This window comes from Hoplias malabaricus, chromosome 7, assembly GCF_029633855.1.
Source record: "Hoplias malabaricus isolate fHopMal1 chromosome 7, fHopMal1.hap1, whole genome shotgun sequence".
NCBI lineage: Eukaryota > Metazoa > Chordata > Actinopteri > Characiformes > Erythrinidae > Hoplias > Hoplias malabaricus.
The window spans coordinates 10,407,233-10,479,321 of NC_089806.1; the positions used below are offsets into that span (position 1 = coordinate 10,407,233).

At 41.8% G+C, this 72,089-nt stretch overlaps 3 protein-coding genes across 3 annotated transcripts; 1 reads left to right on the forward strand and 2 right to left on the reverse strand.

The window, feature by feature from the left end:
- Positions 1–20,012: 20,012 nt before the first annotated feature.
- rd3 (retinal degeneration 3, GUCY2D regulator) lies at positions 20,013–25,776 on the forward strand. Its single transcript, XM_066677614.1, has 3 exons — positions 20,013–20,164; positions 21,460–21,794; positions 24,259–25,776. The coding sequence occupies exons 2-3, from the start codon at positions 21,508–21,510 to the stop codon at positions 24,632–24,634; spliced, it is 663 nt and encodes a 220-aa protein (XP_066533711.1). The 5' UTR covers positions 20,013–20,164; positions 21,460–21,507; the 3' UTR covers positions 24,635–25,776.
- A 492-nt stretch (positions 25,777–26,268) lies between these two features.
- On the reverse strand, positions 26,269–31,836 carry si:ch211-22i13.2 (uncharacterized protein LOC553945 homolog). Its single transcript, XM_066677143.1, has 7 exons — positions 31,645–31,836; positions 31,012–31,084; positions 30,592–30,735; positions 29,920–29,981; positions 29,008–29,097; positions 28,741–28,833; positions 26,269–28,325 (listed from the first exon to the last, which is right to left on the reverse strand). Exons 1-7 carry the CDS (start codon positions 31,645–31,647, stop codon positions 28,275–28,277), a joined length of 516 nt encoding a protein of 171 aa, XP_066533240.1. The 5' UTR covers positions 31,648–31,836; the 3' UTR covers positions 26,269–28,274.
- Positions 31,837–32,686: 850 nt separating this feature from the next.
- rhag (Rh associated glycoprotein) lies at positions 32,687–48,996 on the reverse strand. The gene is made up of 10 exons (XM_066676404.1): positions 48,511–48,996; positions 39,886–40,069; positions 39,078–39,228; positions 38,668–38,815; positions 38,311–38,477; positions 37,768–37,905; positions 37,358–37,479; positions 36,731–36,804; positions 36,302–36,375; positions 32,687–35,876 (listed from the first exon to the last, which is right to left on the reverse strand). Exons 1-10 carry the CDS (start codon positions 48,689–48,691, stop codon positions 35,802–35,804), a joined length of 1,314 nt encoding a protein of 437 aa, XP_066532501.1. The 5' UTR covers positions 48,692–48,996; the 3' UTR covers positions 32,687–35,801.
- Positions 48,997–72,089: the final 23,093 nt, after the last annotated feature.

Consider the following 72,089-nt stretch of genomic DNA (forward strand, 5'->3'; position numbering starts at 1 on the left):
GGGCGCAAGGCGGGAACACACCCTGGAGGGGGCGCCAGTCCTTCACAGGGCAACACACACACATTCGCTCACACACTCACACCTACGGACACATTTAAGTCACCAATCAACCTACCAACGTGTGTTTTTGGACTGTGGAAGAAAACCCGGAGGAAACCCACGCAGACACAGGGAGAACACACCACACTCCTCACAGACAGTCACCCGGAGGAAACCCACACAGACACAGGGAGAACACACCACACTCCTCACAGACAGTCACCCGGAGGAAACCCACACAGACACAGGGAGAACACACCACACACCTCACAGACAGTCCCCCGGAGGAAACCCATGCAGACACAGGGAGAACCCACCACACTCCTCACAGACAGTCACCCGGAGGACACCCACACAGACACAGGGAGAACACACCACACTCCTCACAGACAGTCACCCGGAGGAAACCCATGCAGACACAGGGAGAACCCACCACACACCTCACAGACAGTCACCCGGAGGAAACCCATGCAGACACAGGGAGAACCCACCACAGTCCTCACAGACAGTCACCCGGAGGAAACCCATGCAGACACAGAGAGAACACACCACACTCCTCACAGACAGTCACCCAGAGGAAACCCATGCAGACACAGAGAGAACACACCACACTCCTCACAGACAGTCATCCGGAGGAAACCCATGCAGACACAGGGAGAACCCACCACAGTCCTCACAGACAGTCACCCGGAGGAAACCCATGCAGACACAGAGAGAACACACCACACTCCTCACAGACAGTCACCCAGAGGAAACCCATGCAGACACAGAGAGAACACACCACACTCCTCACAGACAGTCATCCGGAGGAAACCCATGCAGACACAGGGAGAACCCACCACAGTCCTCACAGACAGTCACCCGGAGGAAACCCATGCAGACACAGAGAGAACACACCACACTCCTCACAGACAGTCACCCAGAGGAAACCCATGCAGACACAGAGAGAACACACCACACTCCTCACAGACAGTCATCCGGAGGAAACCCAGGCAGACACCCGAAGATTAAAACAATGATTTTATTTAATATACTCATGTTAATTATTATTTATTTGCACTAATAAACAAATAAAAGCTTACACTCTTAACAATAAAGGTGCTTTTTTTAAGTTTCTTTAAGCGATGCCATAGAAGAACCACTTTTGTTTTTAGAGATGTGTGAGTGTGAAGAACCTTTTAAAGGTTTAAAAATCCGTCACTTGATCTTTATCTGCTGTAGCCATGTAAATATATTACAAAAATTATTATTTTTGGAACTAAATGTGGTTCTTCTATGGCATCGCTTCAATCAACCTTTTGTTGCACCCTTATTTTTAAGAGTGTACTGCAAGGTAATTGCATGGTGCTGTATAAAACCTTTTTAATTTTAGTTTGCCGTCATTGTCGTGGTTAATTCCATTCAGTGATATTTGGTAATAAATGTGTTTTTAAGGTGACAGTTCTCTGGAAGAATGAAAGAGGAAGTGATGACTGGCATTAGCGAGAAGTTGATGGGTCTCCTGCATGTGTTTAAACATGTCATGTGCCTTGGTGAATGATCCAGAAAACATATTTGGCAAAATCCTGATGCAGAAAGATCTTCACTTCTGTTTTCATTCTTGCTGGAGTCACCTGACCTCTGCTAAGTGCCTTTCTGGTAGGTTTTAAGTTCCAACCCAAAAAAGGTTTAAAATGGTTTTAAAACACAAATGTGGTAAATACCATTGCCCTGTATACGGCCAGTTAAAGGGCTTTTTTTCACATAAAATATATATGTAAATGACCTCACTTCTGACTGGTAGGCCTATTCAAAACATGGTGAAACTCCCTTTATAACTTCAACAAGAAGGGGTGGGGCTAAACTGCTGCAGGCCAAATAAACAAAGGTGAGGTTTGTGTCAGTTCCTGACTTCCAGTGAAATAGCTCACTTAGCTGTATCTATCTAGACACCACAAGGAACAAAATTTCATTTTCTGTTGGATATGTCAATATTTTAACACTTTTATCTTCAACCAAAAGTTATATGTGGTAATTGCTCTAATGCAGAACCACCTACAGTTTAGTCATCGTACAGATGTTTTAGGTGTCTTTCCCAAGGATCCTAACTGGTTTGGATTATACTGTTGGGAACATACAGGGGTTGGACAATGAAACTGAAACACCTGGTTTTAGACCACAATAATTTATTAGTATGGTGTAGAGCCCGCTTTTGCGGCCAATAGAGCGTCAATTCATCTTGGGAATGACATATACAAGTCCTGCACCGTGGTCAGAGGGATTCGAAGCCATTCTTCTTGCAGGATAGTGGCCAGGTCTCTACGTGATGCTGGTGGAGGAAAACGTTTCCTGACTCGCTCCTCCAAAACACCCCAAAGTGGCTCAATAATATTTAGATCTGGTGACTGTGCAGGCCATGGGAGATGTTCAACTTCACTTTCATGTTCATCAAACCACTCTTTCACCAGTCTTGCTGTGTGTATTGGTGCATTGTCGTCCTGATACATGGCACCGTCTTCAGGACACAATGTTTGAACCATTTTAGTTTATATACATTTCTTATTAACACAGAACATGTCTTGACCTTTGTGGCCCAGTACAGTGCACTGTTGGAGGTTAAAGGCTCAGTAAGGTTTAGCATTGCTCCGAGAGCTTTAAGAGCCATACAACCAAGTGTATGAGTCACTGATCCAGGAGACTTTGATCACTCACTGAGGTCACTGAGTCCTTGCGTCAATATCAGATCACGTTCTGATAAATCAACTGGTCTAAAGATCTCAGAGATAATTACAACCGCAGCTCAGAGCAGACTTACATAAGTGCTGCAAATAGACTAGAGGAGGTTTCAATAATTCTTCATTCTGAAAGACTCTCGCCGTGTCATTTTCCTCTCCTCCTTTGGATGAAGCTTCTGTCCAGTTCCTCTCCACTGAACTGTTTCACACACTGACCCTTTCACAGTGAATGATAATGAAGTGCAGAACGCTGAAGTGAAGCTCTTGACTGTAACTCATTCATCCCTTACACAACAGCTCTGTGTGCTCAGAGACAAGGAAAAAAGAAACAGGGAGAAAGAACATTCAGATAAACAACTCCACAAAATGACCAGATTCACATTAAAGGGGCAATCTGTCATTTTGTCCAATATGAGATTCTCCGTCTTGTTACAATACAGCTGTTATATTGACAACTAGTGACCTGGAAATATATGTGGCTCCTACTTAAAGCTATTTTAAGCATGGCTGTCCCCATATAAGGGACCCACTCTGTGGTCCATAAACTGTTTCATTCACAGACAACAAAGCATTTCTCATGTAAACTGAAGGTAATTAAAAAAATGTAAAATAATATGTATTATTAAATACTGTGTTATTTTTGATGGCAAAAGTGACTTGAAGCTCCTTTAAATAAATAAGTATGAACAAACTGCAGAGCAATAAAACAAACACTAATGTTTGTTAATAAAATTAATCAACAACATCATCATAAAAGATATGAAATCAGAAATATTTTACAGTGATTTTCCTCACACATCTGAGTCACTGAGAGATGAGCTGAGCCATGTATTCCGAGATGAGTGAGAGGAAAGTGTGAATATGTAGGAGCAGCAATAAATTTAATAAATGTCAATCAGCACAAAGAAGATGAACACTGCAACTAAAGGCATAGTCTGTGCAGTTTATTGAATTAATAAATTTTTTGAAATACGCAAGCTTAAGTAAAATAATAATGGATCACACTTTTTTGCAAAAGTTGTTTAGAGTTTTCAGATGGCAGTACTTTTAAATCTGCTGCAGCGAGGGCGTGGAATTAGCCTGGATGGAGGTGACGTGTCCCCACCAATATAATTAGCGATTATTGAATTGTCCCCACCAATAATTTGATTCTCTCCAAAAAAAAAAAACCCCTGAACAAACAAACAATAAAAAAAAAAACCCTGATCTGTAAACGTCCCATTAACCCAGAGGTGCAGAAACTCACGTTGTCTACTAGTCCTACCCCCCTGTAAGTGTATGGCCACTGTGATTGGCTGTGCCTTTCTCTACTGTCACTTGAGTCTCTGTAGTTTGGTTGCTAGCAGCGCCATTACTGCAAGACTCAGGTGCATTGTGGGTGATACATGGGTATCATAAGCGAGTGAGCTGGAGCGTTAGGGGACGTTATTAGAGTCGCCAGCCTTCCCCTATTTGGACACTTAAGGTCGTGTTTTGTTTTGGACACATACTGGGCGTGTTTCATCATTTATTTTGAACGCGAGACAATGATTAGTTTGAGACGCACTGCTCTCCTTTGGAGCGAGGGTTGGATACTCCCGGCTCATAAACAAATAATGCACTTCTCATTGGTTGTCACTTTTATTAAGCCAATCAGCAGCAACAGTTATCTGTCCATCATTTAGTGCTGCAGCCAATGGAGTCACACTCTCCCCTACAGGGGGTTTGCGGCTGCGTTGAGAAATAGGTCAGTGCTGAAAAGATATATAACTAATTTTATCACTGTGCTTTAAACACCATTTCATTTCTCCCTCGACACATCTGTGACTTTTAGGATCAAAGTAATTATTAAAAGACTCGGATCTGGATCAGGGCAAAAAAAAAAAAGCTTGATCGGGACATCCGAAAATTTTCAGTGTACTATTAAATGTGATATATCTGATATTCTGACACCAGATATTGCACTAGAGCACCAGCATCTCAGACCAAAACAAATGCTTCATATTCACCTTGCCTCACGTTCCCTTCACCCATGCTTCCTAACTCCAGTTCTTGTTTTTAGCACAGTGCTCAGAGAAAGCAGCTGAAACACAGTCAAGCTCAGCAGAACAGTTATAATCCTTTGCTGGAGACATTTTTAAATTAAGAACATATATGTTTTTTTTTCTGGGGAGGAATATTTGCATGGTCATATTCACCTGAACCTTTGGTACTGCTCTATGCAATCCTTACATCTGATCATGTTTTAGCACTGTGCCCAGAGAGAGCTGCTGCTAAATACAGATCAGCAAAATGGAGCTGATATAATTCTTTGTCAGAGGCCTTTCTTGGATTTCCATTATAAAAAACAAGAACAATTATAAATGATGGCGCAGAAATGACACCTACTTTACTGACTTTAATTTTGAGAATTGTTGGGTGACCTATGAAATCATTAATACCAGTAGCAGTCTATGACTCTCAGAGCTAGGCCTTCATCCCCACGGTAATGCTAATTTCAGTTAACACACCATAGGGGTTTCTAGATTAGCTTTAAGCTAAAACATTGAAATAGAATTTGAGATAATGTTAAAGACAAGAATAATGATTTTAAAATCCATCTGTGGCAGAGAAGTACATGCAGCCTGTGGTAACGCTAAACAGTGTTGTAGCGCACTGCTGATTGTGGAGAGGAAATATATTGTTGATTGTTGACATGGAGAGAACACTGTGAAGAAATTATATATAAAAATAATAATTCAGATTTACACATATATTCAGAGTTGAGTATATAGCTAAGATCAGTGAAATAAAAAAGCATTAATGCTAAAATATTTTCCAAAATCACAGAAAAATGAGATTCCATTAAGTTTAAAAATTCCATTCCAAATTTGTTTGTTTTTCTGAGTAAATTAACAGTTTATTTCACTGCAGGGAAAGAGAGATTAATGTTTATCTTCATGCAGAACCATGGTCATAGCTGTGTGTGTGTGTGTGCGTGCAGAAAGGAGGGAGGAATTTAATTCCTGGAATATTTCTGCTGGTGACTTTCCGAAGCTGCACATTTACAGATGAGAAGACAATCAAAGGTGGGTAGAAAACAAACTCTAACACAATTACTGTTACACGGGTAAAATAACGATGGCAATTAAAAAACGTCCCCAAAAACAATAAGAATAAACAACAGAACATATGCGCTCTTTAACTAAAGTCCTGGATAAGTGTGGTTTGGTCAGTGACATTAGAACATGCAGCATCTATCAGCGCAGGAGCTGAAGTGTGTAATTCTTTTATTTTTTTGGATCATTGTAGCCTCAAGTCAGTGATGTAATCCAATCAAAAACCATAGAGCACATTAAACACATTAAACAAAATAGGAATAGGAATTAATTTCAACCAGTGTTTGAATGTAATTTATAATAAAAGCTGCTTTAAATTAATTTCACTCATGAAACTGTTGTAATAATTGGTGCTTCTTGGAATAAGCCTTTATGGATGTTTGTGGATGGTTATTTAATTTATCATGTGTCAAATAGCCTTAAGAACAATGACATAAAGTGTAACATCTCCCGTTTTTTCCTCTCTGTTGTTCAGTTTTCATTATTCACTGATTTAGCTGTGACTGCTAATCATTATCTAATTTCCCTTTTTTTAAAAATGTGGTGTTCGTGAGGCAAACACAACAGACAGAACTTTGCCCAGAATGCCCTCTCTCTAAGAGTACTGTAGTCAAAATCTGATATTTTGTTTCCTGTCTCAGTGCCTATGGCTAAAATATATGTTGTAAGGTTATTGACTTTTTCTATTGATGCTCTGGAATTGTTCAGATGTCTCAGAAAAACAAAAAGAGTGTCTCCTATAAAGACTGGGACTTTCTTATGAAGGTATTTGCCACTACATAAAAACAGATGTGATTGTATGGCTACCCCAGCTAAAACTAAGCATAACCCAGTTCAGCCAGAGGCTAAAATGCTATTTGAGTCTTCCTCTGCACTTGATTGGATGATTAAAAAAACTAATATAATCACTTCTATAAATATTTTTAGCACCACATTTTGGTGTTAAAAATGGCCCATTAATTGGCTCCTGTAACAGCTGTTTTGATAGGGAATAACCATAATAACTGTAGATTTTTGAGGTTTAAACCCCTCCTCTCACTGACCCACGGCTTTATTCTGTAGCGTCCTCAGCAGGAGACGCCTCGTTATGAACTACATCAGTGCTCATTAAAGTCAAGGGACCAGATGGTCTTCAGCAGATCCAGAACATTCTGCCCTCAATACGAGAGAACTGTACAGCACATAAAACACACATCTTCAGCTTGACAAAGACAGATCACTTAACACACCTATTACTGAGCAGATCACGACAAAACCACATATCACCAAAAATAGTATCATTTTAATTGAACATTCCTTATTTTTAGTGTAATTTTATGTTGTTAAATATTTTGGATGATCTCTGTTGGTCAAATCTTCATGATGATGATTGACAAACTAAGAAACATTGATAATTGGTTTGTTCAGATTCTCTTCAGAAGAAAAAAAGCAGCATTATCTTGAGTAGAACATTTTTTTATAAACCAATACAATTTCAAATATCATAAGCTGGCTAAATTTAGGCTGAGAATAGAGAGAAGAGAATGCTAACTGTACAATTACAAACGTATTAAAACCAATTGAAGCATGGAAAAATGTTCTTTGGACTTGTCTGTATGTCTCATGTGGCTATTAACACTTGGATAATACTTTATATTGTCAGGCTCGCGGGGGACTGACGGAGGCGGACGCACTTGCTAAAACACAATACTTTTATTTAAACAAAAGACAACAAAACAAAGACAGACTTGAATCACACAACAGCATACTTAGACAAAGAACGACCTAGACAGGGAGACTTAGACAAAGAAAGACCTAACAGAGACCTAGACTAAAGAGACAGATACAGACTAAACCTAAGCAGAGGGAACTAGACAGACAGCGATAGCTAAAGAGACAAACCTTGACAAAGAGAGTTTATACAGAGACCTGAACAGAAAAACCACAAAAGTACACAAAGAACAGGAAAGGAAACACTAACAGACCAGAGAAACAAACTAGAGAGACACAAACCGACTTGATAGGGAGGAGGATGAGGAACAGACAGGACAAACAGACCAGAGACAGCCACGCAAATGTGGAATGTCCAACAACCACACACAGAGACAAGGGAACTTAAATGCACACCACAGACAAGGAACACCTGGGACAGCTAACAAGAGGGCAGGATTAGAAATGAGACACTGATGAGGAGGCGGAACAAAGGCGGGACTAGGGCGGAGACATGGACAATAACAAACAGAGCCATGTGCAAGAGCACATGGCGGGGAACAACAGACATGACAGGAAAAGGGAGTGACATATATGTAGTGGAAAGTGCTCTTTTAATTTATTTAACATCTAAATATGAAGTTATCAGGACTTACATACACGATTTGAGGAAAAAAAATGAATTCAAAACACACATGAACATTCAACAGGAGATAAAACTCACTCACTCACTCATAGTCTGTGAGCATGTATCCAATTCAGGGTTGTGGTGGGTCCAGAGCCTACACAGAATCACTGGGTGCAAGGCAGTAAAAACACCCTGGAGGGGGCGCCAGTCCTTCACAAGGCAACACACACACACACATTCACTCACACACTCACACCTACGAACACTTTTGAGTCGCCAGTCCACCTACCAATGTGTGTTTTTGGACTGTGGGAGGAAACCGGAGCACCCGGAGGAAACCCACGCAGACACAGAGAGAACACACTACACTCCTCACAGACAGTCACCCGGAGGAAACCCACGCAGACACAGGGAGAACACACCACACTCCTCACAGACAGTCACCCGGAGGAAACCTACGCAGACACAGGGAGAACACACCACACTCCTCACAGACAGTCACCCGGAGGAAACCCACGCAGACACAGGGAGAACACACCACACTCCTCGCAGACAGTCACCCGGAGGAAACCCACGCAGACACAGGGAGAACACACCACACTCCTAACAGACAGTCACCCGGAGGAAACCCACGCAGACACAGGGAGAACACACCACACTCCTCACAGACAGTCACCCGGAGGAAACCCACGCAGACACAGGGAGAACACACCACACTCCTCACAGACAGTCACCCGGAGGAAACCCACGCAGACACAGGGAGAACACACCACACTCCTCACAGACAGTCACCCGGAGGAAACCCACGCAGACACAGGGAGAGCACACCACACTCCTAACAGACAGATTGGACTGTGAATAGAAAAATGCTGTAATGTGGCATTTTGCTTAACACTCTGTTTGACGACCTGTGATCTGCTCAGAAAACACTGTGCAAAATGCCAATGGACCTTTTCCCTCAGTGGACCAACCATGGCCCGCTGTTTTCTTGCTATCAGTATTTCAGAATTATGACTTATTCATTCATTCATTCTTTATCTGTAACTGCTTATACAGTTGAGGGTTGTGGTGATAATTATGACTTACTTTCTCATTATTATGACATATTATCTCATAATTATCATGTAGTATCTTATAATTATGTCTATCTCATAATTATGACTTAGTATTCATTATTATGACTTACTTACTCATAATTATCACTTAGTATATAATTTGACCCATCGTATTGCTTTTTTTTCTTAGAGTGGCAGTAATGGGGTTCCAAAAACATCAGTTCATATTTAGAAATCTTTAAATAATACTCAGGTAGTGTCACAGTCACAGAGCTCCAGGGACCTGGAGGTTGTGGGTTTGATTCCCGCTCCGGGTGACTGTCTGTGAGGAGTTGGTGTGTTCTCCCTGCGTCTGCGTGGGTTTCCTCCGGGTGCTCCGGTTTCCTCCCACAGTCCAAAAACACACGTTGGTAAGTGGATTGGCGACTCAAAAGTGTCCATAAGTGTGAATGTGTGAGTGTGTGTGTTGCCTTGGGAAGGACTGGCGCCCCCTCTAGAGTGTATTCCCGCCTTGCGCCCAATGATTCCAGGTAGGCTCTGGTCCCACCGTGACCCTGAATTGGATAAGGGTTACAGATAATGAATGAATGAATGAATAAATAATACTCTCATTTTAAACATAGAACCTATTTGGAATAACTCAAGGTACCAACCTTGTGTACTAGAGAATCTTATAAATCAAAACATGAATTTGCAATACACCGAGCACGAGTGAAGGTGAACCCTGCTATAGCCTTCCTCCATTTTAAAGATCCTACGTGAGCTGTGTTCCCCTTGTGTTTCCTTTGTGTCCTACATGCCTTTGAACTGAACATGTACAGACTTCCTAAACAGAGCAATATAACAATATTTTACAGCATTTACATTGATTCGAGAACAAAGGTTATCTAGAGATTAGATGTGTACAGGAGGATTTGTGTAGGTCATATATTACTACACAATTTTATAAAAGAGACATAAGGGTATAAATGGATCCTGGACTATCACCTTGGTTCCTGATGGGTAAATATATACTGACCTTTCTGGTAAATGTTGCCAGAACATGGACAGCTTTATGTGTTTCCAAAAATATTCAATATTTGGTTAAAAAATGCATTTTTAAACATGATGCTTCACTGGTGCTTTTCAATATAATGGTTTTAGATTTGAACTACAAGTAAGGCCTGTGTTTCGTAAATAATATTGGTAAAGTAGGAAAAGATCTTCACCTAGTGGTCAAAAAGTGAACTGCTTACTTACATTCATTCATTTACTCATTGACCTTTCAGGGTCGCGGTGGGTCCGGAGCCTACCCGGAATCACTGGGCAAGGCAGGAACACACCCTGGAGGGGGCTTCTTACTTGAAACTAAAATTTTAAACATTTTCTTGATATTTGAAGTGAACCCATATTGTACAGGGACCAAAATGTATTAATATATCTCCATGGTTCAGTGCACAATTTCTATATTTAACACTTGGAAAAACATAAAACATATAAAAATGTGTCTTAACTTCTTCCCAGGACACATTTATTTGTTCAACACTTTAAATGAAGCGTATAAAGAATAAATGCATTAATGTGTTTCCTGGATGTGTTAAGATATTATCATTTTTTTGACAGAAAAAGAAAAAACAACAAAAACAAAACCCTGTCATTAGTCCAGGGTTCAGTGTAATAGTGAAAATTAATCAACACTAAGAACCTTTAGATTGTAGGTGCTGTAATTAACTATCATTAATATCTTGAAAGCCTTGCGCCCAGTGATTCCGGGGAGGCTCCAGACCCACCGTGACCCTGAACTGGATAAGCACTTACAGACAATGAATGAATGAATAATAATAATCTCATTTTGTCTGAGCCTGTTTCTCCTCCAGAATTGTATGAGATTATTAATAACACTCCTGTGCCATTAATGTAAAAACTTTTGGGCAATAAAAGCATTCCTTCATCAGCCAGTCATTAATGTGAAAACCTAATGAGGGCTTTTAGGTAATGAGCTGGGCATTATGTAAAAGTGTCAGTTCTTATCCACATTTGTACTCACACTGCTGTGGTTTTGCTGTGGAGCTGAATTCCGCCTCCACTTAATGCCCTGAGAGGAAACCAGCACATGGTTCAGGATCAAAATAAGAGTGTTTACAGCAGCACAGAGAAATATCAGAGAAGTCCTGGGAGCTCATCACTAAAAACAGAATGAAAAAACTCCCAAATGTACCTATTATGATACAGAATCCAAATGTATTTGAGGAGATTTTGTCCAAAATACTTTTTATCTGTTAAATATAGTCGTGGAATAACTGAAAGTATTTTTTATCGCTCTAATAATAGCAGTATCATATTATACTGAGGGTGGCATGGTGGTGCAGCAAGTTAGTGTCGCAGTCACACAGCCCCATGGACCTGGAGGTTGTGTGTTCGAATCCCGCTCCGGGTGACTGTCTGTGAGGAGTGTGGTGTGTTCTCCCTGTGTCTGCGTGGGTTTCCTCCGGGTGACTGTCTTTGAGGAGTGTGGTGTGTTCTCCCTGTGTCTACATGGGTTTCCTCCGGGTAACTGTCTTTGAAGAGTGTGGTGTGTTCTCCCTGTGTCCGCGTGGGTTTCCTCCGGGTGACTGTCTGTGAGGAGTGTGGTGTGTTCTCCCTGTGTCTGCGTGGGTTTCCTCCGGGTGACTGTCTTTGAAGAGTGTAGTGTGTTCTCCCTGTGTCCGCGTGGGTTTCCTCCAGGTGACTGTCTGTGAGGAGTGTGGTGTGTTCTCCCTGTGTCTGCGTGGGTTTCCTCCGGGTGACTGTTTTTGAGGAGTGTGGTGTGTTCTCCCTGTGTCTGCGTGGGTTTCCTCCAGGTGACTGTCTTTGAGGAGTGTGGTGTGTTCTCCCTGTGTCTGCGTGTGTTTCCTCCGGGTGACTGTCTGTGAGGAGTGTGGTGTGTTCTCCCTGTGTCTGTGTGGGTTTCCTCCGGGTGCTCCAGTTTCCTCCCACAGTCCAAACACACATGTTGGTAGGTTGATTGGTGACTCAAAAGTGTCCGTAGGTGTGAGTGTGTGAGTGAATGTGTGAGTGTGTGTGTTGCCCTGTGAAGGACTGGCGCCACCTCCAGGGTGTAGTCCCGCCTTGCGCCCAATAAACTGGATAAGCGCTTACAGATAATGCATGGATGGATGGATATTACACTGATATATCATAGACTATACACAAAAATATGTTAGACACATGCTCTAATGGGTGAATTTAGTTACTTAAATGTATTGGAGATACTTGGTTAATCTTCATGGAAAATTATTGACAAAAAAAGCGAGGCCCTGAAGCAGCTGCACATGAGTCAAAATCACCATACCCAGTGCCAAGCATGGGCTAGCAGGGTATAATGTCCTCAGCATTGAGCTGAGAAACTGTGTTCTGGTGGAGGGATGGAGCTACATCCTCTATCTTTCAGAAGAGTGAGGAGCTTTTAGACCAACAATGTTTTAAAAATTTAGTAAAAAGAAGTCCTGAGTGAGCAGCATTGTTGTAAGTGGACCTTCTCAAATCATCCAGCGTCTATCAGCACAAGAACTGTGTCTGAGTGTGCCACTCTATTCTCCACTTTTTGACCAGAAAATAAACAGACAAGGCTAACAGCAGTGTGCTGAACTAACACATGTTCTCCGTTTAATAACACGTTTTCTCTCAGATGTGTGAGCACTGAAAACAGAAAGTGGACTCCAGCACATTTCCCTGTGGCTCTGCAATGTTTATCCTGATAAACTGAACCTGATTCAGCTGCGTTAATGATCACACCCTTCAGACCGCTGCCATAGTCAACACAGCAGTGTGAAGAGAAGGATCCCTCAGGGAAACTGACAGGGCTGGAGGTGGTACACTGCAATAAATAATGGATTAGCTGCTTAAATCATCTGAAAATAGAGAATATATCTACAAAGCCCATTTCCAGAAGTGATGAGAGGGTGTGTAAAATATATATTAAAACAGAATTCAGTGATGAGCACATCATTTAAACCCTAGATTGCCAGCAACACATTTAAAAAAATTGGGACAGGGACAAAACTTTAAAGTTGTGTAATGCTACACAAACAAACAAAAACTATGTATTAGCTCACCTGGGTTTAAAAAGAGTGTCTCAGAGAGGTAGAGTCTTTCAGAAGTAAAGATGGGAAGTGGTTCACAACTCTGTGAAAAACTGGACCAGTAGTGAAATAATTCAAGGATAACTTTTATCAACATAATATAGTAAAGAACTTGGGGATTTCTTCATGTACGGCACATTTCATTAAACGTTTCATAGAATCTTGTCAGGGTGGTGTGAGGAGAAGATCACGGGAAGCGGACACACTCGCTACAACACAGATGATTTATTTAAGCGAAAACACGACAAACGAACTTAACGAGAAACACGAGATAACATTAACGAACAGGAAACAGGGCAAGCTAGATGATCAAACATTTCAAAACACAAACGAAGTAGGGGGTCACGAAAAGGTGTAAGAGAACGAACGGGGAACGAGGAATCAGAAACGAGAAACACTATACAATGAAACAAATGAACAAAATGACCGATACCAGGAAGTGAGGGAAGAGGGCTTAAATACATGAACTTAACAAGAGACACCTGACACAGATAACGAAGGACAATTACAGAGAGGCGGAACAAGAGGTGGAGCTAGAGTGAACATAAACAAAGCCATGTGCGGAGATAGAAAAACAACGAACAGAGCCACATAGAAAGGGGAAAACAAACCAGAAAGTGTCAAGGTGTGACAGACGCCCCCCCCAAGACGCGCAACTCCCGGAGCGCAAAAAGGAGACTCTCCAGGAGCTGGCGCAGGAGGGGGCCAGAAGAAACAAGACAAACTAGAAAAGACTCAGAATGGAAAAGGGAACAAGGAACTAGACTTTAAACGGACATCGGACAGGACTAGAGAGAAGAGACGGAGAATAGGCAGGAGAAAACACACGTGACTGGAACTTGGGCTGAACACTGAACGGGGACTGAGACAAAACAGGAGCAGATACACGTGACTGGACAGAGGACTGAAGAGGACTAACAGGGACTTTGACATGAGACTGGACAAAGGGTTTAACAGGGTACTGGACTGGACTAGGCAGGGGAACAGGAACCAAGACATTAACCGAGACTGACATGAATACAGTGACCGGGACTGGAACAGAGAGCAAGGCTGACACGGGCACAGGGACAAGGACAGAGACAGGAACCAGAACAGGGACAGATACAGGAACAAATACAACTGCAGGGTACCCAGGACTGGCAAAAGTCCGAGGGACTGTCCAAGGTGCCAGCCTGGGTACAGTTCTGGGGATTGGCCTCGAAGTCCTTGGGGCCGGAGCCACAGTCACAGGTTCAGAAGTGGCCGGAGCCACAGTCACTGGCTTCGAAACGGCCGGAGCCACAGTCACTGGCTTCGAAACGGCCGGAGCCACAGTCACAGGTTTCGAAACGGCCGGAGCCACAGTCTCATGGGCAAAAACGGCCTTAGCCAAAGTCACTGGAGTAGAAACGGCCGTGGCCACAGTCTCAGGGTCAGAAACGGTCGTAGCCACAGTCTCGGAGATAGGAGCAGCTGAGGGAGCCGTACTCACGGAGACTGGAGACCCTGCGACGACGTCCACGGAGACAGGGGAACCTGCAGTGACGTCCAAGGAGGCAGGCGGAACTGCGACGACGTCCAAGGAGGCAGGCGGAACTGCGGCGACGTCCAAGGAGGCCGGCGGAACTGCGACGACGTCCACGGAGGCCGACGGAACTGCGACGACGTCATCCACGGAGGCAGACGGAACTGCGACGACGTCATCCACAGAGTCAGGAGGATGTGCGACGACGTCCACGAAGGCAGAGAAATCTGCGACGTCGTCCACGGAGACAGGCGTGGCCGGAGGCGCCGCGCTGAGGAAGACAGGCGCGGCCGTAGGCACCGCGCTCAGGGAAATAGGCGCGGCCGGAGGCGCTGCGCTCAAGGAGACAGGCGCGGCCGGAGGCACCGCGCTCAGGGAGACAGGCGCGACCGTAGGCGTTGCGCTCAGGGAAACAGGCGCGGCCGGAGGCGCTGCTCTTATGAAGACTGGAGCAGCCGCTGGCGCCGTACTCTCGGAGACAGGAGCTGAGGCGTCCAACGAGGCAGGTGCTCGTGCTGCTCGCCGAGCACGAGTTGAGGATTTAGCGGGTTTGGGCGCACTCTCGAGGGACTTCTTTGACCGTAGTTCCCCCGGAGATGCGCCCCTGTTAGCCTCATCTGCCATGTCCTGTGATATGAGGCTAACAGCGCCTGTCCATAACGCCCCCCCAAAAAACTCCCCGGACCTGAGGGGTTTATCCTCGGAAGCAGGGGTACCGGTAGATCCGCGCTCCATAGCTGGGGTTTCTGTAGAGACGTCCTCGGGAGCAGGCTGTGAGTATCTTTCCTCGATCAGTTTTAAAAATGTCTCAACCGTGAGTTCAAGGGCCTTTACTTTTATTAGTTTTTCTGCCCACTGCAACGCCTCTCCTCTTAGTAGGGATTTTATAAAGATGACCTGAACAATTTCAGGTGGAGCAGGAGAGGTCAAGAATTTAAAGTACAGTCGGCACTGTAATAAAAATCCCTTGCAATTGAGTCCGTTCTCAAATTCGCTGGGTACTCCCATGACCGATTGTAAAACTGTTGGCTAATCATCAGTCCTTAAGTTTAGTAAATCCTCCGCGGTCTTTATGGTTTCACCCAGGGATAGAGCTGTGTTGGCTGCGTCCTTCTGTGGATCGGTCATTCTGTTAGGGTGGTGTGAGGAGAAGATCACGGGAAGCGGACACACTCGCTACAACACAGATGATTTATTTAAGCGAAAACACGACAAACGAACTTAACGAGAAACACGAGATAACATTAACGAACAGGAAACAGGGCAAGCTAGATGATCAAACATTTCAAAACACAAACGAAGTAGGGGGTCACGAAAAGGTGTAAGAGAACGAACGGGGAACGAGGAATCAGAAACGAGAAACACTATACAATGAAACAAATGAACAAAATGACCGATACCAGGAAGTGAGGGAAGAGGGCTTAAATACATGAACTTAACAAGAGACACCTGACACAGATAACGAAGGACAATTACAGAGAGGCGGAACAAGAGGTGGAGCTAGAGTGAACATAAACAAAGCCATGTGCGGAGATAGAAAAACAACGAACAGAGCCACATAGAAAGGGGAAAACAAACCAGAAAGTGTCAAGGTGTGACAAATCTGGAGAAATCTATACTGTATATGCAGGGGGGCGCTGAATTAACAACAGACACATTTCTGTAGTAGATATCACTGCATGGGCTCAGAAACACTTCCCATCATTCATCAGTTCTTCACTGAATTCACAAACGGTTTTCACAAAAAAAAGTTCAAACTCAAAAATGCAAAGAAGAAACTATATATAATAAGGTGAAAAAGTGTCTTGAGGTCTGACAAATTAAAATTTGAAGTTCATTTATTCATTATCTGTAACCCTTTTCCAGTTCACAGAGCCTACCTGGAATCATTGGGCACAAGGCAGGAATACACCCTGGAGGGGGCGCCAGTCCTTCACAGGGCAACACACACACACACACACTTTTGAGTCGCCAATCCACCTACCAATGTGTGTTTTTGGACTGTGGGAGGAAACTGGAGCACCCGGAGGAAACCCACACAGACACAGGGAGAACACACCACACTCCTCACAGACAGTCACCCAGAGCGGGAATCGAACCCTCCAGGTCCCTGAAGTTATGTAGTTTAATATTATATATATATATATATATATATATATATATATATTCATTCATTCATTATCTGTAACCGCTTATCCAATTCAGGGTCGCGGTGGGTCTAGAGCCTACCTGGAATCATTGGGCGCAAGGCGGGAATACACCCTGGAGGAGGCGCCAGTCCTTCACAGAGCGACACACACACACATTCACTCACACACTCACACCTATGGACAATTTTTTGAGTCGCCAATCCACCTGCAACGTGTGTTTTTGGACTGTGGAAGGAAACCGGAGCACCCAGAGGAAACCCAGGGAAACACAGGGAGAACACACCACACTCCTCACAGACAGTCACCCGGAGCGGGAATCGAACCCTCTAGGTCCCTGAAGTTATGTAGTTTAATATTATATATATATATTATATATATATATATATATTTTTTTTTTGCTAGAGGAGGATGAGTTCCCCCTATGAGTCTTGTTTCCTCCCAAGTTTTCTTCCTCCAGCTTTGAAGGAGTCCTTCCTGCTACTGTCACCTTTGGCTTATGCACATCACGCTGTTCATTTTGGATTTATTTTAATTTTGGATTTCTTGAAGCTGCCTTGTGACACAGTGGAATTGTAAAAAAAACTATGCAAATCAATTTGATTTGAATGCAATTGTTTGACAAATATGGATGACATCTAACATCTACAGGCTGTAACTGGGTAAGGTTCTGCCACGTTCCTTAAGAATAAAACATTGATACTGGCTTAATCCTGATTCCTGATGATTTCATATTAAATAAAACTGAATTGTGGTAGATTTATTTGTGTCCAGGCTGAGGAGGTAGCTGATGTGGCTTAGTGACCTCACCATGTTGTGGTATTAGTCAGAGCCAGATTAGCTGAGACATCTGCTGAGATTTGGATGGGGGTTTTCTTCTCCATCTGCCGGCCTCCAGGCTCCTGCAGATTCACACAGCTCTGGAATCCTGCTAAAGATATTGGTACCTTTCTATCAATAGATATGCCTCGTCGGGTTTTAATTACTGGGTTATATAGTGCTGTAAAAGGACACAGAATTTCCCATCAAACCTCCAGCCAGAGGTGGCTGCTCTGCTCCTCTGAGTCTTGTTGGAGATGATTAGAGGAGCCAGGGAGTTGGAATGAAATGAGAATTTGAACTTTTATGCTGTGCTTTTATCACCTCTGCCAGTGTCTTTGATTACTGGGGTCTCAAGGGTTTTTACTCATGCTTGGCTAAAGGCTTTCATATGAATAAAGACCTAGTTTAACTACAGCAGATTTCCAAGCTTTATTAAATAACTCTTTAATATTTAACTTATTGGAAAAAAATATTAAATATGGTTTGTACAAATTTTATTTATTAAATGCATTAAACAGTCACATCAACAAATGAAAAGATATATATAATTAAGTAAGGTGTGTGTGTGTGTGTGTGTGTGTGTGTGTGTGTGTGTGTGTCAGCGTGGTGGTGCAGCAGGTAGTGTCGCAGTCACACAGCTCCATGGACCTGGAGGTTGTGGGTTTGAGCCACGCTCCGGGTGACTGTCTGTGAGGAGTGTGGTGTGTTCTTTCTGTGTCTGCGTGGGTTTCCTCCAGGTGACTGTCTGTGAGGAGTGTGGTGTGTTCTTTCTGTGTCTGCGTGGGTTTCCTCCAGGTGACTGTCTGTGAGGAGGTTGATGTGTTCTCCCTCTGTCTGTGCGGGTTTCCTCCAATGGTCCAAAAAACACACAATGGAAGGTGGATTGGGGACTCAAAAGTGTCCTTAGGTGTGAGTGTGAGTGTGAATGTGTAAGTGTGTGTCGCCCTGTGAAGCAATGGCGCCCCCTCTAGGGTGTGTTTCCACCTTGTGATTCTGAGTTGGCTGCGGTCCCACTACGACCTTGAACTGGTTAAGTGCTTACAGACAATGGATATATATATATATATATATATATATATATATATATATATATATATATATATATATATATATCCATATATATATATATATATATAGGGTGGGCCATTTATATGGATACACCTTAATAAGCACACCATTGTTTTTCTTGTGAAATTCCATTTTGGATCCAACTTTTGTTTTTTTCAATGGGAAGAGTGTCATGTGACACATCAAACTTATTGGGCCAACTTCAAAATGGCCGCCATGTTGTAAGGTGTATCCATATAAATGGCCCACCCTGTAATGATCCTTTCAGGCTTACATAGTGGTGTCATAATAAATATTTCATAGTTACTATATAAAGGACATTTCTGGGACTTATGAAATATTTCTATATTTCAGTGCTTCAGAAGTAAGTCATAAAGAGTGAAAAACAGTATTTTATTTACTCTCCAAAATTTACTAAAGTGAATTTATCAGTTTATCTCAGATATTCCCCTCAGATGTAGTATTACACAAACAGGTTAGGAATAACCTATTACTCCATTTGATTGATATATTTCTGTGTGGAGCTCTTAGAGGTGGATGTCTGGTTCCCATCAGCACCGCTGTGAACTGTTGTAACTCAGTGAGTTTCTCAAGAACCAAGCATTTCACAACAGACCAAACCGCTCTCCATGACTTTGTTTATGTCCTCATGATGCAGACATGTAGAACCAGCTCAATTACATTATAAGATACCGATACCTTAATGAGGCTGTATTTGAACTGATTTAAAGAGTAATTGATAACTGTGGGTGCTGATAGTGAGGAGAAATAAACTGAGATGAGTTAACCTCTCAGCTGCTAATGTCCCTGTGCCCTATGACCCACAGGTCTACACATGTATATTAATCTTTCTCTCAGCGTATGTGACCTCCTCGCTTAGGCCTTCATGCGTCACAGCTTTTCTCTGAGGCGGCTGGCTCTGGACGAATAGGCTTAGTGAGCATCGCTATAGCAACCGTGGGCTGGCAGCCACTTCAACACAGAGAGGGAGGGTGGGAGGGAGAGAGAGGGAGTGAATGTGAATTAGCTGTTCTCCTTTAACAAACATACTACAGGCTCTAAAGCCGCTGGGCTGAGAGAGGGAGGGGGGGGGGGGGGGAGAGGGACGGAGCTAGAGGGAGCAAGGGGAAAGAACTGAAGGAAAGAAGAGGAGAGAAGAGTATGCAATGTAAACAAGAACCGAAGCTGAAAACAAGGGAGGAAGAAATAACAAAAACACCAGAGAGTTCTAATCTTGGGATTTGTTATTAATCCTTTTTCTTCTTCTTCTTCTTTTTTTTGTTAAAGAATATCCAGCCCACTCTGAAGAGTGCAGTTAAAGGTAGGTCTCGGGTTTATACTAAAGCTTCTACTTTACCAGAGCCTGCATTGTACTGATTTGTGTTAAGTAACAGTAATAATACACGTATGGAACAAATGCGATGAAGGTACTCATAATAACTGGATTTTAATGAGATAACTTATAACTGATGCTGACACATATTTACTGCCCACACTTACAACTCCCTAAATCTCCTAGCACCCTTTTTGCCACAATGTGAATGTTCCTGCGCGTGTAAAGGGAAGTTTCCTGGGATTCTCACCAGATATATGCACTGTTTTTCTATAGAAGTCTAGACTTATTTATATGAGATTAGTTTTAGCTTCAATGGCATGAAATTATGAATACAAACCATTCCATGTGTCTTCAGGAAGAGGGAGTGCTAGAATAAAGACGAGTGTATGGTGCAAATACGGGCAAAACTCTTTCTAAACGTCTTTCTAAAAACAATTTAATAACAAATGAATCAGACCGACATTCCCTGAACCATAATTCACTTATATGAGAACTGTCAGTAAATATTTAGCTGATTAAAGCTCACAGTCAAAAATGTGCTGGAACCCTGTGTGGATCAAAACCCCCAGACACTCAAACACTCAGAAATGTAGTATCCCAACATTTCATTATTTCTGATATTTGAATAAAGGATGTTTATTAGCAACATAAAGTATATATTTATTAATTCATTAATTGTCTGTAACCGCTCGTCCAGTTCAGGGTCGCGGTGGGTCCGGAGCCTGCCCGGAATCATTGGGTGCAATCCCAATCACAGGAGCACATATGTATACAACATATTGATTAGATTATAATTAAAAGTTAATAGATTGCACTTGCTCTTTGCCATTTCCAACAGCTTTTATAAATGAGTCAGCAGGATATCAGTCTGTATAATATTCCACTGACCAGTAGAACTGGACACTCTGGAGCATCTTCACATGCTTAAGGCCACAGCGTCCAATGCCATGCCTAATCTAGAAGATTTTAAAGCTCTGTTCTCGATAGTGATGGCGCTCCATCTGATGCCTCTGGGATGAGTTGGAGTGATGTTTGTGAACCAGAACTAATCATCCAACATCTGTAACTGACCTCAATAACGCTGTCGTGGCTAAATGCAATTAAATCCTTAGAGCTATTTTCCAACTATAGCATCAAGATAGCATGCTATAAAGACAACACAAGTAGCCCTAAAACAGACCCCTGAGGTACACCAAAGCTTGTCAGGAATCAAGACAGCTAGAAATCTGCAGTATTTCTTTAGATGCTTGACCCATTTTTGTTTTGTTTTTTTCCTCCAGGAGTGTGTGAAGTAGCCCTGCAGGATTGAGGTGCATTGACTCAGGGCCATGTCGTGGTTTATTTGGAGCGAGCCTCAGTACCGGAGGCCCCGGCGTGACCCCTGTGAGGTGGTAACAGAAACATTGATGCTGGAGCTTAGTTGGCAGCTGAAGGAGGCTCAGCGTTTGCAGAGAGAGCGGGATAATCAGTACAGAAGACTGCACACTGGTGTCGACTACAGCTGGCTCATGAGCACCCCCCGCAGCACCTTTGACATCAGCCAGGCAGAGAGACTCAGCCTGGAGGAGCTGTGCAGCAAAGTGCCACCTTCATATTGTGGTGCACTTATACTCAGGTAAGTGAAAATATATACATATATAATAATATGCCCAAGGCTGGTAGTGTCACTCTCAAACCCTGCATCAGGTCACTGAGAGTCAGTGAGGAGTTTGGTGTGTTCACCCTGTGTCTGTGTGGCTGTTCGAGTGTTCATAGTGAGTGTGAGTGTGGGAGGTACACGCTGATGGACTGGTGCCCCATCCATTGTATGTATGTATCTTTACACTTATATAGCGCCTTTCTAGACACCCAAGGACGCTTTACAATCCACACTGCTCACAATCCACACACACACTGGTGAGAAACGGCAGCCAAACGCGCACAGCGCTCTCTCGACCAGGAACGACCGTCCACCTGGAGGACTGCATCGGGCACTAGGATTTCACCCAGGATAGAGCGCCAGTCCACATCTGGGCTCACACAAATAGACATTCATTCACATACACACTCATTCACTCACACACACACCAGAGAAGCCAATTCACCTACCCTCCATGTTTTTGGACTGTGAGCCCCGGAGGAAACCCACGCAGACACAGGAAGAACATGGAAAGTCCACCCAGATGGGACTTGAACTCAAGATATCAGTGCTGGGAGGTGAACGTGCTCACCACTAAGCCACTGTGCCGCTCCATTGTTTGTTCCCCCTTGTGCCCAGTGATTCCAGATAGGCTCCAGACCCACCACCATTAAATTATACTGGGAAAAGCGCAGTCACAGACAGTGAATGAATGAAGCCAGCCACAATAATTCGCACACAACTTAAGTCCTGACTTCTTTCCCATGTCCACAATCTCTTCTGGGCCATGGAGCAGGACACTCTTCTCCTTCACTGATGCAAATGATTTGCTTGTTTTAGATGGTTTCTTTTGAGGTTTGACAGCGTAAACCACAGCGGCAGTGATGTCAACCATTGTTCACCGCGGGCAGCGAAATGGAAATCATGTATGTGTTGATGAACCTTTTTAAAGAGCAAAGTAAAATCATATACATCTGGTCAAATGGGAAAGCATTTTAGAGAAGTGTTAATGAAATTTGGCCAAAGTTGTAAGCAGATAAGATCCGGACATTAAACATATTCCCAAAAGATTTAAGGCGGCTTTTAAAGAGGAAACCGTCCCTAATTAATGACAAGGCACCTTTCAACCTGAGGGAACAGCAGCCAAACCTTTTTCACAGTCTGTTAATCACAGGTCTCACAGGGTCTTATGAAGGGGGTGCTCCTAATGGTTTATTATTTTAAAAGGACAGGCATCACGGCAGCTGGAGCTCAGTATATTATAGAGTGACCTTTCTTTCTAAAGAGATATGCTGGTAGTACAGGATACCGACGGAGGCTGTGCCTAAACAATAATACCATTCTAAATAACACCACACACACACTAATCAACTATAACATTATGACTACACTCACTGTCCATTATCTTAGCTCCACTGGCCACACAGGAGCACTCTGTAGTTCTACAATTACACACTGTAGTCCCTTCTTCAGCGGTCTGGACCCCCACAGGACCATCGCAGAGCAGGTGTGATTTGGGTGGTGGATCATTCTTGGTTCTGCAGTGATACTGACATGGTGGTGGCGTTTGTGTGTGTTGTTCTGGTTAATAACACGAAAATAACCTTAAGTCTAATACGCGACAGTGTCATGATTTCATTACTGGAGATATTTCTGGTGAGGATTTTATAGAATATTTAAAGAATGTTTAATATTAACCATAACCAACAAAGCTGACAGAGACAGGAAACATGGGGAAATGACAAACGAAAGACCCCAGACACCTTATAAACACATTTCTGTTATTCATAAAAGATTTTTCCATGACCACAGAGTAAATGTGCAGCATCTGGCTGTAATGGCAGATATAAACCCCAGCCTGCTGACCTATTTTAAGTCTCCTTAAGAGCTCCTTGGCCTGTGGAGGGTGAAATAAGTGGCTTTAGGAGGCTGGAGAACTGGAGCGTTTTCCTCTGTCCTTGATGTGCCGGCACACAAAGGACAGTTAGCATAAAAACAGCTAGCACACCTTGGACTGAACATTCAGACTCAACGTGTTGAATGAAACATGGGGGAAAAACAACACTAAATAACTGAGAGTATTAAAGATTATTAGCGCCCAATGATTCCAGGTAGGCTCTGGACCCACCGTGACCCTGAACTGAATAAGGGTTATAGATAATGAATGAATGAATGAATAATGGTCTGTTAGTGTGTCACAAAGGGATTAAAGTACTCAAGTGTTCCCCAGGGTTTACACTGGTTTATGGAACATTTCTGTGAGGATTTGATGGCTTGTTTGTGCAGAAAGTATAAGCTGTGTGTGTGTATATGCTAATCAGTGTCTGTGTCTACAGTGATACCACCTTAAAAGACTTCAGCTGACTAGATATGTCCTCTCCAGCCTCCATTTGACATTTGGCAGGTACCACTGAGAATCAGTGACAGTTGTCGCTGACACTTCCCTTTGTCTGCACTGCAGGTTTCGTCAAGTGCTGATGGAGAACGAGCCAGAGGTGCAGGAGGTGTCTGGACTCTTTCGCTCGGTGCTGTTGGAGGCCCTGGATCGGATGCAGGCGGAGCACGAGGCACAGCGTTTGTCGCGACAGTGGAACAACAAGCGCTCCATCAGTCTTTCGCTGCTCAACTTTAAGTCTCGAGTTCGCATCAACCCATTCAGCAGCTCCATGGGATTGAATTCCAGCAGCTACAGCTCAGAGGAGGGAGGAGAACTGCACACTGTGTCCCAGACTGTGTCTCAGGACGTGGAGAAGGGCCTCCAGCCCTCGGCTGATGGGCCCCAGCGTGTCTGGAGCATGCCCGACTTCAGACACAAAGGAATCAATGGAAATGTGTAGAACTACATACGGACTGGTGGATTCATTGGAAAATGTCACTACAACACATCTGAGTTTCAGAAGAATCAGTTCCATCCATTTCAGGTTCAAAGCCATAGTCGGACACAAACATCTAAATGACACAAGTTCTTACTATATCCCAATTATAGTCTATCAGTCAGTACATTTTGTCTTCACGTCTGCATCTGTAATTTACATTGGCTTTACAAAAAGCTACAAAGGTAAATAAGGGTAAATTGTTAACCTCTGCTCAGGCACACTATGGGGTGTAGGGAGCTGGAAGATTGGAAGATTCTAAACCTAAAAACCAGTGTTAGGGCCCAGAGAGGTGCTGAACCTGAGCCTATAGACGTGTGCCACAATCCCACCCACAGCTGTGCTGAAAGCAAGCCACTCACACACTGTTACTCCCAGCACACACACCCATGGGTCTGTCTTTAGCTCATCACAAACACGGGTCGGACGACAAAGGGCCATCTTGGTTAGGTACACACTAGTCAGCCAAAGTCAACCATTTTATCAGCTCCACTGACCACACAGGAGCACATTGTAGTTCTACAATTAGACTGTAGTCATTCTGTTTCTTTGCATTGTATTTTTTAGCCTTCAAAATGTCAAAACCAGAGCAGGTATGTTTTGAATTGTAGACCATTCTCTGCGCTACAGTGACACTGATGTGGCACGTTTGTGTCTTTAAACACCAAAAAGGTCTTGGATGATGTGTAGAAATGGGAGGAGTGTGTGTGAATATATATTTTGTCTGAAGGTGATTTAACTTCAGTTCTGTTTGATTACATTTACAACAGCAGCAAAATCTAACCTTGTCAAAGTCATTGTAGACTTATATCAGTTGTAAAACACCATTTCTACAGAAATGTTCTGCTGTTAAGAAAAGACCTACCAGCAGAAACCTTAGAGCCCTGTGCAATATATGAAACTTGAGTTGAAGCATTGTTTTTTTCTCTCTTTAAACTGTGTAAGTGTATACGGTGAAGTGTGTGTAATCCTTTCTAAGAGATTTTGCATATTGTGTGTGATATTTAAGTTCCCTGAATTTAAAAAGCTACTGAACTGCGTGAATTTATATTAAATGATATAATCAATTGTTGACGACCATTTACATTTATTACCTCTAACCTAAATCTAGTGCGGGAGAAAACCGGAGCACCTGGAGGAAACCCACGCAGACACAGGGAGAACACACCACACTCCTCACAGACAGTCACCCGGAGGAAACCCACGCAGACACACCACACTCCTCAGAGTCACCGGGAGAAAACCCACACATACACAGGGAGAACACACCACACTCCTCACAGACAGTCACCCGGAGGAAACCCACGCAGACACAGGGAGAACACACCACACTCCTCAGAGTCACCCGGAGAAAACCCACACATACACAGGGAGAACACACCACACTCCTCACAGACAGTCACCCGGAGGAAACCCACGCACACACAGGGAGAACACACCACACTCCTCACAGACAGTCACCCGGAGGAAACCCACGCACACACAGGGAGAACACACCACACTCCTCACAGACAGTCACCCGGAGGAAACCCACGCAGACACAGGGAGAACACACCACACTCCTCACAGACAGTCACCCGGAGGAAACCCACGCAGACCCTCCGTGCCGCCCTCCAGTACGGCTGTACAGTGTGTAGGTTTTACAGCCTATATCACCAGTAATAGAGCAATTTAAATTCACTCTCTTCATGTGGAAACCTCTCATGAAAGGTGATTGCCTAAAGCATTTTTTTTAGATTTACAGACCATTTTTTAAAAAAGACCATTAACAGTACAATATATTTTACAGTTTTATAGCTACACAGTCAGACATGCCTGCTACAGTCCAAGATTTTAACCACGGGAGAAATAATGAAAAGACAGGGTTTCATCAAGAGGAGTCACAGTTATATTTTCACTGGTATCACAACTTGAAAAGACAGCGATCAGAATAAAACTGATCTGATATCTACACTATATGGCCAAAAGTCTATGGACATAAAACATTTCTTTGGAAAGGGGTGTTAGTTAGGAGTCTGCTCCTTTGCGGTCACAATTTCTACTCTTCTTGAACGGGTGTAAGAAATTTTGCAACACTGCTGTGAACCAGGAAACCAATAATGAGGTCACATTGTGGGTAGTTTTGGGCTGTGACAGAAATTACTCACCAAATCCTACAGCAAATATTATTGTGCTATACAGTAAGGCATTAATTAGTTCTTTAAAGTAGCTCTTAAAAAAATTTGGTCCACACTCAGCTCGTGTTGCGAGCAACAATTTTTGCTTTTATTTAAAACTGCATTGTAGGAGATTGAGAAAATCATGCTCAAATTCGAGTTTATGATGTGTTTGTCTAAGACGTTTACAGGGAGCCATTCCTGTCACAGCCCTGAATTACAAACACCACTTCAAATCATCAGTAAATTACTGCACGGAGCTCCACTGCCGAAGCTGGGCACGGTAACCTTAGCCTCATGTACAGCTGCTCTAAAGCATCCCATTTCATGAATGTGTCCATGGTAGGTGGTCCTTAAATTAGCTGAATTCACTCATGATTAACGGTGTCTACAAACATTTGGACATACAGCGTAACTGCCCTTAGTTCTACTTTGCTTCGATAGATGACACTGACATGTTTTCCTTTAAAGACAAAATAGATTCTGTACTCCGCTCTAGTCTTTTAGGGTTATTTTAAACACCATGACACCGCACAATTCTAACAGAGACAGTTACATCTCTAAAGGGTTTTCTCAGGTTTTAAACCTTTAAAACACTGGATCTAATTGATCATGATGAAATTTCAGGAATTAAAAAGAAAGGAAAAGGTCTGTTCAAACAGTATTAAAAGCCTTAAAAATGGTCTATATACAGATCAGGTTTGAGGGAAGACTGTTAATTGGAAACTAGTCCATCCATCCATTATCTGTAACCGCTTATCCAATTTAGGGTCGCGGGGGGTCCAGAGCCTACCTGGAATCATCGGGCGCAAGGCGGCAATACACCCTGGAGGGGACGCCAGTCCTTCACAGGGCTTGGAAACTAGTGTGTCTGAATATTGAAAGCACAATTTGGACACACTTAAGGCCAGTTCACACCAACTATGATTTTCTTTATTTCAGTGGAAGCTTAACTACATGTAGTTTTCAACGATCTAAAATATAAACAGGAGAGGAGGAACAAACATTTCCCTACTAGTAGTGATGAGGCACCCGAATATTACTGGAGCACCGTTTAAGGTCAAATGGTGCAAGAAGGTAACTGTTGCATCATTTAAGACTTGGATGATTGATGCCTGTTGTTTCGTTTACTAGTTTTTAGGTTTTCAGATTTCAAACTGTGCTTTGAATTTCTGGTTACAGTTTCAGCCAAAAAATGTCCGCTTTGGTGTCTCACTTCTTGACGCCTATGTTTCATCTGTAAAAATCAGACCCAGTGTGAAAAAGGCCTTTAATGATGCAAGCTCAGAGATGAAGAACATCAGTATTACTTTGGACACCAGATATAAACAAAAACTGTTTCTGTTTGACAGCTGTGGGAACACAGTGCTGTCTGTTACAGATCTGGCCTTTCCCTGAGAGCAGTGCGGCCGGGGGAGGAACGAATAAAGAGGAAAACACCAACTGCATCAAAACGTCGAGTTCAGGAACTCCAACAGCTCGGCACGGTTTTTATCTCTCTGAAAGAGAGGCACAAAAAGAGCAGAAAGAAGTTATTATTATGCAGTACATCTCACTCACTTTGCTCCACAGAAAATCTGTGAATGCAGAACCAAGTTCAGCATGCACTTATAAGAAACACGTGACAACGTGCTTCATCGTCTTAAGGGTTGTGGTGGGTCAGGAGCCTACCCAAAATCACTGGGTGCAAGGTACAAACACAAATTTTTAACTCCAAAATCTTATAGTACCTGTAATGCCTGTATGATTCACCATACCGTTAAACAAAGGATTTGTACATTTCACAATCACCAAAAATGATAACCTACCTTTCACAAATATTGTTACAACATTATCACACCCTTGCTTCATGGCTCTTCATGTTTAGCTCAGAGTGAAACAACTGTGTAAACAGAGATTCACACCCAAACACACCTGTTTATCCTTCTTTGATTTCTTCACTTTCATTTTGATCTTCTTCCCTGAGATCATGCTGTACGTGCCACTTCGCTTCTTCTCTTTAAGATACTGCACTCCACACACCCCAATAACACACACACACACACCCCAATAACACACACACACACCCCAATAACACACACACACACACACCCCAATAACACACAAACATATATATATCAAAGTTCTTGGACTTTTATCTGTGTGGTATTTTATAGTTTAAGTTCGGACAAAGCGGATTACCTTTGATATCTGAACTGGACCGGAGGTATCCTCTTCTACTTTGTGCTTTTTCTCCTTCTTTCTCTTTCGTGCTTTCTCTTTCTTCTTTTTCTGTTGTTATAAAATGTACAGAAGAGAACTAAATATTATAAAATAGTAAACAAAAATAAAACATCACATATCTGGAAGTCATCCACAGAGGGATCGGCACTATGGCAAAAACCTAAACCTTGACACATTGACACTGTGTGCGTCATATGAACACTGCCATCAACATCTCTGTGTGGAATAAAATGATTTTACTCCACATTTCACTGTCTGCACAATAAAACATAACTCATAGGGTCTAAAACCTGCCTACCCCCATACTGATCTGATCTGTGTGTGTGTGTGTGTGTACTATGGTATGGCTATTTTTCATCCACACCTTTCAATGTTGTTCAAACTGGTGCAGTATTTTAGGGGTCTGCACATGAAATGATGAAATGCAATGAACTCTCTGAAGAACAGAATGCCATTCTACTATTTTTTTTACTTCTCTAGCAACTGGATTCCTGTTTTGACTGCAAACTACATGCAAATAACATTTGTTCCCTGGGACTACATGCCATTTCCAACGGTTTAATACCGACATTGAAATCAGCAGCTTCTGATCTGATATTTCTTCTTTAAAACAAGCTAAAAACATTCTTTAAAATGTGCTGTTTTTGAACTGAATTTCACTCGTTTTTTCTTTCCAAATAACTCCAACGTGTGGAAACCTGTCATTCAGCAGGTGCTGCAAACTAGTGTCAGAACTGTTAACTGCAAAATTATCATTTGACAGCTACGCCACTAAAAAAGTGCTCATATTAAATATTTTACGTACAACGGATTAAATTTGATGGCACAGGAAAACCATCAGAATGTGGATGTCTAATAACAAACGAGTACCTTTTTGCCAGCCCTCTCCTTTTTCCTTTTCTTTGAAGATTTCCTTTTCTTTTGGTAAGAATCTAGAGGACAAAAAAAAAAAAAAAATCAGAAATTTAAGTGATTTCCAGTTGCATCATACACTAGTCCATTAGCATATCATCACTGTCCAATGAAAAACCATGCATCTCCCAAAATAGTGACTTTATAGGAGACAGAAAAAAAAAACATTAACTTTCAATGGATGTCAATGTGAAAAGATTTGATTCCTGGTCATTTTAGAGCCTTTCTATTGGTTCATTCATCATGAAGTTTAGACACAATGTGAAGGACAGCAGCTGTGTTCAAACTAAAAAGCCATGAAAACTGAGATACATGTTTTAATTGGACAGAGACTATATACTGAGGCGTTTGTAGGACACAGCCTTTCCTTGGCTGCTGCAGATAATTCAATGCCTATTTTAAAAGTTTTTTTTCCCAGGGTTTGAGAGTGTATAATACTGGTAACATGTGAGAAATGCTTACAGCGGGTTAAAAAAAGTTAAATGATGTATGGGTTGCTGATGTTTATACAGGGGAAAGTAATATTAGATCTCATCTGCTCAGACTGGGGGTGCATTTTAGTGATCAAACAGAAACAGAGCACTACAGATCATATTAGACTGGTCTATGGGTAATTTACATTAAACTCACCACTGCTACTGGAGCTACTCCTGCTGCTGGAGTCACTGCTTGAAGAAGACCGTGAAGATGAGGAGGAGGATGATGATGATGAGGAGGAAGAACTCACAGATGATGATCTGCTTCTGCTACGTTTTCGTTTCTTTTCATCTCGTCCTTTAAATACAAGAGCAAGGGAGATAGAGAGAAACAGAGAAAACAAATCGGTGAAAACACAATAGGGAACATCCTTTCACAAATTCACAATAATTGGAGATGTTCTATTCCCAAAAATATTCACACCACCTAAGAGAAAGAGGCAAAAGGAACAAGGATAAAATGTATCATTTTAACAAAAAGTGAGTGTGGGGGTTACACTGTAGCCTTCTGCATGTAGTGCTTTGCTTCTAAATATCACAACAGCTGAAATATAATGCAGTGAGAGAAACAAACCTCGACTCCTTGATCGTCTTCTTTCTTTTGTACGTGTGCTTGACTCACTTCTCATGGAATTCACGTTGGCAGACTGGTTAACACAAACACAAACATCTCACTGCCTGATAATTCCCTACTGTTATAAAATGTAGGTCTGGGAAATGCTTTAATCATTCAGTACTTCTACATAATTAAGTGGTTGAGACGTAAACAATGGTACTGAGAATGGTTTGGTTGGACGGGAAATGCTCAGTTCTTGAGATAATATTTAGGATAGAACTGCTGCATCGCTAAAATACCCTTTTAAAAAGTTATTGCAGACTGCTGGAGGTCAGTGATGGTTGTGGGGAGTAAATAAAAGGCTTGTAGCCATGGAACGACCGGTTTCATTTACACCCACTGTACAGATATATGAGTCTACATTTCTCTGCAGTCAAATATTTCACTACTAACGTTAAACACTCTCAACCACTTTGTTTAAATCTTCACCACTGAACTGTGCACAAATGTTGTAAAAATCTATAGGCTTCAACTGTAATATCTAGGAATTTTCGTTCCACCTTAAATGTTGCAGCAGTTACACTGCACGATTTAAGGTGGACCGGGGTAATCTGCGTAGCCTCGGTAGTTGATCAAGATTTTATACTCAACCATAGTGAAGAGACGATGTGAATCAAACACTGAAGGACGCAGAGGCTGTAAACGTTCCTATACAACCGCTGCTGTGTCCATTATTGCTCTTTTTCTCTTTTTGCTTGACAAAAAACGGGTGTTTATTTAAATTTAGCCGAATACAGCCACATAAACACTCTCCATCTCCCTCCTGTTCATGGTGTATCGCTTCTCCTCTTGACTCTCTATCGCCTCCTTTCTGCTGGAGCGGATTCAAAGCTGTACTGACCACGCCCACAATGGCAACCATTTCTAGCTACTGTTTTGATTATTTTTTGGGGTTTGGTTTCGCAACCTTCATAACCTTTGAAAAATATTGACCTATGTGAAATATAAATGTGTTAAAACCCACTTCAGTGTAAATCATGTGTTTAATCTTGTAAACAATTTGATGTGGTGATATATAAAGGCTGTGTAGGCCTTTATGGACCTTTTTCTTGAAACACTGTAAATAGATAATTTTGATGAACAGAGATAAGTTCTTTGGGGTTTAATCGATGAGAGTGAAATAACTATTAAATATTATGCACCCTAAAGCTACGTAGTGGCGCCTGGTGGTTCAAAATAAAGTTACAGCTGACATTGGAGAATACAAGCATTATGATGAATTGCCTTAGAATGTGTAACTGTAGGAAATGGTCCGCCATGGCGCTGACTTTTAGGTTAAATCATAATACGTTGTCTTGAATAAGAATAACCCCACACTCACATGTTAACAAGGTTCCACATTTGATTATAATAGGAAGAGTCTTGAATTTTCTGTAATCTAATTAAAAGGTAAATATGTAAATAAAGGTGTTTTGATGTGAGATTCTCTGTTCTACAGGAACTTACTGAGACATAACTGTTCAGACTTCATATAGGTTAACTGGTGGTTGTGGATGAATAGGTAAAATGCTGTATTTGTGTTGTAGATATTAGATGTAAACAAAACCGAATATGTATGTTTTTCTGCAATTACAATCAATCAGTGTATTCATCTCATTACATAAATACAAAGCCAGCAGAACTGCCTCTATGAATATCCGCCATAAAATCAACAAACACATTCTTTCAGTTATTCGGAAAAGAAGATATTGTATAAAAACATATTTATTCATGACAGTATATATTCAATACATTTTTATATATATTTTTCTTCTAATACCTGTAGTTCTGCTAAGCAGTCTATATTTTTCAAACTACGCTGGTGGCTTAAGTATGTGATATAAAACACAAACATGTAACAAACATACATACATTCTAATACAAAATATTTCATATTAAGTCAGTTATTTTGCACTTGCTCACTGATCTGGGCTGTTCATTTGATTTTAATTCAGTCTCTTTTAAATCTCTTCTCACAGACCTTAGAAAAGCAGCAAGAAACAGAGGGACTGACTGCGTCCACATATTTTACAGCAATATTTTGGCCAAAAAAAACCCAAAAAACGTTGTTTTCCCCCTTCCACGTCTTCAGTCGATCAGCCAGTGTTTGGTGTCTGATATTAGTTTCTTAGTTTAAGGCTAATTTATCTAAGAAGAAGAAGAAGAAGTTTTTTTACTTGATTCATAGGGGTCTGAGTTGAGATTTGAGTCTTTAGTAGAGTTTGGCTGACATTATTTAAACTAGTATTTTTCTTTTCAGCCTTTGCTCGCTTCTGTCCATATCTCTCCACAGTGGCCGAGGGTTTACCCTTTAACAGACTCCATGAACTGTCTCATTTATTTTTCAACCACTGGACAGCCTCCTTTAATATTTCTCTGCACAAGCTAGTCTCTATCTTTTTCAGTTAGCATTGCGCTAACTGCATATCTAAATATTAGACACTTTCCTCAGACTCTGGAGTTTCTTACACTTACGTAGTTTTAAGGTTTGAGGCGAGTATGTGCTTATTGATTAGCACCATGCTCAGTGAATAAGCTCTGTGCTACTGCTGCGCTAGCAGAAAACCAAAGAAGCAGATTTCAGACACCAAACATGGCTCATATTTAGACTATCAACTACATTTGACGAAGCAAGGGGGAAGACTTGATTTTCTGCCAAACATTTGCTTTAACTATACATTAAAGAGCTTACGTAAATAAAGAATAGGGAAGATCAAAACATGTAGGTGGACTTAAGGAGTCTCGTTCTTGGACAGAAATATGTAAAAAATAGGGAGATGGTCTCAAAATACAAAGCCCATTTCCAAAAACGGGACACTGTCTAAAAATGCAATAAAAAATAAATTCATTTGAAATTTTAAAAGACAAAGAAAAGTTGTTCACTGTTTTCAGTGAGAAACTTAATTCTATTTGTTAAATGTAAACAAATTTAGAATTTTGATTCTTGAAACACACTCCAACACTACTTTTTAATTGTTTTGGGATTGTAGATGCTAATTCTTGCAATTCTTTTTTTGGAATATTTACTCATTCTGATCATCTGTGATCACAGTTGTCTGATACGTTCTCTTCATGATTCACCACGTGTGTTCAGCAGGAGACAGATCTGGACTGTAGGAAGGTCAAACACATGCACTCTGTGACTATAAAGCCACACTGTTGTAACTCATGCAGAATGATACAGTGGCAGATTGTGGGTGATTTTCCAAAATACTCCAGAACCCATGTGACTTTGTCCATCATGGAATCAAAATCAAAGTTGAGCAAAAACTGGTGATGAAGCTGAACAAAGTGTTTCTCCTCGTAACCTTTATATATTTTATTTTAACCTGCTTATGTTGTGATGCTTGAAAACAGTGTGACATGATAATTTTTTGTAAAGGCATTAGATTCTAAAGTGTTAATGTTTACAAAACACAATTAGGACCTAATTAGGAAATATGTCTGTACTTTTGTCAATTAAATAAATCTTCAAGAGAATGAACAAATCACAGATTCATGTCTCTACTTCATTTGACCCATTGTCCCCTCTTTTCTGGAAATGGGCTTTGTATATTAGCTATTAATGATACACAACATGTTAGATTATGTGGCCATTTACAATTATTAGTCGTTTTACTCTGCGTACAAACTCTAACGGAATTATTTTTTTTTTTAAAAGATTATTATATTTGATTCTTTGGTTTTGTAATTTAATGCAAAGCTTTAGTGGAAACTGCAAAACATCACTGAGGAAAATGGTTAATGACAAAACTAACCTTGATCCTCAGACTATGGCTCAGAACTTCAGCAAGAAATAATAACCCACTGTCAGCATAGAGTTGTCCACAAAGAATTGCATTACATTGCTGTTTAAAGCTCAGCCTGCCTGATTAATCTGTCCTGACAAATGAAGTCACCATAAATCTAGTCAGTATACGCCATTTTACTTATTCTGAGATTCTGAATTATTTGAGATGATTTCAGTTGCCAAAATATCAGTTTTTGCCTTGCACCATCAGCCTGGACCCACAATGTAGTGGATAATTTAGCATCACATTTTTTTTTAGAGATATTTTGGACTGTCATATGACTCTTATTGGCATATTTTACCGGTATGAACATGTTGACCAAGGAGATTTACAAGTTTTAATGGTTTTCAACTTATTAATCATGTGATGACAAACAAAGCCCACGTAACACCATCTAAAATAAGCATTTAACAAAATAGTCGTGTCGTCTTTAGGCCTCTGTAAAAGAGTGCATGGTTTCGGTTGGGTTTTACTATAATTTGCATAATAATTAACAAGTAACATTTAATTGGTTAGTTTTAACTAGTTGGTTTGGTGTATAGCTAAACGGTTTTAGCTAGCTACAAGCTAGTTTTAAAAGTGTACTTTATAATACTTTATAATGGTTCCAGCTGTAACACATCTAAAAGCATCCTCAAAATATATCACGTAGACAAAGAAAAAATGGCTTTTACTAAAGTATGCATTGAAATAATGCTGGGCTGCATCTATATTAGTGCAGTGGTTCCTATTTCCAGTCCTGCTGAGCTCATGCTGTGCACATCTCTGTGTTTTCTGCTCTACACACAGATACAAGACATTCTTCATTATTATGAGAGGTGTGTTAGATGAGACGTGTGGGGTCACCAGGACTGGGATAAGGAGCCTCTGAAGTGGGGTGAGTTGAAGCTGCTCCTGAATAGATGTTCTGATAGTTAAGTACCCTGAGTTGGTTATGGAATTATTTTTTGTGTCTGTGAGAGTATTTTGCAAAGGACTTTAGGCCTCTGCTTTGTTCTTTGAATGATCAGCATGAGTCAGGTTTTCTGCTGCCTCCTCGTCTTCCTCTGGAACCTGCAGAGCATACACAGAACTGGGATTAACACCTTAACTCACTCGGTCCAATCTGTACAGTGTTGTACAGTGATATGATAACTAAACACAGTTGGAGTCAACTGTGTATGCTAGAACAGACCATCTAGGCCATGTCTTTTTTTGCTTTTTGTTTTGTGTGTGAAAGGCTCAGACTCAGAGCATGTGTTCAGAGTGCTAGCAGCTAGCGCTGAAACTGCAGGGTTGACTACTATTCACTCTTCTCTACAAAGGCAGCACAGAGAACGTTTTCCTAAAAATGTAAGTTGTACATAAAGTATATCCACTGAAATATGTCCCATCAATTTTCATGTTATTGAAGCAACATAAATAATTCAATGGCGTGACCCAAAAATGACATAAAAAATAATATGAACATTTTTTTTTCTGTATTTGCTTCAGCTTACCTCCCAATAAATGGAGTCATCAAAGCAGTTCTGGTCCGACGGCTGCCCCCAGATTTGAAGCCTCATTATCAGTCCTGAGGAAACCCAATAAAAACTGATTATTCAGAGGTACTCCATTAATAGCTGCTTAAAATTACAATATAAATTGGTTACACATTAATGCATCATACATATATTTTACACTACACACATACTACTGTTAGTCATGGCTGTGCAGAAAGAGGTCCACCACAGCCAGAAATATCTGGACAACGGTGGCTCTGTGGTCAGAATCTGATGTTTTTAATAAAACAGACACTATCCTTTAAATAAATTGCCATTTAAATTAACAAAATGTATTAGTATTCACAGTCTTTTCCCCATTGTTGTTTCAACATATAGATTTGATGGGAAGATTTTGAAAGTGCATGAGCAATTATTTCCACTCACCTGTGATGGCTCCTCCAACCAAAGCAAAACCAATAGATGAGGCCAGAGCTGCTGCCTGCATACCCGGGTACACCCTAATAGAACAATCAAATAAACAGATACAAAAATCAGATAGAACATTATATCCTAATTCAGTTGAACTACCATAGAGGCTTATGGGAAAAAATACACCATTTGACCAAGTTTGTTGACAACGGCTCCTTGATCTCAAAAGGTATTTATAAGCCCTGTGCCTCAGTAAAACCGGTAATACCTTCTACTCTTTTGAGAAAGCTTTACACTAGAGGTCAGAACATACCTAGAGGGTTTTATTGCATTACATTAAGGAGGTTAGATAACGGATGGTATTGGATAATAACACCATAAAAACATGTCTGTATTTCTCCACAAAATATAATTAACACCTTTAAACTTACACTTTTAAGTATTAAACCTAAGATTGTTCAGACACACATTGAGCCTAATCTGGGACTAAGCTGAAGTGCCATTGTTAAACAACCAATAGAATTTCTTGTTTGTTTGTTTGTTTAGGATCTGGGCCTGGGAATCTAGCTCATGATCATTTATGAGTGTTTCTATTTGAAGTCATTATCGGTTTTCATGTGTGTATGTGTTGTCAAATTTTACTCTTCTTTCTTCCCCAGCAGCGCTGCCAAAATGCCAGCCAGTCCTCCCAGAATTCCCGGCATGCCATGCAGATTATGAACTCCGCAGGTGTCCTGAATCCCCAGACTAGACTCAAGGATGGGCTACAGACAACACAGGGAGAGAAAATGGTCACTCATTTCAATCCTGAAATTGGTTTATCAACACTGTGTTAAGGTAAAACTAATCTGATAAAAGGTTCATTAAATTAAATCAGTTGAACCAAATATTGGTTCCTTTAAATCAGTTTAATCAAAGTTTAATCAAAGGAAAACGAACAAAAAACAGCTGAGGTGACCTTGAGCAAGGCACTGAACCCACATCTGCTCCCCAGGTGCGGGGATGTGTTCACAGCCCCTAGTGCACTAGTGTGTGTGTGTGTGTGTGTGTACCGAGAGGAATTTGAAGCCAAGAGTGGAGATGATTCCAGCAGTGACTCCGATGGTCATGGCTCCAAATGGACCAATGCTCATATCCGCACAGGTCCCCACTGCTACTCCACCAGCCAGAGTGGCATTCTGGATGTGCACCTGTAGCACACACAAAAAAATAAAAACATAAAAATATTTTTAAAATTATGTCTAAAAAACATAGTTTGAGTGAAAATTGTAATTACATTTTAATTTTATTTATAAAGACTATCTCTCAAAAGGCCATGTGACCTTCAATCTAGCTTCCAGAATTTACCCATCTTTATATTAATATAAAATACTTAAATTAACAAATTATACTAAATCATTCTTCTCTCAAACTAACAATATTTTACAGTGGTTTTGAATGTGACTTGCAATACAAATGTAATATGTACAATATTATATAAGAGCAAGATATTTTCTTAATAAATAATAATTAATAACGAGACTGGTCTCTACAATGCACCATATACAGTTGTGTACAAAAGTTTAAAAAGCAAGGTTTAGTGTGTTTTCTCTCACCATGTCCAGTTTACCCTTCTTCTCCACCAAGCTGGACGTGGCGTAGGCTGCCAAGGCACATGCAGCAAGAGAGAAGTAAGTGTTGATGATGGCGGTGAGCTGCGGAGTCCCGGGATCAGCAATGGCTGAGTTAAAACTGGGCCAGAACATCCACAGGTAAACAGTACCTACAGGTAGAAGGAGAACATGGTCAAACAGAAGCTTGATTTTAGTGATGAACAATTAAATCTCAACCACATCTGCAGACATTGGCTCAGCAGCATTTGACATGTTTAAAGATGGTTTGAAGTGAAATTACTACACTGCCCTGTGATGGCGATTATGTAAGTGTGTGATGTAATGTACAAGTGGATGTACCGATCATTGCGAACAGATCAGAGTGGTAGACAGAGCCGTTGTTTTCATGGCCATTTTGGAGTCCGGGGCGATATAGAACACGAGCCACAGCAAGTCCAAAATAGGCTCCGAATGCATGGATGGTCATGGAAGCACCAATATCAGAGGCCTGAGTACAGAAGAACAGTACTATATTACTGCCAGTCAAGATCTATAATGATGCAACTGCAATTTAATGAAAATGATACAGGCGTCAATATGGACTTGTAGCTAATTCATGCATTTTGAAATCAGAGCATGTGGAGGAAACACATGCAGACTCATGGAGAACACTGGCACACTAGAACACAGTGGCAGCGACACTACTAGCGGCCCCACCACGATGTAAATTATTCACATGAATAAATGAATGAATGGTTCACACTGCACACCCCCAGCATTGTGACAGCGACATGCTCGTTCATGCAGAAGGTGGTGATCTCCAGCAGAGTCATGATGAGCAGCTGCACTGGACTTGTCTTCCCCAACACAGCTCCAAACGAGATCAGCACTGTGGCTGTGCTGAAATCCGCATTAATCATCCTGTGTACAGAGGAGAACATTGCCGCAGAGACAGTCATTTGTGCAAACACACATCTTGTCAAATCTCCATGGAATATCTTGAAATGAAATGCTTTGTAGCAGCTGAACATGACCCTCAACTGAGTGCTCAACGTCAAGCACTGGTTTGTGGTGCAGTGGATCTGTTAGTGATGAGCTGGAGTGATGTTTGTTATCCAGAGCTGATCATTCAACATATGTACCTGACATCACTATTGCTCTGGATGCCATCAAATTATCATAGAAATGTTTCAACATTTAGTGCAAAGCCTTACGTTATGACAAATTGTGGGATATGTAGGTATTGGATAAAGATAGATAGATAGATAGATAGATCGATTTTTTTACTAGTGTTTAGTAGTACTTCTGTTTGTTTACTGAACATAGTGATCTGTTTTCCGTTAATGAGTCTCAAAATTTCTCCAAGCACTGCACTACATAGGTTAGAAAATAACAACTTATACAATGTACAAACGCCAGTTTTTATATTTAACAGAAAGATATCTATTCTCAGCTCTAAGCGTAAACACATATGACTGTAGATTGGTGGATATGATTTGACCAGTGGTGTTTACATGTTTACATATGACTGTAGATTGGTAGATATGGCAAAAATGTATATGCTGGAGATCCAATTACTTTTCAATGGAGACCTTAATCTTCCCATCTTCTAAGTGCCAGACGTTCTGCAGGAGTAAACCCCACTGGAGGCCAAAGGCTGCAAGCAGCAGGTTGACGCCCACACTGCTGAATCCATATCGCTTCAGGAAAGTCATGAGGAAACCAAAGCCAATGAAGATCATCACATGGACATCCTGAAACACTGAAAAAACACACACACACACACACACAGCAGATCAGAGGGCTCTAAGATTCACGCTACAGGTGAGTTTAGGGTTTAAATGGTCTCCTTTGTTCAAATTAGAGATCAAAGCTTCTCAGTTAGTTTGTGAATGATAGTTAATAAAAGTAATAGCTAATGCATTTTTTATATAAATCATATTTTCAGAGCTAAAGTCTGTTTAACAGTGCCTTCAAACCATATAAGAGGAAAAAAACCCTACTACAGCAAATCATATAATAATAATAATAATAATAATAATAATAATAATAATAATAATATTAGGGCGGCACGGTGGCGCAGCAGGTAGGTGTGGCAGTCACACAGCTCCAGGGGCCTGGAGGTTGTGGGTTCGATTCCAGCTCCGGGTGACTGTCTGTGAGGAGTTGGTGTGTTCTCCCCGTGTCCGTGTGGGTTTCCTCCAGGTGCTCTGGTTTCCTCCCACGGTCCAAAAACACACGTTGCAGGTGGATTGGCGACTCGAAAGTGTCCGTAGGTGTGAGTGAATGTGTGTTTGTCTGTGTTGCCCTATGAAGGACTGGCGCCCCCTCCAGGGTGTATTCCCGCCTTGCGCCCGATGATTCCAGGTAGGCTCTGGACCACCCGCGACCCTAAATTGGATAAGCGGTTACAGATAATGGATGGATGGATAACATTATTAACAGCTATGATTTATAGAAATATGAATATTACATGGTGAAAATGCATGTTTTAAACTTTGTTTTGAAATAAGAATTAGCATGTGCCGATATGTGGAAACGGATTATCCAGAGTTTAGGAACACCATAGTGCTGGAGGACCTGCCTACCCAGGATGGAAGCCCGGTTTGGGGATCTGCTAGAAACCTGAGCCATAAACCTAACTGTGTGAATCAATGTAAGGATGTAGTAGGTAGGGGCTAGACCATGCATTACTTCACATGACTCTAATAAAGCTGAAAAGAGCAACTTAGTCATGGTTATTCAAAGTTCATGACCTTTGGCCTTACTATATTAGACACAATTCAGACACCTATTTAAAGTGGCTCTGCGTGCAGTAGACGGTATCAGAACAGAAGAACATATAGATACATATAGGTTCTATACAATCCTTGGGTACTCTGGTCAAATGTTTTCATTTTGTTCCTGATTTACCAGGTAGAAATGAACAAATACAATAAAAATGTTGAAATGTGTTGCTACCGTTTATATTCCTAATATATTACATATACTCACAAAATAAATAAAAAATGAGCTTCAAAATGTGAACAAAAAACTGCTTTAATGAACACTTCTTATTACACAGAGAATTTGGCAAAATTTAATTTGACCAGTGTTTCCACATATGACTGTAGAGTTTATAAATCAATAAACTGCCTCGGACCAAAATGTATTTCAGATCTGCTAGAAGTGTATGAACCCAGTAGGGCCCTCAGATCACTCGGGACTGGTCAGCTAGTGGTGCCCCGGGTCAGAACCACACAGGGGGAGGCAGCTTTCAGTCACTGTGCTGCCTGCAACTGGAACAGACTCCCAAAAGACATCAGATTTACTCCAAATATTACTACCTTCAAATCTAGACTAAAGACCTTCCTGTTCTCCTGTGCATTTGAGTAGCGCTGCACTTAGATTGAATTTATAATGTAGGTGTATTTTACTTCTATTTTATTTGTGTCGTTTTTATTACTCTGTTTTTATTGTTTTAAATTTTACTGAATAACTTTTAAACATCCATCCATCCATTATCTGTAAGTGCTTATCCAGTTCAGGGTCGTGGTGGGTCCAGAGCCTACCTGGAATCATTGGGCGCAAGGCGGGAATACACCCTGGAGGGGGCGCCAGTCCTTCACAGGGCAACACAGACACAATCACTCACACCTACGGAAACTTTTGAGTTGCCAATCAACCTACCAACGGGTGTTTTTGGACTGTGGGAGGAAACCGGAGCACCCAGAGGAAACCCACGCAGACACAGGGAGAACACACCACACTCCTCACAGACAGTCACCCGGAGCAGGAATCGAACCCACAACCTCCAGGTCCCTGGAGCTGTGTGACTGTGCACCACCGTGCCGCCTGCTTTTAAACATTTTTATTTTATTTTTTATTATATATTCTGTTTTAATTCTATTTTATACTTTCTAATTGTCTTTATTTTCTTTTACTTTTTTAATTCTACTGTAATTTTTCTGTGTCACTCTGTAAATCACTTTGAATTGCCATTGTGTACGAAAGGTGCACTATAAATAAACTTGCCTTGCCTAGAGTGGTAGATATGATTTGACCAGTGGTGTTTACATGTGACTGTAGATCCTTTTACTTTTCAATGGAGACTTTGATCTTTTGATAATAAAAAAGTACTATAAATAGAACTGAAAAATGCTTCTTTGAAATATAACACTAGTTTGACCCTTTTTGGTTCCTGTTTTTGAAAAGGTTCTTTAGAAAACACCTTACAGCTAGTTTCCATCCTAGAGGAGGACTATTTAACAAGACTTTGATTCTTTGAGTGTTCATGGTTCTAAGGAAGACCACAGCTAAAGCACGATTTTGAAGAGTGAACAACTTCCAAAAAGACTTGGTCTGAGATGTGTGTTATGTGCTGGTTGTTATACACATACTCCACTGTAGATACTTTACCTGAATTGAACTGACATACTGAATAACTTTTAAATACACCTTGACTTTCCACACAGGATGTGGGCTGTGCCAAATGACCACGACTCTCATTTTGAACAGTTGGTTCCGGTTTTGATGTTTTGTGATCGAAGACAATACTAAACCCATTCGGTAATGTTGGAGTCTGGGCTCTGGGGTGATAGCCCATGGTTTAAACAACACCATTAGTTTCTTTGTTTGATTTCTAAACTCTATATTGTTTTCGCTTTTTTGAGTAAGAACAACTTGAAAGTACAACATCCGTTCAGATCCATAGTGTTGAGGAGTTGTTCTTAGACTGGGACGGTGGACACAGACAGCTGTGGAGGTTTTCAGATCTGAAGTGAGAGTGGAGCTTGATTTTTCTCCTCTCTCTCAATAAGAATAGATTTACGTGTTGTTTATCTGATGAGGACAGATTTGGTGCCACACCAGGTCTCGTGCAGTTGTTAAGAATATCAGGTTCTCTATCTTTTTTAAAATGTAAGTGAGATTTACTACAGGGTTTTAAGAGAGAGAGAGAGAGAGAGAGAGAGAGAGAGGGAGAGGGAGAGGGAGAGGGAGACAGAGAGAGAGAGAGGGAGGGAGAGAGAGAGAGAGAGAGGGAGGGAGAGAGAGAGAGAGAGAGAGAGAGAGAGAGAGAGAGAGAGGGAGAGGGAGAGAGAGACAGAGAGAGAGAGAGAGGGAGAGGGAGACAGAGAGAGAGAGGGAGAGAGAGACAGAGAGAGAGAGAGAGGGAGAGGGAGAGGGAGAGAGAGACAGAGAGAGAGAGAGGGAGGGGGAGAGAGAGAGAGGGAGAGAGAGAGGGAGAGAGAGAGAGGGAGGGAGAGAGAGAAAGAGAGAGGGAGGGAGAGAGAGAGAGAAAGAGAGAGGGAGGGAGAGAGGGAGAGAGAGAGAGAGAGAAAGAGAGGGAGGGAGAGAGAGAGAGAGAGAGAGGGAGGAAGAGAGAGAGAGAGCGAAAGGTAGAGAGAGAGAGAGAGAGAGAGAGAAAGAAGACAGAGAGAGAGAGAGAGAGAGAGAAAACATCTCTTCTCTACTCTCTTGTGGTGTGGACAAAACCCTGCTCTAAGCTTCTTGCTTGGATCACAGGACATAAACCCCATCATGGAGCTGATAATGATCAGGACTGATTGCCAAGTGCTCTTTGAAGACCCTGTTTCCACTTGGCCGGACATTTTAAACAATACTAGGGAGGTGTGTGAGGTGTGGTGTGTGTGCGTGTTGAGGTAGAGGGCTTCCTCAGAAGGCCCCAACCCCTTCATCTTAATAATGGAGCACGGTGGGTCTCTCTACTTGAGGAAGTGAGTACTGAAAATAATCAGATTTATAGTTTCAAACCCTGCATCTGGTAAATCAGTTAACTTCGGGCTGCTCACCGCAATTGTATCGGTGTTATTTTGAGGTCCCTACAGCGAGGACTGAGTGGAAATCCACTGTTTCTCTAAAATTTCCGGCCAAATGAAAACAGGGTCTGCAAAAAGCAATTGGCAATCAGTCCTGATCATTATCAGCTCCATGATAGACACTGCTTATTTTTAGTGGATTTGGTTACAATGCTAAGTGTGGCCTGGAGGGGTTCATCCAAATTCAGTACGTGATTTCACTAATTTTCTCGTTGCTGAATGCAGTCCTCACAGAAATGCTCCAACATCACAAGTGCACCTTATATACATCCTACAGGTTTATTGTACCCTTTCATGGCTCTCGTCTGAAGAAAGCATCTCTTCACTAACTGCTCAGGAACAATTATGTTGAGATAGAGGTTCAGACTAAACAGGAAAAAACATGGCTTCAAAACAAGTGCACCAAGATTAAAAATGTTGAAATTCCATTCTTATCATAAATCCAAGTCAGGCACGGAGAAATATCATTTTAGAGCAGCACTGCCCCGAACAATCTTCCACACATTATTGACTGCTCAGCCCGAGGCATTGGGTGGACAATGCGGAAAAGGCACCATGGGGACTGGGGGTGGGAGGCTGTGGTAAATAATGATATTTACTCAGTTTTAATTATGGTACAGTTTTACTTCTAATTACATCTATTATTTTAGTAAGAATAAATTAATCTTCATTTATTATGAAGATTACTACGCAACCTAAACACTCTTTAACACTTTTTAAATTGAAATTAAACACAACTAACTTAAAGCTAATGTTTGTTTGCTGTTTAAATATTACTTTCCACATTAAATGGAACAAAAGTGGAACAGAAAATTACAAAAACAAGCTTCAGCTTAGGTTTTTGCTCCTGGGGCTCCCCCTAGTGTAATCTAGTTTACTTAAGCAGCATACAGCTGGTTCAAAACTGCCCTGCCTCCTGATCTAAGTCTCTCTAGTGGCAGCAGTGGGCCAGCGATTGTGAGAGCACAAAGCGTAAGAGTGTGGTGAAATAAGAGCACTGACAAAATATGGAGAAAATGTGAGCTGAGAAGAAAGAGATCAGAGATGAAAACAACTAAGATCCAGAGCTTCTCGCTCCTCAATTCCGGGCTCTCACACTGAACTGAGCTGTGGCTCATTCTCTTTTAAAGAAACTGGCCAATCTGAATACGGCTGTTTATACAGCGGGAGAATGTTGCTGTGATGTTTGATCCTTGTGGTATTTTGACCAAAACATTATAAGACACCAGAATTGTTTCCTTTTGGACAAGGGTGTATGTCTCCTTTAAGTAATTTAAAGTCAAATATAACATTTGCATAATGTAACTGCTGTGGAATCTGGAATCTGGCAAATAAACTAATTATCAAGAAAGTTTGTCGTCTTTAAAACTTTTCGCTGAACTTTTCACTGGTCATTTTTTTTCCAACATGGTTTTCTCCTGTGTTATGTAGTTATTTATGATTTCTTTGAACACAGAAATGGGTTTTATTCCACTAAAAAATAAGATAAAAGAGCCTGTTGGTCACTGTCCACTGCAGTTTCACAACCTTTCTATGGTAAATGTATGTTCTAAGTTGCAGGTCAGAGGTTATCAGCTACAGTTTGCTTGACCTTTATTTTCCTTTGACCTTTGCATTGATCCATTGAGCTGATGTTTCATAATTTGTGTGGCTTTATAGAGAAAGAAAGTTAAAGGCCAGGAAAAAAGCCGGCATGTGTTATAAACGTGCTGGATGAGTGGACTCCAGTGCTGTTTTTAGGTTAATAACCCATAAAATAAATCAGATTTTTTGTAAGGTGTGCTTTCAGTCCTTTAATTTCCCCCTCACTTATCCCTACATTCTACTTACACATATCACAAACAAACAGACCCTCTTTGAACTGTTTTTATTATTTTTTTGTGCTCCCGTTCATGTGTAACCAAACTCGTGATAACATCTCAAAGGCTTCATTTGTTGCCAAATGGAGGAAGCTTTTTTTTTTTCCTTGAATCTACAGAGTGACTCAATTGCTTTCTATCAGCACTAATTTGGCGCTTGATGACAAAGCTTATCCTTGTGCGTTTCTTCAAAACTACATTCCTCCACCTTTTTTACGTCTTTGAAGCTTTAATGATGAAAGTCTGGAAGGCCTCACAAGACCCTGATGCAGAAAGAAAGACCCCTATACCATTTTCCCACCAACATCTGGGAACCCCTCCCAAACTCTGCATTTTTTTCATTTATTCTGGTCATCGTTTTCCCTTTTTAGGAAATTGTTTATGTGCGGAGGTCATCGGGTTCATTCAAAGATCAGTTTAAGTTTAAGACACACCTCTTTTATTTAATTTCCCCTCAAAACAGCCAGCTGCCACAAGTGATCCATTCTTGTTTGAATATGGAAAGGGAATAAAGAGGGAGAAAAGCAAGCTTCCGCTCTCGCTTCAGATTCTTATTCACAGCTTTTTGTGTCCATCCTTCCACTGGGAGAACACAGCTTACCACTATGGGTCTGAAAGGACGTGGAGCATTCAAGAAGCTCACAGTGAGAAAAGGAAATAGACACAAAAGAGGAATATTTTCAAATCAAACAAACAAGCTGCTGATGAACTGTCCTCACCACAGCCCAGAGCTCAACCTCACTGAAAACGTTTGGGATTTCAAGGACCAGGAGAAAACAACGATAAACTACTGAGGCTAAACTTTAGAGTGTGATATAAATTAATAATGTGTGCTTGGGACCAATTTGACTGGACATTAAATAAAGTGTGATGTTTGATAATAGAAACAATGTGAATTGTTGCAGTGTAAAATGAGTCAATTATAGAAAAAGGACAAAGTCAGCACACACCACACAGTGATATCCAAGTTAAGTCTCATATAACTGTGGTATAACTCTTAAATATCCAAGAAAAACAGGATCTGGGCTACTTTAATTGAATAAATGTGTCAACACTCACTTTCTTACAAAATCACACAAAAATTAGCTTGTTCTTGATTAAGAAAGACTTGTCCTTGTTGTTTTATGAGAAATGGTAATCTCTCGAGCTCACACATCCCCGCCCTCAAATGGGCTGCGTTCCAGACGAACAGCCATTAGTGCAAGATGTAGATAAAACAAATAACTGTAACAACTACAACTGGGTATAAAACTCAGTGAGCCACAGTTTGGCGACATCTCTCTCTCACACACCGTTCACATTCTTGATATTCTTTTTTCATACTAATTCTTAGTTTATTCTTCCTCACTGTCTTCCTGTTCCTCACTCGTGTTCTCTCTCTTCACCCCCCACCCTTCACTTTTTTGACAAGATGAAACACAAACAACTCTCTCAGTTCATTTTGAAGGACATGAGACTCACAGACTGTTAGAAACTTTCTGTGAGTGAATGTACAGAGATAAGGACAGTTTACAGCACTGGGGTGGCTTTAACTCAGTAGACAAGCTGTGCACATAATTGGGCTGAAAAATGCCATATTTAAGTGTGTTTCTTGTGCAGGATTTTTACTTATTTCCACTTAGAAAACCAAAACGAATATTAATACAATGACGAGGTATGTTCAAAATTTCACATTCAAAGTTATATTTGATCGTACTTATCTAATTATTGAACAGTTAATTTAATATTTACTGTATAATTGTGGTATTAAATAACGGTATTTTGTATGTTGCTATAAAAGGAGATACCACCCTGTTATATTGCAGTTAAGTTGCATGAAGTTCATACATTTGGTTTTAACTGTAACTTTATTTCTTTCTGATCATTAATATAAAATTGTACAAATATCCTATTTTCAGCTTTGAAAGTGAATTTAGTTCAGAGTTAAAACTCTTTATAAGACTGCATTTTAACCCTTTAATATCTTTATACATTGTTCAATAATATATAATGACTCGATGTTGAGTGCACCGTTTTATATTGTTTGCAGAACTCACTGTAAATCAAGGTATTCTTAGATAAAAGCAATGGAAATTTTTACATAAGTACAGAGGAAACAATGTGACATTGTTTATTTGCTGATTTTTGTTGTTTTGCTGCAGCAACTTATAATAAATTCAGCAAAATTTGCACCATTGTCAATGAGAATTGGAATTCAGCCACAAAAACATCAGTGAAGTCAGATACCGATGTTTGATGATTAGTTAAAAAATACCACTCCAGCCCATGACCTCCATTCCATAGCATTATTCCTAGTGACCTTTGGCACATGTGTATGTATCGCATATTTCACAGAGCGTAGTATTTCCAGCTATTTTATATAAGAAGCAAGAACTTAACTTGAAATGCAGGAAAGACTGTAAAGAGCAGCTGTTAATTTAGAAAAGGAAAATATAACGAATGAAGATATAAGGGTTTGTTTAGAGAGTGACAATACACTGAAGACAATGCAGATAATTCAGGATTGTAAAAGTGTGTGTACTTACTGGGATACAGGGCCACAGGATTCTCACTATGTTCTGCACTGCTGTTGTCTTTTCCATGGTGTCCTGAAGACTTTCCGTCATCATAACTCACAAACAGTGCATACAGGATGATGGTGATGAGCTCCAGAACCAGGGCCAGGATGGGGAACTTCAGCCTCATGTTTGTGGAGTATGCTGGCATGTTGTTTACTCTGGTGTGTCAGACTCTTCCTCACTATCTGCCCTCTGCCTGCTGTGAGCTGCACAGTAAACTGAGGTGTGGCTTTAAGTTGGCCTCAGGTTTGAGGATGACCAATGATAATTTAGAGAGGAAAAGACCCCTGGACACTCCCCCTGCAGCCCCTCGATTCATGGGAGTAGACTCCAGTTTCCACTGCCCTCTTATTCACACTTTGCATTTAAATGCACCGCAATTGTCATTTATTGGGACGGAACACAGCTTTAAGGCTGAGATGGTGCTGCAGTAATAAGATGTTAGAAAGTGATTAATTATTTCTAATTCTATTCTAAAATAATCTAAATTTTTTTTTATAAAAGTGCAACTTTCATAAGATAAAGAAACAGATTGATTTGTAGTTTCTGAAAGAACCATTTTATGCTCCATAGAGAGAGTCCTGCACAAGGGGGAAGCCATGTTGAAAACAGTAGAAATATTTAGAGAATTTAGAGACCAAGAGAAATGTTCCAAAATCAAAAACATTTTACTTTGACACTAAGTTACAATTTTGGAGATATTTTCTTTGGACAGTGATGAAATACAAGATGCTATTTTTGTTCTGTGTCATGTGAGCACATTGTTATATTCTATTTGGCAGTACTCTCCCAGCTATGTTCCCAGAGTTTTAACTGAACTGCTGTTATCAGGATATTGTGGGATAATTAGAGTTTTAATGGGTCTTATTTAAAAAAAACTGCATTTTCCTACATGTGACACCTCGCATACCCAAGCCTGACTTGCCCTCATTTACTCCTGAAAATGCCTTGTCTGTTTCCAGAAATGTGTTCTAGGGTAATCAAGCTGTTCATACGGAATATAACCCTCCAACAGAGAACTATTAAAATGGTCTGACTGAGCAGAAGTAAACGTTTTTCTGCTGTAAAACCAGTAATACGTGTGCATCTGAAGTAATCTCCCACTCCTATTCACTGCTTTGATGAACACGCTACTGTAAGAACTGACGTGATTAAATAGGTTCCTCCTGTCGAGCAAATGTACTTTCTTCTGAAGATAAAACTGATCTCAATCTCAGCACCAGCAAATTTTAAGATAAGATAACATTGTCTGTGTTATGTGTAAATTCCAGTGTAAAAACAAAAGACTGGAAAATTAAACCATAAATTTCCTAGGCGTGTTACATACTTTTTCTGAAAAAGATCTTGCATTTATTTATCGTGATTTAATCCATAAAGTTTGATGTTTTAAGTTTTTATTAAACATGTTTACTGTCACGGTTTCAGGGGGCGGACTGACAGACGCGGACGCATTTGCTAAAACACAGATGACTTTTATATATACAAATATCAAAACAAAGAAACATAAACGGACAGAAGGTCAAACACGAAATGCGGAAATAACAAGAGTAGGGATATAAACAAAACGACTTGACACGAAGAAGGAAGGAAACAACACGACTGGGACACAGAACGAAACGACACGACTTGACTTGACTTGACTTGAACAGAGCAAAACAACAAATGACCGATAACAGGAAGGGATACAAGGGGACTTAAATACTGAACACAGACGAGACGCACCTGGACAGATAACGAGGAGGACGGGTTAACACATGACACAGACGAGAAGGCGGAACAAAGGCGTGACAAGGGCGGAGACAAGAACATAAACAAAACATAGCCATGTGCTAACAGAGCACATGACCGGGGAAAACAGAGGTGACGAGACGAGGGCGTGACAGATGACCCCCCTGAACGCGCAACTCCCGGGGCGCGTACACCTAAACCCCCCAGGAGCTGGCACAGGAGAGGGCACGGAAAACAAGACAGACTAAGACAAGACAAGGAACCATGGGAGACAGGACTCAGGAAAAGACGCGAACAGACACAGGAAATGGAGCTGGGAACTTGACAGGACTGGATCTATGAGACGGGACTGGGGACATTACACGAGATTGACAAAGGGGGGCAACAAGAGACTGGAGCAGACTGGACAGGACGGGAGTGGACACATGAGACTGGACAGGGTTTTTGACATTGGACAGGAGACTAGATGAAACTGGACATTGGACAGGACTAGAAAGAGGAGAAGGGACTTGTGACAAGACAGAGGGTTGAAACAGGGACTGGACAGGAGACGGAACTTGAGACAGGACAGAGGGTTGAAACGGGGACTGAACTTGAGACAAGACAGGTGATTGAACGTGGGATGGATACGGGGACTGGACATGTTTGGGGACAGAGGACTGAACATGATTAACAGGGGACTGGACATGAGACGAGACAGAGGGTTGAAATGGGGCCTGGACAGGACTAGGCAGGGGAACAGGGACCAAGACGTTTACAGGAACAGACATGAATACAGTAACAGGGACTGGGACGGAGACAAAGACAGACACGGGTACAGGGACAAGGACAGAGACAGGAACCAGGACAGGGACAGACAAGGGAACCAAAATAACAGGTGGGTGCCCAGGACTGGCAAATATTTGTGGGGCAGTCTGAGGAACAAGCCTGGGCACAGTTCTAGGGATCGGCCCCGAAGTCCTTGGGGCCGTTCCACGGGTACGATCAGGAGCGGCCGGAGCCACCATCACGGATGCCGGAACGTCCGTAGCCACAGTCACAGGGGCAGAAACAGCTGAGGCCACAGGGGCAGAAACGGCCGAGGCCACAGTCACAGAGGCAGAAACGGCCGTAGCCACAGTCACAGGGGCAGAAACGGCCGTGGCCACAGTCACAGGGGCAGAAACAGCCGTGGCCACAGTCACAGGGGCAGAAACAGCCGTGGCCACAGTCACAGGGGCAGAAGTGACTGAAGGAGCCACCTTCACGGGGACAGGAGGCCCTGCAGCGACGTCCACTGAGGCAGGGGAGCCTGTGACGACGTCCACGGAGGCAGGGGAGCCTGCGATGACGTCCACGGAGGCAGGGGAGCCTGCGACGACGTCCACGGAGGCAGGAGAGGCGGGCGCCGTGCTCACGGAGACAGAAGCGGCTGGAAGCGCCACGCTCACGAAGACTGGAGATGCGGGTGCCGCGCTCACGGAGACAGGAGAGGCGAACGCCGTGCTCATTAAGACAGGAGCGGCTGGAAGCGCCGCGCTCACTGAGACTGGAGAGGCGGGCGCCGCGCCCACGGAGACTGGAGAGGCGGGCGCCACGCCCACGGAGACTGGCGCTGCTGGTGACACCGCTTTCACGAAGATAGGCGCGGCTGGAGGCGCCGCTTTCACGAGGACCGGAGCGGCTGGAGGCGCCGCTTTCACGAGGACCGGAGCGGCTGGAGGCGCCGCTTTCACGAGGACCGGAGCGGCTGGAGGCGCCGCTTTCACGAGGACCGGAGCGGCTGGAGGCGCCGCTTTCACGAGGACCGGAGTGATTGGAGGCGCTGCGCCTAGTGGAGCAGCAGCGGTAAGCCTTCCTGCGATGACATCCTCGGATACAGGGGGACCTGCGACGACGTCCACGGAGGCAGGAGAACCTGCGACGACGTCCACGGAGGCAGGGGCTTGTGCTGCTCGTCGGGCTCGCGTAGGATTTGTAGAGGGTTTAGGGGGACTGTTGGGCGCACTCTTGCGGGACTTTTTCAACCGTGGTTTCCCCGGAGATGCGTCCCTGTTAGCCTCACCTCCCGAATCCAGTAGTTTGAGGCTAACAGCCCCAACCCTCAACCCCCCCCCAAAAAATTTCCCCGGACTTGAGGGGGTAATCCTCGGGAGCTGAATGGAAGAATCTCTCAGTAAAGAATTCAAAAAATGTCTCTACATTGATATCATGAGATCTCTCCTTAATTACGGCTTCAGCCCACCGTAACGCCTCTCCTCTAAGGAGAGATTTCATGAACATGACTTGGACTAAAGCAGAAGGAGGAGGACTGGTTAAATATTCTAAATAGTTCGTGCATTGGAATATAAAACCTTTCCAGTTGGGACCTCCTTCATATTCCGCTGGAACTCCCAGAAAAGATTGTAAAACGACTGGTTGATCACCAACCCTTACAGCCAGTATATCCTCAGCCATTTTTATGTCCTCCTCTCTGGGAGAATGTCCGTGTTAGCTGCGTCCTTTTGATCGGTCATTCTGTCACGAGTCACGGGGTGGACTGACAGAGGCGGACGCACTTGCTAAAACACAGATGACTTTTATATTTACAAATATCAAAACAAAGAAACATAAACACAAACGGACAGAAGGTCAAACACGAAATGCGGAAATAACAAGAGTAGGGATATAAATAAAACGACACGAAGAAGGAAGGAAACAACACGACTGGGACACAGAACGAAACGACACGACACGACACGACACGACACGACTTGACTTGACTTGAACAGAGCAAAACAACAAATGACCGATAACAGGAAGGGATACAAGGGGACTTAAATACTGAACACAGACGAGACGCACCTGGACAGATAACGAGGAGGACGGGTTAACACATGACACAGACGAGAAGGCGGAACAAAGGCGTGACAAGGGCGGAGACAAGAACATAAACAAAACATAGCCATGTGCTAACAGAGCACATGACCGGGGAAAACAGAGGTGACGAGACGAGGGCGTGACATTTACTTTCAGGACCCTTAATGCATGGCTTTGTTCTTTTATTTTCCAGTCAGATCTCACAGGCGGTGAAAATAACATACTATTGACTGTTTGTCCAAGTCTCATAAAGTCCCACCTGTTAGATTTCATCACACTCGTACATATTAAATAAGGGCAGTAGTACAAAGTATAATTTTTGGAGCAGATAACGAAACACTGTGTCAATTGGTTTCACAACATGCTTAGGTCAGGCCTGAGAACTGCTAAATGATAGATGTAGTGCAGTTTAAATCAAAACAAATGTGGACCATGGCCAATAATAATTTGCCTCTTCAGACGAGGTAACACTTGAAGAGGAACACTTGTTTTTAGCAACTTTTAAGAATTATTCCAGATAATGTTGTGTACAAATGTATTAATAATAATATTAATAAATATATGTGCACTCTACAGCCCAGTTTAATCTGGCTGATCTACCAGGAGCTGAAACTGTTAGCATGTTGTCATTTGCTGTGTAAACACTAAAAAAAACTAATGATAAGCAGTTTGCATGTTGTACTCTAATGGTATTTATTGTGAAACATTATAATATAATTGTTTTTTTAGCATTTATACCTAGATTAGTGTAGAACACTAACCAGCTACGTTTAGTTTCTTACATTATTCTTACATTATTCCACTGGTAGACTAAATAGGAACATACTTCATCCATTTCACGATTTAATTAAAAATATTGTCAAGGACAGGGCGGCACGGTGGCGCAGCAGGTAGTATCGCATTTACACAGCTCCAGGGACCTGGAGGTTGTGGGTTCGATCGCCGCTCCGGGTGACTGAGGAGTGTGGTGTGTTCTCCCTGTGTCTGCGTGGGTTTCCTCCGGGTGACTGTCTGTGAGGAGTTGGTGTGTTCTCCCTGTGTCTGCGTGGGTTTCCTCCGGGTGACTGTCTGTGAGGAGTGTGGTGTGTTCTCCCTGTGTCTGCGTGGGTTTCCTCCGGGTGACTGTCTGTGAGGAGTTGGTGTGTTCTCCCTGTGTCCGCGTGAGTTTCCTCCGGGTGACTGTCTGTGAGGAGTTGGTGTGTTCTCCCTGTATCTGCGTGGGTTTCCTCCGGGTGCTCAGGTTTCCTCCCACAGTCCAAAAACACACGTTGGTAGGTGGATTGGTGACTCAAAGGTGTCCATAGGTGTGAGTGTGTGAGTGAATGTGTGTGAGTGTGTGTTGCCCTGTGAAGGACTGGCGCCCCCTCCAGGGTGTATTCCCGCCTTGCGCCCAATGATTCCAGGTAGGTTCTGGACCCACCACAACCCTGAACTGGATAAACACTTACAGATAATGAATGAATGAATGAATATTGTCAAGGACGAGGAACATATGCTGTGATATCTATACGCATTGAGACGTGTGTCTGGAGAGGGTGTTCAAAGGCTAATATCAGTACGTTTGCGAAACTGCAGCAGAATGTTGATGTTTGAAGAAACAAAATGTCAACTAAAATCAAAATATGTCAGAGTCTAATATTCCCTGTATTTGTGTTCTGATGCTTTGGAAGAAAAAAAACCCAAAAACAAATAAAATCTCTCGTACTGTTAATAATGAATAGGGAAATGGGTCGTTCTTTGTTTTCTACTGCAGGATTAGCAATAGAAAACCAATTAAAGAAAGATACACAGAGCGTCGTCAATGAAATTTCACATTTTTGATCAGCTCTGATGTTGTCCTTTGTCTTCCTGAATGAGTTTGCCTCTGTTTCATTTAAATCCACAATATAATAATTAATTGTAGTAAAAAAGGAGTTTTGTTAACCTTATATACAGAATAGGAAGCAAGATTAAAAGCAGAGCAATGGTTTAAACAATGCAAGTATGGAAAAACGTCATCTGATGAACCACACATTACAACACACGTCTTCCTGGAGGAAAGCTAGCCCCCCTCTCTTAATCAACATCAGACACTTCCCCAAAGCGCAATTCATTAAACCAGCCTTTCTCTTCACAGTATTATTCATCTACAGTACATTGTGTGCGCATTTTTCACAATTATAGTTGCTTAACCTTACTTTAAATATTTCATGTAGAATGCATCTTTTATATTTGATATATTTTTTATTTTTATAGTTATACTTTAGTGATATTTTCCCTTTCCATATAAAGCTATTTGAAATTAAATTTCATTGAGGTCACAGTATTTGTTTTAATGTGTTCCATGTTTGTAAGCAGCCATTCTTCTGAAATGAAGGGTGTTAATAAGGAGTTTGTCCACTGCTCTTCTGAGAAGGCTTTACCTTAGAAGTATTTCATTACATTTAGCCACAAGACCACTAGTGAGGTTAGGTACTGGTAGGAAGATTAGTTCTGCAGCAGAAAAGCCATTCCACCTAATTCCAAGTGTACTCTATTACCCCAGGGAATGCAGCTTTACTGCTCTGCATCAAATGCCTAGGGGTTTTTATTCCCCACTGTTGGATTGTTTTTATCAGGCACAGTGCCTTGAGGGTCCTATGTGTCTGTGTGAGAACACCCTGTTCTCTTGGGTAATGCTTTTCTATGTAGCATACAGAAGCCGTGTGCTGTTATGACTTCATATTTCACTGTTATTCTCTGTGGTATTTGTCTAAAATCTTTATCTTTTTTATCTCTGCTGTTACAACATCCTAGTGTTTATTATTGTTCATGTACATTGCCTACCCTTATTGAAAAGAGAAGCTCTGTTAAAGCTTTGCTGAATGAAGGATCTGATATATAATGTTTGTAATAGAGTTCACACATCCTAGCAAGAACCACTTAACCTAATACCCCTGTTTATATACACTGATAATTACTGAGTTTAAACAATAGTCTATTCCGCGTGTGCCACTATTATTATTCCAGTAGGAAGAATTCCTCATAGGCAGCAGGCCAAATGAATACAAAGCAGGGCCTCTCAGATTTTCCACCTCAAAGTCCCAACAGATTTTCCCTAGATAGCTTTAAAGCCCAGATTAAATTATATTTTAATTTTTCAATTTATAAATATATAAATTATATTTTAATGAACAGTATTTTTGGTTAATATTTCAGAACAGCCATCTTAGATTTACTCTTACCACCATTTGCATTCTAGGTTTTATTTCAGTCTAGAATTGTTTTTGGTGTTTGTTTGTATTTTGTTTTAAAACATTTCCTTCCCTTCCATCCTTTTATTTACATGCGAGTGTAAGTGGTTAAGAATTATGCAGATCAAAATTTTGAACATGGATAATTTTTTAATTTATCAAATGTATTTGAAAACCGGTCACTTTAAAACCTTTGTAAAAATAGAACATAGCTTTCTCACTCTTTAATGTTCATCATCAGCATCATCTTCTTTTCCGCTTTTCCGTTTCAGGGTCGGGGTGCTCTCTAATGTTATTGATTATAAAAAATCAGTTTAAACATATCATACCTCTTTTTAAACATGTTAGAATACGTCTATGAGTGATGCAAAACATGTTCATGAAGTTCATGAAGCCATTTAAGGGCTCTGTCACTTTTATGCAAATAAGCTGTTGCTGGCCATGCCCCACCCATCCCATGTTTAAGCAGGTGAGGGGTTGTACCAGAGTGGTTCTATGCAAATTTACTTATTGTGACATCACAATAGGGAAGCCATTCAAACTGCTCGTAGAAGCATATCATTCCTGACCCCAAAGTTTTTAAATGGAAGGATGTTTTTATTTATTTTTTCCGCTTGGAGTGTTTATAGGATTCATATCACATTCATATCATGCTCACTTGATTAAAAATGTTTTTAAACAAATTATTGTTTCTTGTCAGGGGAAATAATAGATAATACCAGTGGCCAGTGACAAAAGGTCAACAGACGTTCACATTATTGCTTACAACTTCTATACATGATGCTTGTAATATGAAAACTAAACTTTTCGTATGAAAATATGAAAAAATTAACATGTGCAGTAGTTGGCTATATAACTCTTGCAACATGGGACTGTGTCATACAACCATTATCTGTAACCCCTTATCCAATTCAGGGTCACGGTGTGTCCAGAGCCAACCTGGAATCATTGGACACAAGGCAGGAATATACACTGGAGGGGGAGCCAGTCCTTCACAGGGCAACACACACACAACAAACACTTTTAAGTCGCCAATCAACCTACCAACGTGTGTTTTTGGACTGTGGGAGGAAACCGGAGCACCCGGAGGAAACCCACACAGACACGGGGAGAACACACCAACTCCTCACAGACAGTCACCCGGAGCGGGACTCAAACCCACAACCTCCAGGTCCCTGGAGCTGTGTGACTGCGACACTTCTTGCTACACCACTGCCCGGGACTGTGTCACTGTGTATAAAATATCAACGTTCTTGCATAAGCTTTCTTTATACTAGACATCAGGTAGGTACAGTGGTGTCAAATGAAGTGGAATGTTTCTGCAACTCTTCGTTTTATACCAGTAACTCACAACTCTCCACCAGTCACACATTACAGCAGACGTTAAAAACAATTCTTTATAAAATTCTGAGCATGTTTCCTCACCATTTTCTAGCTCTCCAGTTAGTGTGCATGCTCGAAACTGGTTGAATGTGTTTATGAAGTCCCAGTGAAAGTAAATCGGTAAAAACATTTGAGGTAGATGTAACTGACTCTTATTTCTGGAGAGCTATGAAAGTGAACACAGACCAAAAGTGTTACAGAACTAAACAACTCAAGTTACAAATGAGTTTCTGTGGTGATTCAAACTGTGAAACACTTCAGTTAATGAAGAGACTTAAACTTCAGCCCCATAGCAACAAAAATCATCTTTATTTTCACCCTCAAACATACTGTTCCACCTTAAAAATGTAGAGGTTCTGAATGTAAACAAACAGGAGAACAGCATTTCCCCCACAATCATAGATGTTGCAAGGGGAAAAAAAAAAAAAGATAAATCCACATCGAGTTATTTTGATCTTGTATTCTTGTTTACTGTTCGAAATATGTCCTGTTTTATTTTTATTAATCCCATCATAGTTGGAGAAATATAATTAGTTATTTGTAATAGTTTGTGATCTCCAGTGGTCGCAAGCACGAATGAATTTCATAGTATTCATAAGATTCATTCAAGGGAGGGTTAGGACTGGAAAAACGGCTGTGTGAGTCGTGTATTCACGGACTACCTCAACCCTAGACTTTATGGTAGGCCATACCCAGACTTTCTCAGTTGCAGTCATACACTGAAAATACAAGCTCAGTCTCAGTACGTCTCACAGTGCTTGGCTCATCTAGCTTTCCTTATGAACAAAATTGTATTAACTGAGAGTGTGTTCCTCTTTGCAGAAGTAACAGCCTCTTCTGAAAACTCTACCATAGATGTTGGAACATTGCTGTTTGCAACTTGATGACATTCAGCCACATAAACCCCTGTGAAGTCAGGTACATATCATAGAGGTTTAGTTCTGGATCACATACACCACTCCAGTTCATTTCAAAGGTACTGACTCCAGGTGACTTTTGTGAGTAAATTAGGATGAATGTTTTTGACTAACTACACCGATTATAAGTCTTATTCAAGTTCTGTACGTTTACAAACCCAGTCTTTCAAGATCAACCCCAGTATATGCCATAATGTTCTGGTAATATTAAAAAAATAACGTTCAATTTAGCATAGCATGGTGGCGCTGCAGGTAACATTGCTGTCACAAAGCTCCAGGGTCCTGGGGTTGTGGGTTCGAGCCCCAAGTGAGATCAGTATCTGTGAGCAGTATCTGTCTGGAGCTTTTCTCCAGGTGCTCCAGTATCCTCCCATAGTCCAAAAACACACACGTTGGTAGGTAGTTTGGCCATGTGAATGTGTGTGTGTGTTTGTGTGTGTGTGTGTGTAAGTATGTGGTGCCCTGAGATAAACTGGCGCCAGGTCCAGGTGTATTTCTGCCCAGAATACCAGGTGTATTCTGGGTAGGCTCCAGACCCACTGCAACCCTGAACAGGACAAGAGTTACAGCCAATGTATGAATGAATACCCAATTAGTCAAAAACCTAAATCAAATGTACTGAATGTGCTTTAAGGCATGCAAATATCCAGTGAAATGTGTGCACCACAAAATTTCTAGCATGGAAATTGTCCAAGGTTACTGTGGACATCATAATTTAATAACATTTGTTTGGAGATGTCATGGAATTTCCCCCAAGATGCTCCAATAGTGTCCCCCAGACATTTAACCGTTGTCTTATAAGAGATAGAAACACAGGATGTGTGAGAGAAATACGGCGTGTGTCGTGACACTGGAGATTTTAATCTTCTGCTTGCCTTTGGGACCACCGTGTCAGACCACTTTGTTCCTGTTTCATCTCAAACACAATGTGTTTTTCTCTGCCTGCTTCGAGGTCACTGGAAACTTCATGGCCCCTTTTATTAATTGCTTTGTACTGTTTGTGTATGAGTGCATGCAGTTTATCTGCACTGTAGAAAACATCTTAAAACTGTCCTGCTCCATACCTGCAATCACACTGACCACTTTAAAACACTTTGATGAATAAAAAACTGTGTGAATTGAATGCATTATTTTCTACTTTACAGATTTCAGGCTCAGAGAAAAAAAACAGTAAAAAAAAAAAAAAAAAGTGGCATGTAACAACAAACCAAAGTGCAATCATTATTTATGATACATTTTTTCCCAAGAATAAAGCCTGGTGATCACAGTCTACAATAAACCGAGCTCAACAAGGACGTGAAAGTTCAAAAACTTCAAAGGATTTTCTGAAAATTATCTCAGCACTAAATCTGAACAGAATTGTGTGAATGCCCAGATTTGAGTGTTCCTGCCCCAAACCCTATCTGGATCTGACCTCTCCACAACCCAAACATTCCAGGAAATCCATTAGGCCATTTTCTTTGCTCACCAGATCACTGTAGACCATTACCCTGAAACAATCCCACAAAGAAGGAGCTGATGCTCAACTTTGGCCTTGAACTCGATGCATAATCAAATGCCTTTACTCAACCATGATTGAGTCATTTTTAATGGAGTGATGTTTGAATATCAGTTTAGTCGACAAAGAGATGGATCGGATAGGAGATTTTCCACTTGGCTGCAGTAATAACCTCTATTCTTCTGCAGAGGCTTTACACTGGCTGATTGGACATGACTGTGAGGATGTCATGGAAGTCAAGAGTATTAGTGAGATCAAGTGCTGAGGTTAGATGATTTAGTTCTGGTCACAAACACCATTCCGGTTTATCTCTGAGGTAGTGGTTGTAGATCTGTCACACCAGAGAACATAGTCCCACTGCATGACAGTTCAAGCTTTGGGCGTTTTATACCACTTCACAAATGGAATTAGACGTGGTGAGGTTAGGTTCATGTGTAGCAGCTCCGGATCTTTGAAGGTTATCTAAAGTTTTTCTATGGGGATGGTACATTCTTTGTGTCACCTGTAGACACCCTATCTTTTTGAACATTCAGTGTTTCTTGGAGTAGGAGCATACAGAGCCCAGTGCTGGGGGTCTTCATGTCAGGAATCATGGGTAGTTGTTGCAAGTTAGGCAGCTCCGAGGTAAAGATGCTGGAACATGCAGGTCTGTTGTTACTCAGTTACTCAAATATTCCTAGATATTCAGACTTCTCAGCCCTGGAACCCTGCGTGCAATGACCCTTGCGTGTGACTCACAGATAAAAACCCGAAATCTGTGTTGATCCTGAAGCCCAATTAAAACCAAGGACCCTCAGAGTTTCTGCTTTTGATGGCTGCAAATGTACCTAATGACTGTTCTGTTGCAGAGGCTGATTTATTTATCACTGACACATACACAAGAGGTTATCACCTGGAGACACTGAGAGAGAGCAGGATCGGACTAATCAAACTAATTAGGACATTAGGATGGCACCACTGTGCTAACATATACCCGTCCTTGAGCACTGGACACTTCCTGCCTCTCACAGGTTAGTGGTTAGTACTTAATGCAGTCTGCAGCTGCATCAAGAAATGCAATATTACAGTTATCATACCCAACTCTACTGAGCTATTATAAAATTATCTGCAGGATTATATCAATGCATAGACCTTATTGAATGCCTCCTATTTACAAAATAAAATATGGCTAGTGAAGTTGCTCATTCATTCATTCATTCATTATCTGTACCTGTTTATCCAGTACAGTGTCGTGGTGGGTCAGAATCATTGGATGCAAGGCAGGAACACACCCTGGAGGGGGCACCAGTCTTTCACAGGGCAACACACACACACACACACACACATTCACTCACACCTACGAACACTTTTGAGTCTCCAATCCACCAGTTTTTGGACCGTGGGAGGAAAACCGGAGCACCTGGAGGAAACCCACACGGACACAGGGAGAACACACCAAACTCAAATGAATGTTACGGGTGTGTTCTGAGATGCTTTTTTTGTTCTAGTGTAACTCGAGAAGCATGGCTGTGTCTGATCCACTCGCACCAGCACAACACACACTACCACACCACCACCACGTCAGAGTCACTTCAGCGCTAAGAACGATCCACCACCTTCTCTGTGGGGGTCTTATAAGGTGCTCATTAGAAGAACAGCATGAATGGGGGAAATTAATATATACAGAGAAAAACATGGACTATAGTCTGTAAGTGCTCCTGTGTGGTCAGTGGAACGGAGAGAATGGACAGTGAGTGTAATAACAAGGTGGTCATAATGTTATGGATGATCTGTGCATGTACCTGTATGAAGCACATATGTGGTATATTTAAAGGCACTGTATATGACTCTGAAGAATTACCCCTCCCTTCAGTGCTCTTGATTTGGGTGTCCTGGTCCAAGCCACTTTGCTTGTTCCCTGTTTGCAAACCCATGTCTATGCATGAACACTAAAGAACCACAAGGAAACATTTGCTGAGTTTTAAATCATATACAGAACCTTTACATGTCACATAACTTGTGTATATGTGTGTTTCAGATCCCAGAGCAGTGTGTGTGTGGGAATGGTACATGTGCATGTGTGTGTAGTGTGTGGGTTGGGGGAGTCGCACCATAAGAGAACACACAGCAAATCTTTTTAAAGAGCAGTGTGTGACTATGTTTTCCTTTAACCTCCCTTCAGAAGGCAATCCCTCCTCACGGCCCATAACCCATCGCCCTTTCTTCTGATTTATTATAACCTCACTCCAGGAGAGAGGGAGGATTGGATCATCAACCCCAGTAAGAGAGACAAAGAGAGAGAAAAATATGGATTAATAATAATAATAATAATAATAATAATAATAATAATAATCCATCCATCCATTATCTGTAACCGCTTATCCACTTCAGGGTCACGGTGGGTCCAGAACCTACCTGGAATCATTGGGCACAAGGTGAGAATACACCCTGGAGGGGGCGCCAGTCCTTCAAAGGGCCAAACACACACTCACACACACAATCACGGACACTTTTGAGTCACCAATTCACCTACCAACGTGTGTTTTTGGACTGTGGGAGGAAACCCACACAGACACAGGCAGAACACACCACACTCCTCACAGACAGTCACCCGGAGGAAACCCATGCAGACACAGGGAGAACACACCACACTCTTCACAGACAGTCACCCGAAGAAAACCCACGCAGACACGGGGAGAACACACCACACTCTTCACAGACAGTCACCCGGAGGAAACCCACGCAGACACAGGAAGAACACACCACACTCCTCACAGACAGTCACCCGGAGGAAACCCACGCAGACACAGGGAGAACACACCACACTACTCACAGACAGTCACCCGGAGGAAACCCACGCAGACACAGGGAGAACACACCACACTACTCACAGACAGTCACCTGGAGCGGGACTCGAACCCACAACCCTGGAGCTGTGTGACTGCGACACCACCTGCTGCACCACCGTGCCGCCCAATAATAATAATAATAATAATAATAATAATAATAATAATAATAATATTAATATAATAACTTATCTGAGCACCATATGCAGAAATATTTATGAATAGTTTTCATATTGTATGCTACTGTTCAAACTACTCACAGGGGATGCTGTTCTAATTAATGTTTGGTCGTTGTAAATTTTTTTAAATTTGTAATATAGCCGACAATCATTTGGAAAATAAAATCTCATTTTATTATCTTACAATAGAGACAATTTTATTTTTCAGCTATTGAATTATTAAAGAAAAAAGTGTGATGGGGTGTTGTAGTGGGTGGGATTTAGCAATGACTAAAACAAAAAGGAGGAACATCTAAAGGAGTAAATACGTACCAAAATTGTTAACAGTTTCTGCTTATACGTAGCCAACCAAAAGCCAAAACCTTCACAACAACTGCACACAGCCCCGCCCACAACCTGCACACAGCCCCGCCCACTACCTGCACACAGCCCCGCCCACAACCTGCACACAGTCCTGCAGGGGTACTATTTTACTTAGAATCAAAAGTAGGAGTTTTTGAAAAAAAATCTCAGAATGCAGGCATTCATTTGACTATTTTATTTCACCTGAGAGTTTACACTGATTTTCTCTGATGGTAAATATATTCATTCAGCTTTTAAACCTGGAGATCCCGGTACAAATTTTCAGCTCAATTCACATGTTGGAAAAATATAAGCGCAGAACCAGCTGCTGTGAGCGACTGAAACTTTAGTAAATCTAACATAAGTAATCAGTTACCCTTGTAACCCTCCCATGTTTTGCACAGCCCTCCCTCTAAGGCACATATATGACATATGAAGCATAGTGTCTGAAACAGAAGGTAGCCACTGTGATGCTTGGTTGCTGTCTTAGTTAAAACTGCTGTAAAAGGCCCGGCACATCAAACCCTCTGTTACTTCTACATATGTTAATATATCAGGGCTTTCCAGTTAGAATCTGTGCAGCATGTCCAGGCCAGCAGAGCTCGCAGAGCTTTGAAGTGACATAGTAAGGCCATCCACACTGACCTGTTCACCCTCCCTGCTCCCATCCATCACTACTGGCTCCCAGCTGCTGGACTCATCGCCTGCGCAAGCATCTCCTCTGCCAAAGACAGAAAGATCAAGGACTCCATATTCAGTTTCTTCCACGCTCATCTGATGCATCACTGTGGACAGGACTCTACTGCAGTCATGCAACGAGACTGTGTCTGCAGATAAACCAAAGCTAATTAAAGCTAATTTAGGTTAATTACAATGATACTGTAAATATATACATGTGGAAGGTTCAAATGTCATGTTTTTAGACATGAAGCATCTTATGAAACTGGCTTGTAACTCAATCACATACACAGTCCTACACAGTGAGGAACTGCACCTCAAAGGAGCACTATGGCTTCACACAGGTAAAACTGGCCCAAATCTGATTCTGTGATCAAACCTGATTTTGTTGTTCTGCTGTTCACACTGTGACCTATATCTGACATCAGACCAGATCACGCTCCTAAAGTGACCCACATGCGCAAAAGGACGATGCTTCAGGCTCTGGCCAGAAAGAAATGTCTGTCTGTTACATCCAAAGCACTTTTGTTTTTGAATGGAATGGGACAGGACTGGTATTTTACTGCAGCACTGTTTCACAAAATCTCCCTTTCATTTTGACAGGAACCTGGATTAAGTTTCACATGTTTTTCTTTTCCCAATAATTTTTACATAATGAAAATGGTTTGACCAGGCCATTTCCACATCCTGAACACCTCAAACTAAAAAAAAACATTCTAGTCCATGAGTACAGTCAAATGAATTTCGATCTGACCGTTCAGAAACATTGCCACAAATCAGATGTGGATTTGATTTCAATACCATATATGAAAGTGGCCCAAATATGAATTTAAAAAGTCAGATTCAATGTGATTCTTGCTGGTCATACAGAACCATAAATAACATATCTGTATCTGTGTCACATATGAAGAAATAGATGGACTTTGGGCCACCTTTACCTGCTGGGCAAGTAGCCTATTTCTCCAATACTAACTCTCCAGGGCGGCACAGTGGTGCAGCAGGTAGTGTCACAGTCACACAGCTCCAGGGACCTGGAGGTTGTGGGTTCAATTCCCGCTCTGGGGACTGTCTGTGAGGAGTGTGGTGTGTTCTCTCTGTGTCTGTGTGGGTTTCCTCCGGGTGACTGTCTGTGAGGAGTTTGGTGTGTTCTCCCTGTGTCTGCGTGGGTTTCCTCCGGGTGACTGTCTGTGAGGAGTGTGGTGTGTTCTCCCTGTGTCTGCGTGGGTTTCCTCCGGGTGACTGTCTGTGAGGAGTTGGTGTGTTCTCCCTGTGTCTGCGTGGGTTTCCTCCGGGTGACTGTCTGTGAGGAGTTGGTGTGTTCTCCCTGTGTCTGCGTGGGTTTCCTCTGGGTGACTGTCTGTGAGGTGTTGGTGTGTTCTCCCTGTGTCTGTGTGGGTTTCCTCCGGGTTCTGCGGTTTCCTCCCACAGTCCAGAAACACACGTTGGTAGGTGGATTGGTGACTCAAAATGTGTCCGTGAGTGTGTGAGCGAATGTGTGAGCCCCCTCCAGGGTGTATTCCTGCCTTGTGCCCAATGATTCCATGTAGGCTCTGGACCCACTGTGACCCTGAACTGGATAAGGGTTACAGATAATGAATGAATGAATTAATAACTGTCATTTCCTCAGTGTTCAATGAAAAAGGTGTATATAGCAATTTAACACGAGAAAAACCTTCTTAACTTTCAGAGGAAATCAGTGTAAAAAGATGGAGTCCTGAATAATTTTGTGGTATTACTATTGATCCATTCATCGTGAAATTTTCACACAGGGTGAAGGACAGCTGCTGTGTTCATATGATGTAGAAAACTAAACACAAAAATGGAGATAGGTGTTTTTTATGGCACAGTGACAAATTAATAGACTGTGCCACATGGTTTGTGCTTCGCAGCACAGGCACAATCTGATTTGGTCATTTTCAGCAATGTTTGTGCTAGTAAGCACATTTTTACAAAAATATACAATAATAAACCCACAGCTTATATTATCTACATAGAAACACATTAAATAAAATTGGACCCACTGGAGCACCTGTACATGAGCTTAATGGAGTTTTTCCACTGCATGTGATGGGCTCAACTCATCTCAACTCTACTAAGCTCATCATGTGCCCAGTGCCATGAGCACTGGACTCCAGTCCACAGCATCGGACTCTGGAACAGTATACCTGTGTGTAACGGAGTGATGGAGCTCTATAGAATATTTCTGGGATGAGTTAGAATGGTATTTGAGATCCAAAACTTATCACCCAATACCAGTATCTGACTTTGCTAATGTTCTAATGACTGGTTACAATCAAATCCTCACAGAAATGTTCAGTCCTTTCAGTTACCCTGAAAAAATATGCTAGTTGGTGGTTGCTCAGTACACGCTTGCTACTTGCCATTCCCAGGCCTCACCCTCAACTAGTTGCCAGCACTAGCACATAGTCCCACATACAACTATACCCTCTTCATGCAAAACACACCCATTTATTAATGGAAATCTGCCTCTGACAACTGGCATTTTCATTTGTTTGCAATTTAAGCCAGTGGAGGGGAATTTTAACCTACTGACCTCTCCACTTACTCATTTCAAAGCTGCCACAAAAGATTACGTGCTTCTGGAGCTCTGTACACTTGACCCATCTAAGACAGACAGGAACGTCTGGACAGAATAACTGTGTGGTCATATTTTGCAGGGGCCCAGTAAGATTAGGATGAACCCTAAGGACAATCTGTCATTTGCTAGGATTTCAGCTGCTGCCATTCAACCAGAGAGCAGCCCATTGCCTTTTCTGGATCAAATGATGATATGTAACAACTCAAATACGTTAACAGGATATTGATAGCTTTATTAATTAAGCTATTTAAATTTATTACAAAAAATTAATATTTTTCAATATAATTTAGCTCATAAACAGTCTCAAAGTCTGGAATTTAGCATGTTAGCATCAACATTGCATAGTGACATGTAGCAGTACTTTAATGATGGTCATCTGTAGCTTGTAAAAAATGACCATGCTTGGTTTGAAGCTAATAACATGCCAAAAAATCTTCTCCCCTGTACAGTGACAGCCTGTCATGCCCTGGGACTTCAGCCCCTGTAGCCCACCACATCCCCCCCCCCTGCCTTTCCTGTAGTGAGGAGCTGCAGGGAAAAGTTGTGTTCGCTGATAAGGGGGCCAGAGGAAAACCCACGCAGACATGCAATCAGTCTGTTAGATGTTGGTAATCAAGAACAATTGCATGTTATTTTCTTGTTTATTTTGCACTGGTCCCATACATTACACACACACACATTAATACGCCATCTTAAAAGCTTTACTGCATGTCTGCAGTTTAAAAAAAAAAAAAAGCACCTATGACATCAGCTAATGGAACATCAAAAAAAGATGTAAACATGTTTCCGCTTCACCATCTGCATACAGGCCTCTCCTCAGCAGAGTCTACAATCAAGAACTCTACATCTGTTCTATATTTATACCTCGGACCATCACTGGGAAAAATAAAAGGCAAATAGAAATGACCTCTCTATCACACACTTGTGCGCTCTCTCTCTCTCTCTCTCTCTCTCTCTCTCTGTCTTCATTGACAATGTTACTGTGTCTCCTTCCCCTCTGGTACGAAATCTGGGAGTCCTCAACCTGACTCTTTAATTTAGTGCTTACATAAACTCTGTAGTAAAAATGTCTTTCTTTTCCTCTGTAGCACTGCAAAAATCTGACTTTTTCTCTCCGTCTGCTGCAGAAACCCTTGTGCATGTGTTAATTTCTAGCCTACATCTAAAAATTGAATTTTTTCTGTCTTCTTAATAATCCCCAAACATTAAACCAGCCCTTTAACAAGTTCTGTCACATTTTGCATTCAATGATTTTGTGCCTCCTGTTGTCTTGTTGATCTGTATTGTTTTAAGTTATGAACTTTCTAAATGTATTTGAGTCCTTGAAAAAGTACAATGTATTGTTATTTTTAGTATGATTATTATTAATAATTAATTCATTCATTCTTTCATTATCTGTAAGCGCTTATCCAGTTCGGAGTCACGGTGGATCCAGGGCCTACCTGGAATCATTGGATGCAAGGTGGGAATACACCCTGGAGGGGGCGCCAGTCCTTCACAGGGCAACACACACACTCACACACTCACACCTACGGACACTTTTGAGTCACCAATCCACCTACCAATGTGTGTTTTTTGACTGTGGGAGGAAACCGGAGCACCCGGAGGAAACCCACGCAGACACGGAGAACACACCGCACTCCTCACGGACAGTCACCCGGAGGAAACCCACGCAGACACAGGGAGAACACACCACACTCCTCACAGACAGTCACCCGGAGGAAACCCACGCAGACACAGAGAGAACACACCACACTCCTCACAGACAGTCACCCGGAGGAAACCCATGCAGACACAGGGAGAACACACCAAACTCCTCACAGACAGTCACCCGGAGGAAACCCACGCAGACACAGAGAGAACACACCACACTCCTCACAGACAGTCACCCGGAGTGGAAATCAAACCCACAACCTCCAGGTCCCTGGAGCTGTGTGACTGCGACACTCCCTGCTGCACCACCGTACCGCCCTTGTTAATATTTATAATAACAATACATTTTTTTTTTCCAAAAAAAAAAATCCTTAAGCTTTTGTACAGGCCACATTTTATATTAACTGCTTAAATTGTTCATGTATTTTAAAGCTTCTGAGGTTGATAGACTGACAAGTGATGTTTTCAAATTTTTTTTTCAAATTGACATGACTGCTCCTCCCTGTGTTACATTCCTCTCATGTTTAACCGTGTATTAGTTTTAAAGCCTAGTGCAATGCTCCTGTGCATGAGTGAGAGTGTATCTGCAGTTTGGTGAATCGTCTCTCACAGCTTGTCCTGGCAGTTTGCAGAGATCACACTGTGTTTGTTTGACAGAAGCTGGGTGCTGATTTACTGCTGTATTTACTCTGTTACTGTAGTCAGAGTTTCTGACACAGAGCAGAGGGCTGAACTCTGAAAAAGTGCAGAAATTGGGTGCATTTAACTTTTAACAGATAAAACGTCAACAAAAAATATCCATCAATATGTTAAAAAAAAACATGGGTTCTAAAAACTGTTCCTTTCACAGAGTGTGCCATAAGATTTAGTAATGTTACTGTTTTTGCTGTTTTTGTGCGGCTATGGGCAGTGACAGTGGTGGTGTCGGTGTTAACCACAGAACTGAGGCACTGAAAACAACCAAGCTGATTATGCAGAATGGAAGACTGTTTAAAAATTATTGCATTTGAGATTCGTTTTTCAACGTCACTGGAGCCTGGCTGTATAGAGCTATTAGCATAAAAATGTACACACTCCAAAATATGTGTGGTTCCCACCCTGCTCTTTGATCCAGGGTTTAATGACTTGGCACTGTATCATCAGACTTGGAGCAGAGGATCGGTGCGTCCAGACAAGCTGGAGAACAGAGGAAAAACTCATTTGCTAATTAGCGTTGCCCATTTCCTGTTTTATCTGTAGGACTTCCTCCATCTCTCTAAGATGGCTCAGAGCATGGGCTGAGTTACTGAAAGACGAGCTTTGTGCGCCTGATTACGTATTGTTTTTATTATCGGATTAGTGCCTTATTACTTCGCAGTGCTTAGAGGACAGTGTTAACTAACAGTTTATTTAGTTCAGAAATACTGAAATTTTATTCACACCACAGCTGTCACTTTCAGGATAATGCTGCGAATGTATAAAACAATCTGTCAGTTCAACCTCAGAAAAGCAGTTTATTTTGGATTTATTCAATTAAAAAAAAACCTTTGAATGAATCATTCATTCATTCATTATCTGTCATTTTTTACAGTATATTTTAAATTAATTTAACCCTTAAAACTCTTAGAACAACAGCAAGCCTTTATCTTGTAGGAACTAATTCACACTTGAATTTCATTGAAGAGATATTCTCTGGAAAGTGTAGGTTTTAAATCCACACCACACATATGTTTGTAAGTAAAATAAGAGATACAGTCATATGCGAATCTGGACACGCCCTAAATCAATGGGACGCTAAATACCTAAGTGAATGTCAGTGAACTCGTTCTCTAAAACATGATTCTGCACATTTTCCCAGGGGTAATAAGTCATTTGCATGCAACTCTGTACTTATATTATTGGAGTCATATATAGAGCAGTTGCTTTTAAATGCTCTTTGTAGAAAGAATACAAAACAGATAAATTAAGCACGTTATCAGTCTATCTTTTAAAAATCTATTATCTTTATGGAAGGTAGGAGAATGTTATGCCTTGTTTGCACTAAACAAACAAATAAACAAATTTACGGACACTTAAGGGTGAGATACAAACCTCCAGTCAGCACCAAAACAACATGATTTCATTGCTGTTGAAAAAATGTAGACGTTTGACGAGGTCACTTTAATGAACAGGTAAGAATACAGGGCACTGAAGCTAGAAACTACAGGGAAGAATGTGGAGAAAATCCATTGTGTTACATGGCCGACAGTGCAGTTATTTTAACAGTGTGATAAATCCATCCACAAACATGATGAAACTACTGCCAGCTGCAGCACAGATTTTACACTGAAACGAGAGATTAATTGGTCAGTGCCTCAGTACGAAGAAAGACACACTACTGAGGACATGAGGAGGGAAAAGGAGTGGGTTTTTCATTCAGTCTCCTCATTCATTTCGAGACATTTGCTTTTCATCACATCAAACGAGGCCAAAGCCTACAAATCTCCTACAAATGGCTGAAACAAAACGTCAGTTCAGAAACTCATACAATCCACAAAGCCATTTTCAAAGGTTATAATACACTACAGCAGTGGTTCTTGTATTATTGTAATATTTATGAACAATTTAATTAAATACTTGCCAACCCACAACAACAGTGTCCACTAAATATGATCAGCACTCTCAGAAAGGGCCATGTGAGTTGTATGTGTAGGTCAGTAACAGCTGTGGAGAGAAGCAACAAATCTCACAAAGATCTGATAAGAAGTGGTCCTCATTTGTTAAGTGAAAGTATCGACTGATTTGGGGGTTGTGGTAAGTGGGGAATGTTGTTGGGAAAATGAGGGCATGGGAGAATATGTTGGGGCTGTAATTAGGGGACAACATGACTATTCATTAATTCATTCATTCATTGTCTGTAACCCTTATCCGGTTCAGGGTCGGGGTGGGTTCGGAGCAAGGCAGGGACACACCCTGGAGAGGGCACTAGTCCTTCACAGGGCGACACACACTCACACATTCACTCACACCTAGGAGTGAACACTTTGAGTCACAAATCCACCTACCAACGTGTGTTTTTGGACTGTGGGAGGAAACCAGAGCACCCAGAGGAAACCCACGCAGACACAGAGAGAACACACCACACTCCTCACAGACAGTCACCCGGAGGAAACCCACGCAGACACAGGGAGAACACACCACACTCCTCACAGACAGTCACCCAGAGGAAACCCACGCAGACACAGAGAGAACACACCACACTCCTCACAGACAGTCACCTGGAGGAAACCCACGCAGACACAGGGAGAACACACCACACTCCTCACAGACAGTCACCCAGAGGAAACCCACGCAGACACAGAGAGAACACACCACACTCCTCACAGACAGTCACCCGGAGGAAACCCACGCAAACACAGGGAGAACACACCACACTCCTCACAGACAGTCCCCTGGAGGAAACCCACGCAGACACAAGGAGAACACACCACACTCCTCACAGACAGTCACCCAGAGGAAACCCACGCAGACACGGGGAGAACACACCACACTCCTCACAGACAGTCACCCAGAGGAAACCCACGCAGACACAGGGAGAACACACCACACTCCTCACAGACAGTCACCTGGAGGAAACCCACACAGACACAAGGAGAACACACCACACTCCTCACAGACAGTCACCAAGAAGAAACCCACGCAGACACGGGGAGAACACACCACACTCCTCACAGAC

Coding starts and splice junctions, on each gene's coding strand:
- si:ch211-22i13.2 (XM_066677143.1), bottom strand. Junction 30,736..31,011: donor AAGACGATCAAGGAGTCGAG/GTTTGTTTCTCT, acceptor TTGTATTTAAAG/GACGAGATGAAAAGAAACGA. Junction 28,834..29,007: donor GTCCAGTTCAGATATCAAAG/GTAATCCGCTTT, acceptor TGTGGAGTGCAG/TATCTTAAAGAGAAGAAGCG.
- rhag (XM_066676404.1), bottom strand. CDS start 48,691: ATGCCAGCATACTCCACAAACATGAGGCTGAAGTTCCCCATCCTGGCC. Junction 40,070..48,510: donor TCCTGTGGCCCTGTATCCCA/GTAAGTACACAC, acceptor GTGTTTTTTCAG/TGTTTCAGGATGTCCATGTG. Junction 37,480..37,767: donor TTGGCTTCAAATTCCTCTCG/GTACACACACAC, acceptor TGTTGTCTGTAG/CCCATCCTTGAGTCTAGTCT.
- rd3 (XM_066677614.1), top strand. CDS start 21,508: ATGTCGTGGTTTATTTGGAGCGAGCCTCAGTACCGGAGGCCCCGGCGT. Junction 21,795..24,258: donor TGTGGTGCACTTATACTCAG/GTAAGTGAAAAT, acceptor TCTGCACTGCAG/GTTTCGTCAAGTGCTGATGG.